General features: G+C 33.1%; 3 protein-coding genes and 2 pseudogenes across 6 annotated transcripts; 2 read left to right on the forward strand and 3 right to left on the reverse strand.

Annotated features, from left to right (window-relative positions):
- Positions 1 to 11,009: 11,009 nt before the first annotated feature.
- On the reverse strand, positions 11,010 to 13,041 carry LOC100810276 (putative UPF0481 protein At3g02645). 3 transcript variants are annotated; one of them, XM_006583477.3, is made up of 2 exons: positions 12,868 to 13,041; positions 11,010 to 12,536 (listed from the first exon to the last, which is right to left on the reverse strand). In XM_006583477.3, exon 2 carries the CDS (start codon positions 12,506 to 12,508, stop codon positions 11,114 to 11,116), a length of 1,395 nt encoding a protein of 464 aa, XP_006583540.1. In that variant the 5' UTR covers positions 12,509 to 12,536; positions 12,868 to 13,041; the 3' UTR covers positions 11,010 to 11,113. The 3 variants fall into 3 exon arrangements, with proteins under 3 accessions (XP_006583540.1, XP_003529045.1, XP_014633409.1); XM_003528997.5 differs by having other exon boundaries at positions 12,864 to 13,035; XM_014777923.3 differs by lacking the exon at positions 12,868 to 13,041 and adding an exon at positions 12,693 to 12,857.
- A 12,540-nt stretch (positions 13,042 to 25,581) lies between these two features.
- On the forward strand, positions 25,582 to 26,973 carry LOC100812788 (UPF0481 protein At3g47200-like; annotated as a pseudogene).
- A 4,758-nt stretch (positions 26,974 to 31,731) lies between these two features.
- LOC100306034 (uncharacterized) lies at positions 31,732 to 33,614 on the reverse strand. Its single transcript, NM_001249612.2, is given in 3 exon segments — positions 31,732 to 31,899; positions 32,175 to 32,470; positions 33,240 to 33,614. Coding segments are annotated over 3 exon segments (705 nt in total). The 5' UTR covers positions 33,550 to 33,614; the 3' UTR covers positions 31,732 to 31,800.
- Positions 33,615 to 38,425: 4,811 nt separating this feature from the next.
- LOC100812245 (transcription termination factor MTEF18, mitochondrial) lies at positions 38,426 to 47,176 on the reverse strand. 2 transcript variants are annotated; one of them, XM_003530105.5, is made up of 2 exons: positions 44,898 to 47,176; positions 38,426 to 38,784 (listed from the first exon to the last, which is right to left on the reverse strand). In XM_003530105.5, exon 1 carries the CDS (start codon positions 47,009 to 47,011, stop codon positions 45,221 to 45,223), a length of 1,791 nt encoding a protein of 596 aa, XP_003530153.2. In that variant the 5' UTR covers positions 47,012 to 47,176; the 3' UTR covers positions 38,426 to 38,784; positions 44,898 to 45,220. The 2 variants fall into 2 exon arrangements, with proteins under 2 accessions (XP_003530153.2, XP_014633410.1); XM_014777924.3 differs by having other exon boundaries at positions 42,973 to 47,176.
- A 10,595-nt stretch (positions 47,177 to 57,771) lies between these two features.
- Positions 57,772 to 58,671, forward strand: LOC100811708 (F-box protein At1g67340-like; annotated as a pseudogene).
- The last annotated feature ends 13,418 nt before the right edge of the window (positions 58,672 to 72,089 follow it).

The raw sequence follows: 72,089 nt of genomic DNA on the forward strand, positions 1-72,089 counted from the left end.
CCTCCCCTAACCTTTATTGTACTGCCATCTCTCTCCCAATCCCATCACCACTGTGACACAGGCCGCCACATGACCTCCATTTATACCACAACACATTTATTATTATGATTTTAATATTTAATATCTCCAAAAATAATGTATTACGATTTTTATTTGTAATTTAATAATTTCCTGAAGTAAAGAAATTTAAAAAAATGATATAAAATCATTTAAAATATTAAATTCAGTATAATTTTATTCTTATTTAAATATATACAGAACATAATTTTTATTAAGAATTAAAATATATAGAAACTTACTGTCTATAATATTGACTGTATTAAATTAAAAGAGATTCTTAATATAACAAAAATCACGGTCAATAATATTGACTATATACATTTGTTTAAAATTGATATAAAAAAATATATCTTTTAGAATTAATTAATAGTGTCATTTGATTTAATGAAAATGTTTGATATAGAATCAAAACTCACAAAACAAGTGTTCATGGTAAAATAAAATGTTCAACTAAGAAGGGTAAAACATGTGATGTGTTAAACCTTGTTTTTATTTGATTGAAAATTTTAATTAATTCACTTTTTAAAACCTAAAGTATGTGGCACATTATCCGTTCCGCAAAAGTAGAAAACTTAAATTAAAGTATATTTTATAATACACACATTTATATTTAAAACTATTTTATCAATTTTTTAAAAATACTTGTATATATATAAAATAATTCATAACAAAATAAAATAAAAAAACTATATATTGCAAAGTATAAATTTAATATCCGTGCAAAATTATACATTTTATCTATTGTGATTTTGCTTCCTAATATTTCTAGATTTTTTCATTTGTGCTTATCATTGGCGTGAGTCTAAATTTGTTAAGTGATGACATAACACATAAAATGTCATGTAATGACTGCCACATCACCCCTTTTAATTTCCACAGATTTTTTTTTGTTTTTGAAAAAGACATGCCTTTAGAGTAGGCTTGGGTGACTTTAAAACCAACTCAAAATCTCCCCCTCACCCCCCCCCCCTTTTGAACTAGATCTTAGAACGATCTCTTTAGAATTGACACCCACCAACCACCATAGCCACCACCAAACCACCATCTCCTCCCCTAACCTTTATTGTACTGCCATCTCTCTCCCAATCCCATCACCACTGTGACACAGGCCGCCACATGACCTCCCTACACCATCACCACATCACCACTCTACCATCATTATCAGATTTGTCGAATCCACGCCCAAAACCATCACCCATCATTTGATCCGAACAAAACAACATCAAAACCACTACCCCTTGTCGCAACCACCTCAACGACTCTACCCATACCCAAAATCATGCATGCAACCCTCCCTCTATCACCATAAGTGTTGCGCGAGCAAAACTCTTACCGTTGACTCTAAATCCAAATTTTTATTTGAATCTAAAATTGTATTTTTGATTCGGGATTGTGAATTTGAATTTTAGGATGACACAAGATTAGAGATGCAAAGTGGCTTGTCGATTTGTATTCTAGTATGTGCAAGATCTGAGATCGATTTGACTTTGTATTGTTAGAGTTGGCAAGGCAAACTCTAAACACATTTTAAAAAATCATTTAAATATATTAATGGCATGGGAAAAGCATAATATGGTGCGACAAATACATGACATTTTGTCAACCATGTCACTCCTTAACAAGGCTAACAAAGGGTACCAAAGATAAAAATTTGAAAAGATCAAGTAATAAAATAAAAAAAAATAGCAAGATGAAAATGGATATATTTTTATATAAAAAACATAATTAAACCTAAAATATACATTACAAACTTTAAAATAAATAAAAAAAGTTAGGGAAGCCAAGGCACCCCTACCCCCTGACGTAAGTTTCTCTTTGGCCCCCAAGTCAAAGCTCCTTGTATGTGTGGCTTAGACCTTTCTTTTAGTGATAACGCTTTGGTTCAAGTCTATTACATCATTAGGATCAATATTATTAAAATTGGTCTGGTCATTGATCCGATTGAGGCACTGGATTAATGGATCAAAGATCCAATAGGTGGATAATTTATTGTTCGAATATATCTATATTGAACAATTAATAATATATATATAATATATATATATATATATATATATATATATATATATATATTAGTATCTAATAAAATGTGATCAATTCATATTTTTATACTCTAAAACTAAATTTATTATCATGATCAAACTATAAATATTATATAATCATTTGTTATTATAAATTATTTTGTGGGTATTATCATTAAATAACTAAGAAAACTCTTATTTTTTAAGAGTAATTACAAAAGTTATCGGATGATCATAAATAAGTATAGTGAAGAAGTATAAAATACATAAATATTACAATATATCATGATCAATATGATAATAATTAGTTATTATATATTGTTATCAAGATAAAAAAAAATAATATGAATATTTAAAATTAAAATCTCGCAAGAAAATAATAAAATTAAAAGCCAAACTCGTGCTCTATGCAAAACGTGGCATATTGGGGACTTTTACCAAAAGGGGATAATTTTTTTTTTCGATCTTTTCCATTTGGGTGTTGACTTTAAATTATCATAAAAATTGGGGTAGGTCGTGAGAGGTGCTGGGACGTCTCAGTTAAAAGTTGTAAGATCTCTTATGATTTTTATTTATTTTTTATTTTTTTTAAACTAGAGTCATAAAAAAATTCATGACTTCAGTTTAATTTTTTTTATTTATGGCTTCAAAGGTGTATATTTTTTTTTAACTTACGACTTTGAAGTCGTAAGTTTTGTTTTTATTTTTTTTAACTTAAGACTTTGAAGTCGTAAGTTTTTTTTTTTTTACGTTTTAGGATTTTTTATTTGTATTTTACTTTCTTTTGTTTTCAAATTTTTAAAAAATTATAAATAATTTTATTATTTAATTATTAAATAAATATTTTTAATTTTACTTGTTATTAGTTTTATTTAATATCTTGTATATTTTTTATGATTTTATTTAATATGCTATATATTTTTTAATATTTTTTATTTGAAATATTTTATATTTTTTAATATTTTTTATTTAATATATTTTGTATATTTAAAATTTAGATAATCTTTTAATAATTTTATTGAATTTGATTTTTTTAAATGAATAAAAAATAACTTAATGATATTTAATATTTGAATATTTTTTTATTTGAATACTTAAATTTTAAAAAATAAAATTTTAAACCAAATATTAAAATATTTTACTACAATATTAACTTATAGTTTATGAAATAATATTATTTATTTTGTTAAAGAAATTTACTATTAAAAATATCTAAGAATTTAGTAATAAAAGTAGTTGTTGAATTAAAAATAAAATAATACATTAATATAAAATGAAAAATTAAAATTAAAAAAAACATAAAAAGTAAAAGCTATATTAGTCATCTACTTGTTTGTATAGACAGACAGTTATTACGATTATGTTAAAAATAACATGTAATTTTTATTTAAATGTCTTATATTTTTAAATTTACTTGTTTTAAAATTGAAGTATTTTATATTAAATATACAAAATATATTAAATAAAATATTATTAAAAAATTATATAAAATATTTTAAATAAAAAATATTAAATATATATATTAAATAAAATCATATAAAAATTAAAATATTTATTTAATAACTAAAATTATTTACAATTTTTAAAAAAAATTGAAAGCAAAAGAAAAGAAAATAATGAGAAATATAAAGGGGCACATGACCGAAATAGGAAAGTTAAAGGAAAAGGAAACGTTAACAGAAATAGGAAAGCCAATAAAAATAATAAGAAATATAAAGGGGCACATGACTCACACCTAAATTGTAATTAAAGTCTTACTTGATTATAGGAATAGAATTTATGGAGCAGTAATATGTAATCAAAGTCTAATAGTTTAAAAAAAAATAATTGTACCCAAAAAATAATATAAGTATATATTGGTACCTAAAAAATAATATAAGTATATATACATATATATAGGTCGGCCTATCAGGCTTATAAGACTTTTTAGTAAGCCTAAGCCTGGTCTATTTAATTTAATAGGCTTTTAAAAAAGCTCAAGCCTAACCTTTTAATTAAATATGTCAGTTCAGGTCAGGCTTTATGTAGGTTAGGTCGTATACCCCTGTAGGCCGGTCTGGTCTATTCCCACCCCTAATGTTGACTGCATGTAATCATAATACTAGACTAGTAATGTGGTCCAGCCCAGCGGCAACGGCTCTTCACGCATTCCAAATGTTTTGCTATTCGCTATTTTCAAGTTTTCGAGTATGTTGATGGTTAGAAAATAAAATAAAATGAAAGAAAATAAATAGAAGAAGATGCACAGTCTTAATTAAATAACAAAATAACAGTAGAAAATAAATTTAATTGACACACATGAATATGCATTATAACATACAATAAGCAAAGGAAAAAAAAAAGGGAAAGAATTATAGCCTGGGTTGAAGCGCAAACCTATCCTTAGAGAGAAAACGCCCCACTGCATGGATAAGAAATTCTGATTACGCTCCTCTCCCAAGATACGACAACCCGTTCGTTCCATCATGTGAGCGAAAGGATCCCCGAACCTTATGAACACCAATGCTTTGCTCTCACAAAAATAAGTTTTTATAGAAAAGAAAGAGAAATTTTTGGAGAAAGAAACCAGAGCTCTGTCATCATTTTAGAAAGAGGAAAGATATATATATATTTTGCACAACACTGTGCAACAAACAAATATGATGTTGGAAATCAACCTACAGTTGTCAAACAAACATAATAAACTAGTTGACTCATTAAAACAAAATCTTAAGAAATTAAAATAAATATTATTTTATAAAATAGAATTAATATATATTTATAAATTTTAAATTAAAACATAAATATTTACCAACATTCCCCCACATAATTTAAAATTTTAAAATATATTTTCTAAAAGACAATTTGTATAAAAACATAAGAGAAAGAGCATGTGATATTGTATTTCGGTATAAGGAACCTTCCGGGTTTGAGCCTTATACCTAGTGTTTATGAACTTCCATCCGAGAAAAATGTAGTGACTTGATTGTCTTGAACTACATATTCTTTAACCGGACTTTAGTACACAACCCCTACAATATTGGCGTTCAATTAGGTTCTAATCAGTGGTAGCGCGTTACACGGCCTTGCGCTTGTATCTTGTTTCGTGAGTGTCACTTAGAGATTAGCCCATATCTCACAGTGGCGGCCCCACCACCACACTCACTAGGTGAATCCTCAAAGAGTGGTTGTGACCCCACCCCTACAATAATTGTCATCGGATTCATTAAGAGGTATTTTTTTTACCAAAAATACACATATATAAATACCTCAACCTTAATATTGCCACAATTTATAATACACCTCGTCATAGGAATGAGAAACGGAACAACTCCGCAAATTTCATTTTGGTGTACTTTAGTCAACAAACAATTTCGTTGTTACCCGTTGAACTCCATTCATGGGATCACCAATCACACGGAGACGGGTGTCCATTGTTGTAACTAAATAATGGGCTTTAATCTCATTCCCCTCGACGACTCAAGTACTTGTTGACATGTCAACCTTTTTGTAAGCGGATCCGCAATATTATTTTCTGACCTGACAAAGTCAAGAGAAATGACACCATGAGAAATCAAATTTCTTATAGACTTATGTCTCACTCTTAAGTGTCTTCTTTTTTCATTAAAATTTTGCTTGTCACTTTAGATATAGCAATTTGACTATCACAATGCATTGGAATTGGAGGTATAGCTTATTTAACAATGACAAATCACATAATACATTTTAAGAAATTCAGCCTCACTAGTAGCAGTATTTAAAGCAATAATTTTTGCTTTCATGTGAAATAATAATTTGTCTAGTAGATTTTCATGATACTGCACAACCAGCTAAAGCAAAGACATAACCACTTGTCAATTTTATTTCATCAAAATCAGAACTTCAATTTTGTATCACTAAATCCCTCAATTACTTTCCAATCCTACCAATTGCATGTGCAATATCAGACGGGCCTATAGAAGTTTGTCAAATGCAACAAAGAACCGATACTTTGAAAATATTTATGTGAAGAAATTCCTTTACTCAAATTTTTCTTTAACTTGATGGATGAGTCATAAGGAGTAAAAGCATGTTTTGCATCAAAATAATTAAACTTCTTCAATAGCTTTTCAACATAATAAGATTGGGTAAAAGTCATGCCATCATTTTTCTTTATAAGTTTAATTCCCAAAATCACATCTACTTGACCAAGGTCTTTTATGTCAAAGTTTCTAAACAATAAGGACTTCACATCATTTATGAAATGCATATTACTACCAAATATCAATATGTCATCCAGATACAAACATAAAATGACACATCCATCATCATCAAATTGTTTCACATACACACATTTATCACTATCATTAATTTGAAAATCATACAAAAGAATAACTTAATCAAACTTTTGTGTCAATGCTTTGGAGCTTGTTTCAAACCATACAAAGTTTTAACAATCTATTTTTTAAGGAAAAAGATTTTCAAAGAAAGTGACATCTCTAGATTGCATAATAGTAACATTAGAAATTCAGTCACTTCTAAATTAACAACTAAGAATCCATAAGTAGTATTATGTAAAAAATATCCAATAAAATACAATTAACATTTTGTTTCAAATTTCCTTTTCTTATTAATAAAGATGTTAACCTTTACTAGACTCCCCCACACTTTAAGATATTTCAAATTTGATTCTCTTTTTCTCCATATCTCATAAAGATTTTTTTTTTAAAAAAAATATAAGATACCATATCAAGAAAATGACATACAAAATATAAAGCTTCACTCAGGTGTTCATTTTATTGCTTTATGTGTTGTATTTTCACATGTTTATTATTATTATTATTATAGCAAGAAGCTACATATATAGAGGTAACCAGTCACTAACGTGTAACAACAAAATATTTACAACAATAACGTTAAGAAACGGAAAATAAAAATCGAACAAACTTCCTAAAATTAAATATTTGTAATGTTCAAAAAGGAAATTGACCAAGTAAAACATCGCTTCCTAACATATAGGAATGAAAATTAGTGGGATGCTTTTAGTTTTTCACATAAACTAATTCTAAAAGCATTTTATCTTTAAAACCATCATTAATAAAGAAAATATATTTTAATAATAAATTTAAAATTATAAGAAAATATTTTTCAACATTCTCACACTAATTTAAAAATTTTTAAAAATTAAATAATATAAAAAAATCATTTTTAATGGAGCATAAAGACTCAATGTATGATGAGGACAAAGCAAGGAATAAGGGCAATGAACCTTTAGAAGGACTTGGAGGACCTATGGCAAGGGCTAGAACAAAGAAAGCCAAGGAAGCTCTTCAACAAGTGTTAACCAAGCTATTTGAATTTAGGCCTAAGTTACAAGTGGAGAAGCTTCAGATTGTTAATTTCACCATGTTCCAAGAAGAGTAGAGGGTGTCACTTTTGTTGAGTGGTTTCATTAGCATTTTGTTAGTTGAAATAAAGACTCAAACTTCTGTTAAAGTGGCTGTCAATTTTCTTGGGATTTGCACCACCTATGGGCTTGTTTTAATTTAAAGAAATTAAGGTTTAATAAGGTGAAAACTCTAGGATTGTGGCTGCCTCTTGGCTGACCAAGGAGTTGCACAATTTTCCATATGTTTATGTGTCTTAATTCTAGTTTTAATTAGGTATAATGACACCATCAATTGTTGTTATCAATTCTAGTTTTAATTAGGTTTAATGACACCATCAATTGTTATTATTGGTGATCATGTTACTTGTGTAACCAACTTGATGTCATTCCTATTTAAAGAATGCACATTTTCTAATAAAAAAAAAATAGACCTTGAATTTGAGTTTTTAATCACCTTCTAAAGTGTGAGAGTGAATCTTCTTAGTTACTTGAGTGATTCAAGAAATTGGTTTATCAAGGAACACCATCTTGTGTGTGACACCAACTCCGGAGGAGTGATTCTTCCAACCTGATGCGAACCTGAGTAGGAGCGGATCGTTTGATACAGGCTACGAAGATTTGGATGATAGATCAGATTTGGGATAACAAATTAGATTTAATTTGGATAACAGATATGATAACAAATAAGATAACAGATAGGATAACAGATAAGATAACAGATATGACAACTAAACTTCAAATGCTCATAACTTTTGCTACGGTTGTCTGTTTGAGGCCCACTATATATCAAAACGCTCAGAATTCAGAGGAGAATCTAGATAAGGGGATTTGTTCCACGATTTTATTTCAAAAAAAACACCTCTAAATGCCTCAATTTCGTGTTCAAAGATCAAACACCCACTTTTTTTTTCAAATTTTTTTTGCAATTTTTTTTTGACACAGTGTGAAAGACACAAGAAACAAGAACAAGGACGTGACAAGAACAAGAACGAAAATAACAAAACACAAGACGCAAACAAAAACGAAACAAGATGTAAACAAGAACGCAAATAACAGAACAAGGACAAAAACACGAACCTAGACAAATTACAAAGAAAAAAAAAAGGATAGGATAGGATAGAACCTGTATCAAGAGCCGAAGCTCTGATACCAAATGATGCGAACCTGAGTAGGAGCGGATCGTTTGATACAGGCTACGAAGGTTAGGATGACGCCACTTCCGGTGTAGGAAGATAAGTCAGGGTAGACGCCACTTCTAGTGAAGGAAGATAAGTCTGGGTAGACGCCACTTCCGGTGAAGGAAGATAAGTCAGGATAGACGCCACTTCCAGTGAAGGAAGATAAGTCTGGGTAGACGCCACAAGGATTACCTTGATAAGTCTGATAATTGGTTCAAAAAGGAACCCAGAGAGAAACTCTCACCAAATTTTATGAAAATGCCAAACGCAAATAACAGAACAAGGACAAAAACACGAACCTAGACAAATTACAAAGAAAAAAAATAGGATAGGATAGGATAGAACCTGTATCAAGAGCCGAAGCTCTGATACCAGATGATGTGAACCTTACGGGGCGGATTGGGCCTTCAAATTAGTTTGGGCCTTCAGCAACAATTAATAGTCTTGATAGTGTCTCTGCCTCTGGGCCTTCATCCTTCTCCACTTGGGCCTTCATCCTTCTCCACTCGGAGGCTTTGTCCTTCTCCACTTGGGCCTTCGTCCTTCTCCACTTGGGCCTTTAGCCTGTATTTGGCCAGTTTCATGATTCTCATCACAACCCCCTTCTTCATTTTCCTTTGTCCTCAAATGTTCAGGATCATCACCGTGTTCAAGTACCACTTCCTTCCTTTCCTTGTGGGCTTGCTTGACATAGCTTTCGTTGAACCAAATACCTTACATTCAACCCTCCATAAACTCGTCACTTTCTCTCTCATTCAATAAATTTCATAAAAAAAAAGAAAGAAAAACCTTTGAAGATCCATCTTCAACCCTTGTGCAAATGGGCTTACCTCAATGCATTCATTATACACATTTTGATAAAACAGGATGTTACCGCAAAAAAGACTATGCAAGAACAAAGTATAAAGCTTTTCTCTCTAAGACTGTTAGAAAATAAAATAAAATGAAAGAAATAAATAAGAAGAAGATGCACAGTCTTTAATTAAATAACAAAATAACAATAGCAAAATAAATTTAATTGACAACACATGAATAATGCCTTATAACATACAATAACCAGAAGGAAAAAATAAAGCAAGGAAAGAATTATTTAGCCTGGGTTGAAGCGCGCAAACGCTATCCTTAGAGAGGAAAACGCCCCACCTTGTACAACAAACAAAAATATGATCGTTGGAAATATGACCGTTGGAAATCAATCTAAAGTTGTTAAAACAAACATAACAAACTAGTTGACTCATTAAAACAAAATCTTAAAAAAATTTAAAATAAATATTTTATTTTATAAAATAGAATTAATATAATTAATATATATATATATATATATATATTTATAAATTTTAAATTAAAACACAAATATTTATCAAACCACAACATGGAGCAACAGTACTAATAGACTAATAGTGTTCAGTGTTCACACTTCACAGCATGGAGTATGTAATACTAACTTTTTCAAGTTTCAACGAACAAAGCAGACTCTATTCACATGTTCAATCATTCAACTAATTAGAACTTTTGAATGAAAATTCATCGCTTCCATTTTAATTATACTTAAAATATATCTGAAATTTGATTCATCTGATTTTGATCTAATGATCAAGATTCATGATTTGCATCAAAGCAGAGCTTCCCCTGTATACCATAGCAAAATCCCATAATTTTACTCATGGATGGCTTGACCAATAGCTGTAATTACATACAAATGTATTGTGTTTGTAACTCTGTTAGTTAAGTCTATGTAATTATTATGTTTTCGAAAAGGTATTTATGATAGTAATTTATGTAACCAAAACTGTAATGTTATGTTTAAAATTGGTTTCTGAAGGCTTCGAGACATAGGCCAAATTCATAATTTAGAGCGTAAACCACAGTAGTTGGCTTTCAAGTCTCTCAACATGCATTTGTGAGAATAAAATATTTCTTCCTTCTCAAAAAGAAGCTTTTGGTTTCACTATTTGACCTAATTCTGAATTTTGGGCTAAAACATAAGTAACGAATTTTCCTAAATGACGATATATTTTATCCTTAATATATATTTTTTATCCCAAGAATCTGAAACCAAATTATAATGAATTTAGAACTAGTGCACCCTGATCAACTGTATACCCCCTTGGCAAAAAGACATATTATTTCAAAGTATCTTCTCTCGTATATTTTACATGAGCATTGATAGATTTTTTTATTTTTTTTTAAATGAGTAGATATAGTTTAACTTCTACGAGGAGGCATTCATCTTGTGCAATTTTCTGTTCTCATGGCTTAGTGAGATTCAGATAATTGATACATACAAGATTCTAAGTTCAAACTTTATAGTGTCATTGAAAAATAAAAAATAACTGTTGTAGATGAAAAAGTTGTGACATTTAATTGGATTATTTGTGAAAAAAAAAATAAGAGAAACTGATCTCATAATAACACATTTCATTGCTAGTGATAAAAAAAGAAACATACATTTCAAACTAAGTAGTTAGCATGTGCTAGGAAAAAAAAATTCTAAGATCATTAGTATCTCAGTATTTTGGACGAAACACACCAATAATTCTTAGAAAGTTGACAACAGCAAATAAGAAAACAGCAGTTCCTACAATAGTTGAACTGAATCTCCAAGGGTCACGGAAGTACACAGATATCAGCATACCCAAATAGTGTTTCCAACAGCAGTTATAGTGTTCATTGAGTTCCTTTGTGGTTTTGCCGTAGTAATTTGAAGTCACCACAACATGCTTGCAAAGACCATTTATCATAGTTGCCAATTCAGTGTGGCTGCCAAGTTCATGCTCAATGATTTCTGTGTCAACCAGCAGCTCCACATCCTCTTGAGTGTGAATCAGTGAGTCAATTAGAGTCACATAGTTGCATATGAAAGGTTGGTCTGAATAGTGACACTGCTCCAATGCAATGAGGTTCCTTAGAACACATTCTGTGACTTGGTTTACTTTCAAATGGGGTATTTGCAAGCGAGCTTTGAAACATTTGGAGAATGGTAAGCAACCAAAACACAAGAACCAGCTGAGGATTGGAGTCTTCTCAAACTTTATGTCCAAATAGCTCCTACCTTGAACTTTCTCAAAGTTAACACCAGCCTCATTCAACTTTGTTGCAGTTCTAAGAACACATTCCACTTGACAAGGGGTGAAATGTCGTGATGGACTCACATTCACCCCCTCAATCTGGAACTTTGTAGGCAAGTAGGTGAATCTGATCAAATCAGTAAAGTGTTTGCAAGATTTACAATTCTTGATCATCTCCACTTTAAAACTTGGCTTGTGTGAAAAATAATCTTCAAAGTAGTTAAAGGCAAGCTGAACAAATTTGACACTGTTATCTTTTGTGTCATTGTCTCCAAGGATGACCCTTGTGTGCAATTCCTCCAACACAAACATGGGAATCTGATTTTCAAGTAGTGACAAATCGCGTTGAGTCATCTTGCACACCCATGATGTGGTGAACATTTGATCATTCTTCTGTTCAGATTTGTTTGCTTTTCTAAAAAACAGCTCCATGATGAAGACTGAGTCTAATAGGATCATGTCAACAAACTTTTCATCCTTGTGGAGTTCTGGCTTGGAATAACAAATACCTACCTTCTCTCTATTCTCTTCAAGGAAGGATTTATATTGTGACAAAGCTAAACCTTGCTTGTGAGATAGACGTTTCCAAAAAGCATGAAAATACCTTTGTTTCTGCTTCTCCTGCTTTAGTTCTGGTTTGTCACTGTGAAGAGGGCCTATTGAGATGAACTGTGGTGTATAGGCTTCTGCATTCAATTTCAGGAGATGAGGAGGAACCTTGTAAATGCAACATTGGTCATGCACCTCAGGCTCAATCTGTTCAGGAATGTTAATTATGTGCTGGATCTGAGGTTTGTTTTCAGGTAAAGGAGTATAACTAGTAGCAGAAGTCATTGAAATTTGAAACACAAGTTTCTCTTCCCTGAGAGTAAGAGGAAAAAGAACATGCATAAATCACTTGCAATACATAGAAACTGAACTTATAGCTACACTTTCAAGGTTTTAAATTGCAATCACAATGCTTGATATTACTAGAAATGCAGAAAGATGTGACCAATGCAGCTACAATTGCTATTACTTTATGGTTGCAAAAACCTCCAAAACCTTTAAAGACTGGCTTTTAAAACCTTGTCACTTTTCACTTCTCACAATGGCCTGCATAGCACTTGCATTTGATAAAAGACCAGCTAAACTTTTGTGAAGAAAAATGACAAGAAATTTGAACTTGACAATGCAAAAGAGTACATACTTACGCCAACGCAACACCAACACCAACACCAGTTGAAAGATTTGTTTCACAAGATAGAAGGAATCAAAACAAGCATGCCAACACAAAAGTCTTTTTCCATTGGCAAATGAGACCAAGAGTTAAAAAACACAAGCCTTGGCGGTTTTGGTAAAGTGGAATAGAAAGTGTTTTGTTTCACAGATATGGTTACAAAACTTTCAAGGGTTAATATGCTGCTACCTTGGAATGTGAGTCATTGTGAATTATGATGCTCTATTTTGTCTGTTTGCGCTTTTGCATGTGAATTTGTTTTCTGCAGAGTGAGAATTCTTACTTGTCTGTCGCTAATGGGAATATTTTATTAGAACAATTAAGACTAATACTAAATTATAATATTTGATTTGATTATTATCATTATCATCAGATTAAAAAACTAGTTCAAAAATCATGTATTTAGCTACAAATCATGCCTGTATTTAACCAAAAACATCATGCCTGTATTTAAATATTTTCATTTATCACAATAATCTAGAATTTTGTATTTAGGTTTCGAACGTGGGATTTGAATTTTAAATCAAATCAAATTCATTCTAATTTTAAATTTTATTGATGAAATTTAGGATTCTAAATATGGGATAATTATAGTGAAGATTATATTTTAAGGTTGAAATCATTGTGAAAAGATATATGTCTATATTTATTATTTGACAATATTTACTATAGATTTGTTTTCGAAGGAAAATATCTATACAGAAAAGGGAAAGAAATATTATATTTTTATCTACAGATATAGTGAATAAGAAACCATAGATATTAGATTGTCTTCTCAACGGTTTTATAATCCTGTGGTCTTTCCCACTTGCTATTTGTTTTATTTTGTTCTATTTTATTTTCTCACTTGCATTTAACATTTGTCGACCAATTTAAAAACTTAAGTTCACTTCGTTCATTAATATTCATTTAAAAAATTGTGTTGAAAAGGAAAATCACAATTTCAATTGTACTAAATTTTTTTATCAATTATGAGTAATTGAGTTCGACCCTTCAAGAGAAAATTAATGCCCTGTCAATGTGCAGTGTTACTTTTTATCTTTTGGGAATTAGTAGTATGTCGGCCAAGGCTCCGGTGAACCAATAAAATATATGTTCCATTATGGACCATGTATTCTAACGGGGTATAGAAGGTTGTTTTTCATTTTTTTTTTTATATGTGAGTCGTGTTAGTAATTTTGGATCATATATGTATATAATTTTTCATCTTTTCATTATGCCTAATTTTGATATGTTTGTTTTCGTATTTAGTTTTTATCATGATTTTGAGTATGAAAATACGATGGTTTCATTCATTTTTATACAATAATTTTTTCTTTAAATAGAGCCCTGGCGCAGCGGTAAAGTTGTGTGCCTTGGTGACTTGTTGGTCATGGGTTCGAATCCAGAAACAGTCTCTGGGCAATGGGGTACGAAGTTTTTTATAGATAGAAAGCATACGATTAAGATGATTGATCGACTATTAGAATCAAATTAGATTGATTGATTGAATCCCTACAAATTGGTATCAGAGTCACCCATACTTGATTCATGTTTAGAAATTTTATTTATTCAGGCTGCTGCTATATTCTAAATTTTAAATGAATTTAGATATTTTACATATTGTTGTTTGATCTTACCTTATACTAAAGCATAACTTCCAATAATATTTAAATGCACCACTCATTTGAAGGTTCTAGAGCATCATTAATATATATATATATAACTTTGTGCATGTTCTTATTTTTAGAGGTCGACGTAGTAAATTAAAATAACAATCATGGGCTTCTAAAATTTAAAATAAATAAATAAAGTTAAAATAATTTACTCTATAAATGTTTTATTTTTGGATTTGTTGCATCAATGTTCAAAATTTAGTTACGGTATATCATTTTAATTGTTTAGCATTTAAATAAACTAATTGAATCAAGATATGATCAAAGTGACATCTCTCGTGTAGATTACTCATAAAAAATGTTAATGTGTGTAATTATTTAGATGAGTGATGATTGCCCCAAAGGAAAGTTACCATTTAATTAATTTACATACACACATGTGATGTTAAACGTGTGATAATTATGAGGTTTTCCATGTGAATGATAAATCACATCAAAATATGGGTTTGTTATTTGATATGCTTTTATTATCAATGTTTGAACATCACAACAAGGATTTCACTAGCAATTAATACCATTGTCCAAAGACTTGATATTAATGGTGCACTAGATATCTTGAGATGGGTTATAACATTACTTAAATGCATTGATGACTGTTATGTGAGTTTATTGTATTATTTGTTTTGATCTTTTTAGTTGTTGCTAATGTGAATTCGGTTTGGGTTCTTAATGGTACAACAAATTTTAAGGACTGGAAAGAAAACATGCAAATTGTTATGGGCTGACCTTGCATTAAGGATTGAGAAACCCCTTCTCCTACGGATTTGAGTACCTCACACAGAGGAAACTGTGTGAGAAGTGGGATCACTCACTCAAATCGCATGAGTCTTATGATCATTAAGCATGACATTCCTGAGGTCTTTAGGAGTAGTGTTTCAGATGATATAACTAGTGCCAAAGAATTCCTTACTGAAATGGTATCGTATTCATTTAGTGCTAATTTCTCTACCTTCACAGTTTATTCAGTTTAAGATCTCTTATAACTGTCAGAAGGAGAAATGGTATCTTAATGAGCTCATTTCATACTGTGTGCAAGAAGAGAAAAGGCTGAAGCAAGAAAGGACTGAAAGTGCTCATGTTGTAAGTACCTCAAAAGACAAGGGCAAAAGAAAAAAAAATCGAGGAGCCCAACAATGAAGCTATTAAGGGTCCAACACAAAAGAAACAAAATCAAGGTGACAATTCTTTCTTTTGCAGTAAGCCTGGACATGTAAAGAAGAAATGTGCCAAATATCATGCTTAACATGCAAAGAAAGGTGTGTTTCTTACTTTGGTCTGTTCTGAGGTCAATTTAGCTTCAGTAGCCAAAAACACTTGGTGGTTAGATTCTGGTGCCACTACTAACATCAGTGTTTCAATGCAAGGTTGCCTAAGCTACCAGAAGCCAATTGATTTTGAAAGATGAATATATGTTAGAGATGATAAATTGGTGAAGGAGGAAGCTATAGGGCATTTTAGATTATTATTATGTACTGGTTTTTATTTGGATTTGAAAGACACTCTTGTTGTACCGTCATTTAGACAAAATTTGGTTTCAGTTTCTTATTTGGACAAATTAGGTTATTTGTTTTCATTTGGAAACAATGTGTTTAGGTTGTCTTTTAATTCAAATATTGTTGGAACTAGTTCACTCTTGACTTGTGATGATCTATATTTGATAACGTAGCTTCCGGTGGTGAATCCTTTAATGCATAATTGTGTGGTACTAAGCGTAGAATTGATAATACAAACTCAGGAGCATTATGGCATAAGTGCTTAGGTCACATTTCTAAGAATAAAATTGAATGAATTATGTTAAACAAAATCTTGGATTCCATTGATTTCACAAGCTTTGATGTTTGTGTTGAATGCATTAAAGGTAAACAGACCAAAAGCAAGAAATTAGGTGCATATAGAGCTACAGACGTGTTGAAATTGATACATACAAACATTTGTGGGTCATTTCGTACACCTTTATGGAATGGTCACCAATATTTTATATCATTCATAGACGATTACTCTAGATATGCATACCTGTTTCTTATACATGAAAAGTCACAATCTCTGGATGTGTTCAAAAAATTTAAAGTTGAAGTTGAAAATCAAATCAACAAAAGAATCAAGAGTGTCAGATCTGACCGTGGTGGAGAATACTATGGAAGATATGATGGTTCAGGTGAACAGCGTCCGGGGCCTTTTGCCAAGTACCTAGAGGAATGTGGAATCGTCCCACAGTACACCATGTTGGGGTCACCTAGCATGAATGATGTGGTTGAAAGGCGAAACAAAACTCTTAAGGATATGATAAGAAGAATGATTTGTCATTCCAACTTACTAGAGTCACTCTGGGGAGAGACACTAAAGACTGTAGCTTACATTCTAAATAGAGTGTCAACCATGGCAACTGCCAAAACACTTTATGAGCTTTGGGTTGGGCGAAAGCCTAGTCTGAAACATTTTCATATATAGGGATGTCCAGCTGAGGCAAGGCCTTATAAGCCAAATGAAAGGAAATTGGACTCCTGAACAGTGACAACTACTTTATTAGTTATTCTGGAAGATCCAGGGGCTATAAATTTTATGATCCCAAATTAAAGACAATTTTTTAGATAGGAACTGCCACATTCTTTGAGGATATTGAGTTTGGGGGAAGAATAAGGTTAGAGACTTTGTCTTAGAGGAAGAATCAATAAAAATTCCAGAACCGATTTATATAGTTGCTTTTGATAAAGCAAATTTGGAACCTCTACAAGATATTGTTATTGAATCTCCCACTCAAGATAATTTGGTTGCTCATGAAGAACAAACTCAAGATCCTCAAGAACCTATGCTTCATGAGCCAGTACCTTTACGGAGATCTATAAGAGAAAGGAGAGGTGATATTCTAGATGATTATGTGGTATTTCTCGAAGAACATGAGGAAAATAATGGTATGATGGAAGATGACCCAGTCAACTTCCATAAGCCATGCAAGATTCCAACTCAAAAAAGTGGATTGAAGCAATGAATGAGGAGTATAAGTCCATGCAAGACAACAAGGTTTGGGAACTTGTCCCATTACCAGAAGGTGTAAGACCCATTGGTTGCAAATGGATATTTAAGACCAAGCAGGATTCCAATGGTAATATGGAGAGGTATAAGGCTTGTCTTGTGGTGAAGGGCTATACCTAAAAGGAAGGGATTGACTTTAAAGAGACTTTCTCTCCAGTTTCATCGAAAGACTCTTTTAGGACAATCGTGACTCTTGTTGCACATTATGATTTGGAGCTTCACCAAATGGATGTCAAGACGACATTTCTCAATGGCAACATTGATGAGACAATTTATATGGTACAACCAGAAAACTTTGTATCAGGAGATCCAAAGAATATGGTTTGCAAACTGACAAAATCCATTTACGGGCTAAAACAAGCATCTCGTTAATGGTACCACAAATTTCATCAAGTAATTATCTCATTTGGTTTCAAGATGAATCTTGTTGATGATTGTGTGTTTCACAAATTCAGTGGGAGCAAGTACATTTTCCTGGTCTTATATGTTAATGACATAATGCTTGCCACTAATGATATAGGTATGTTGCGTGAAACCAAGAGATTTCTATCAAGAAAATTTAAAATGAAAGATCTTGGTGACACCTCCATTGTATTAGGAATTCAGATACACCGAGATTGATCTCGGGGTATTCTAGGATTATCACAAAGGAGTTATATCGAAAAGGTACTTAAAAAGTTTGGCATGTAGGAATATAAATCCAGTGATACTCCAGTTGCTAAGGGAGACAAGTTCAGTCTCAAACAGTGCCCAAAAGGAAATTTGGAAATTCAGAAAATGCAAAAGATTCCCTATGCATCAGCTGTTGGGAGTTTGATGTATGCCCAAGTATGTATGTGTCTAGATATAGCATACATAGTTGGGATATTAGGCAGATATTTAAGCAATCCAGGAATGGATCATTGGAAATCAGCCAAAAGAGTTATGAGGTATTTGAAAAAAACAAAGTATTATATGCTCACATACAAGAGGTCAGATCAGTTGGAGATCACTGGGTATTTTGACTCAGATTTTGCAGGATGCCTAGATAGTTTGAGATCCACTTCAGGTTATATATTCATATTAGTTGGTGGTGCGGTTTCTTGGCACAGTGCCAAGCAAACCCTTACTACTTCATCAACTATGACGGCAGAATTTGTGGCATGCTATGAGGCATCAAATCATGGAATATGGCTGAGAAAGTTTGTCACAGGACTGCAAATTGTGGAAGGAATTGAAAGACCACTTAAGTTATATTGTGACATTAAATCAGCTGTATTGTATTCTAACAACAATAGGAGCTCGATCAAGTCGAAGAATATTGACATCAAGTTCCTAGTTGTTAAGGAAAGGGTACAGAGTGGACAAATTTCCATATAACACTTATGAACAAACTCCATGATAGCAGATCCTTTTACTAAGGGACTTCCACCCAAGGTCTTTCATGAGCATGTTGCTCACATGAGTGTTTTACCGTTCGAGGAATCTTTGGTTTAGTGGGAGTTAGTCACTTTTATGTATTTTATGTTCTATGTTAGATTTTATGTATGTATACATTGACTTTTGGATATATTTGGTTATGTGTGTGTATATATATATATATATATATGTGTGTGTGTGTGTGTGTGTGTGTGTGTGTGTGTGTGTTTTATTATTCTGTTATTACACTTTGTATATTAAGGTTATTAAATGATCTCATTGAGGTAAAGTAGGACCAGTTGAAAATAGACGTGTACATGCCATTTTCACGTAATTTTCATGCTACATATTTCATGATGAGTCTATGTCATTTGATTCTGTCAGTATTAGTAATCATTGATGGGTTTAGTTGTGATTGATACAATGAAAATTGTTTTGGTTCTATGTGCAGATGTAATCAATGGACAATATTTTTTGAATATGTTCAAGACATGTAATGACAAATTTTGAGCTCATAAAGTCTAACACATTCATAAGGATTGTAAGGATATATATATATATATATATATATATATATATATATATATATATATATATATATATATATATATATATATATATATATATATATATATATATATAGATATATATATATATATATATATATATATATATATGGGTAACGACATATATATTGTATATATATATATATATATATATATATATATATATATATATATATATATATATATATATATATATATATATATATATATATATATATATATATATATATATATATATATATATATATATATATATATATATATATATATATATATATATATATATATATATATATTACATAATTGAATGAGTTAGGGCCATTATTTTATTAGCCAAAATATTAAAGTGGTCTAATCAATATAAAATTATGGCTAAGGACATATATATGGTATGAAAGGCTAATTGCGCAGATACCATTAGCGATATTATAATTTGATGAGGGCCAAATTATAATGATCAAATTTGGGGTAACTGATGACAGTTACCAATACTAGAGGTTATGATCCCCATTTGTAGAGAGAAGTGACAGAACGTACAATTTGAATTCTTTTTCTCTTTATCCCCATCAAAAGAAAAAATACACAGAAGAACATAAAGCTCTCTACATTTGGAAGATCATAAAACCAATCTTGATCCTCATCAAACTTTCATCACTCCATTATGGCTAATCCAAGTACGCTTCTGCATTTAGTTTTCATCATGATTTTGAGTATGAGAACACGATGGGTTTCATTCATCTTTATGTAGTAATTTCTCTCTACATGGATAGAAAGCATGTGGTTAGGATTGATGATCGAATATTAAAATCAAATTAGGTTGATTGATTGAATCCCTACAAGCCATTTTTATAAAATTAGACAATGAGCTTATTATTCTTATCTAAATTAAGGTTATTTAGTTAACTCTTGGGACTGAATTCAATGATCTCATCTCCTACAACGTCATCCAACCCCAACAACACTAGCATGTTCGATGAGAATTTCATTATTAGGAATTGGTGGGGAAATTGGGAAACTTGATCCTTTTGAAATAATACCCTTAAATAAATAAAATGCAACCAAAGAGCAAGCCAAGCCAAAAAAGCCAGTAGTTTTATTTGCTATATGAAACTCAACGCTTATGGAAACGAAAAATTGTCACTACTAGAACTACATGATTATTTCACGTTTTATATAACTAAAAAATAATATAATTTTCATATTCAAAATAACTCAAATGATAGCAACGTCAATTTTTCAAAGGTTGTGGTGACAAGGAAATATAAAGTTGATTCAATGGCAAAAGGTAAACAAAAACAGACCGTTTTTAGATTTCAAAATAACTCATTGCTTAAATTTTTGACTTAATTAAGTTTTTCATACCTAGAAAATAGACTATTTTTAGATTGACTTAATTAAGTTTTTCATACCTAGAAAATATATATTTTTTAGATTACTACCTAATATTCATTTTTTTCCAACCAAGTACCTGAAAAAAATTTATGTTTCATTTTACTACATGCTGTTATTCCTCTTCCGTTAAGTGATGACATGACAGATAGAGTGTCATGTCATCAAGCCTTATCATTAACACCTCAACACCATGCCATCACCTTTTTCCCTTTCTCCAATGGAAACGACCACCACCATGTCACTACCGTTGACCATGCTACACCACCACCGTCATCCACTGCCACCATCATGCCGTCCAACACCTTCTCCCCTTAGAGTAGGTACCTTTTGATATTTTTTTCTACCTAAAATGCCATCACCCCCATTCTTTCCAGCTCAATCACCCCAACAATGCAAGAACCAATATCTTCCACAAGTTCAAGCGGGACCAAGAGCAACACAAAAAAATAAAATGAAATATTGTTGTTTACTTAAGCTGGATCCAATTCGAAGAGAAGTTGATAGGAAATTAGAGCAATTGGGGTGAGATGATGAAGATGGGGAACTTGGGTTTGCTTACCACTTCTACTCTTTATTCATCACATCGATGTAACAACTCTATGCATGTGTTAATTGTTCCCATGAGAATGAAGCATGATGTAGGTGGTGAGTTGCGACAGCGTGGGAGATTTTGAACCACCCTTGGCTACGGCAACCACTGTGTGAGATGACATATGCGACTATTGCATGCCTCCCCCGCTTCAACTCCCCCGCGTCTCTGCCTTCGCACAAGCAACCTTCCAACACGCCATCTTCATCATTTTTTCACTTTGCAAATCTTTTTTTTTTCTTTTCAAAAGTTTTTTCTAATGCCATATCTGGTCTCAGAATCTCATTTGCAATTTTTTTCCCGATTATCTATCTGTTGTGGGTTCAATATTTTATGTTGAGTTTATTGTTCATTGAAGAAAAAAGAGAAGGGGTTAAAGAAAGGGACAAAGTGGGTTTAACATAAATCAAAGAATTTTTTATTTCCATTTAATTTTTTGTTGCTTGCTTCCTCACTCTGTACCCAAAACTGACACTGTTATTTTTTGGCTTCCTTACTCGGTTGGACGACGCGGTGGTGGCATAGCATGATCGACAATGGTGGCGATTTTCGTTGGAGAAGAGGAGAAAGGGAAGAAGGAGAAGGGGAAGAAGGTAATGACGTGGCGTTGATGTGTCAGTGCAAAGATGCGATGACGTAACACTCTGTCTATCACATCATCACTTAATGGAAGGGGACTATCATGAATTAGTAAAATGAAATATTTTTTTTTCAGGTACATGTTTAAAAAACAAAATGAATGTTAGGTAGTAATCTGAAAATGACCTATTGTCCAGGTATAAAAACTTAATTAAGCCTAAATTTTCCATTAACAAAAAGGTTAAATTAGTATTTTGATTCTTTAATTTATTATTTAGTTTTAATTTGATTTTTTTAATGTTTTTAGGTTTAATTTGATTTTTTTTAATTTTTTAAATCGATTCAATTTAATCTTTCAATCCAAATCGTAAGAAATTACACTTTGTGTCAGTTCAAAATCGTTACTAAGAGGTTTTAAACCATCATAAAATACATATTTTTTTAAAAAAATAAATCAATTTTAAAAATTAGAGGAATCAAATTGAATCTAAATAAAATTAAATAACCAAATTGAATTAGTTTTAAAAAATAAAAGATCAAATTAAACAAAAAATTTAAAAAATTAAATTAAACTGAAATAATAAATTAAAAAACCAAAATATTAATTTAATTAAAAAACTAATAAACTAATCACTAATATTTATAGATTAAAAAAACTTAGTTATACTGTCACTCAGACGTCAATCTATTGAGTTGCGTTTCCAGATGCTTCTAAATGTCAAGAAGTGATTTGAGAGTAAGGGATAAATGAGATGTAGGGCAAAATAATAAACTACATGTATGTTGCAAAGGATTTTACAAGGTTATTGGAAATCTCAAGAACCGTGGGTTGCTTGGGGACTGGATGTAGGCACGGGTCGTTGCCGAACCAATATAAAACTTGTGTTTGCTTTCTTCTTCCCTACGCTCTTTACTTTTCCTCTGTGCACTTTTTATTTTCGCTTTACTTTTGTCTAGGTTATTGTTTTTGTTCCTTACTTTCTCATAACTTAGTAGTAAAGCCTAATTGAATCTAGCAACATTAAGAAGGATAAATTTTAATTAGTCAAGACACATTCATAATTAATTCAACCGCCCCCCTCCCCCATTCTTAATTATTCTGAGGCCACTTATTCCAACATGTATATATTTGAAGGTCAGTGAGAGCAAATTTATATTTCTTATTTTGTATGTTGATGACATCTTGCTAGCAACTAATGATCTTGGTCTATTAAGTGAGACTAATAAGTTTCTCTCTAACAACTTTGAAATGAAGGATATGGGTGAGGGAGGCTATGTGATAGGAATAGAAATATTTCGTGATAGATCACAATGACTGTAAGGCTTGTCTTAGAAATCATATATTAATAAAGTTTTAGAGAGATTTAGAATAGATAAATGTTCAGCATCTCCCATTCCAATACAGAAAGGAGACAAATTTAGTCTCATGCAATGTCCAAAGAATGATCTGGAATGGAAACAGATGGAAAATATCCCTTATGTGTTTGTTGTTTTGGGAGTCTGATGTATGCTCAAACATGCACAAGGCTAGATATTAGCTTTGCAGTTGGTATGCTTGGTAGATACCAAAGTAATCCAGGATTGGATCATTGGAAAGCTTCAAAGAAAGTCTTAAGATACTTGCAAAGGACAAAGGATCACATGCTTACTTATAGGAGATCTGGTCATCTTGAGGGAATTGGATATACATATTCAGATTTTGTTGGTTGTATAGATACAAGAAAGTCTACATTTGGTTATATATATCTTTTAGTCGGAGGAGCGATTTCAGGAAAAGTGCAAAGCGGTCAGTACTCATTGTTGCAACCACCATGGAGGCTGAATTTGTGGCATGCTTTGAGGCCACAATTCAGGCTAATTGATTGCATAATTTTATTTCAGGACTTGGAGTAGTTGACAGTATTGCCAAGCCGCTGAAAATTTATTGTGATAATACCGCAACTGTCTTCTTTTCTAAAAATGACAAGTATTCTAAAGGTGTTAAGCATATGAAATTGAAATACTTTGTCGTTAAAGAAGTTCAGAAACATAGAGTGTCAACAGAACATATTAGCACTAATCTAATGATTGTTGACCCTTTAACAAAAGGGTTACCGCCCAAAGTATTTAGTGGTCATGTAGTGAATAAGGGCATTATGTCTGCTAGTGAATGTTGAATGTTATTATTATTATTATTATTATTATTATTAATGTCTATTTGACACTTTGAGCTCATTATTGTGTAAGTTTCTGAAATTTTTGTTTTCTACTTTATGTGTATATGCATGCAAATTATGATGTGGAAAACATATTATGTTTTTGTTAATGAAAGAATGACTTTTGTTTGAACCCATTATGAACTTCTCATTTTACAGTCATATTAAAGAGAAGAATAATATAGTAGTACATGGAAGGGAATATGTTGATTAAATGACATGTAACCGCCATGACTCTTATTGTTTTTTATCTTTAATTATGATTAATGATGGAGCCAATTTATCTAAAGTCTTTCAATGCACATTATGATTTATGTAATTATTAAATCATGAAGTGTTATGGCATCACAAGAGTCAAGTGGGAGAATGTTAGAAAAAATATATTAAATAACATGATAATATGACTCATGTGAATTAAGGGCCTAAACTTGATTTAATAAAATAAAGGGACCTATTGGCAAATATGGGAAGTTAATAAACTTATGGGAAGTTAGTAAACTTCTGATAACTAACTTGATGAAAGTTTGTTAATAAAAGGCAAAGGGTTCTATCTCTGCCATGAGAGTTTTTTCCCTCTAATTACCTATCAAGAACGTGAGAGGAAAATAAAAGAAGGAAAGAGATAGATTAGGACAAAAAAGATTGAAGAACTTATGTCTTTCATGAATCAAGGTAAGTTTTACTTACTTTCAAACTGTATGAGGGAATCATAGATTCTAAGATCCTTACAATATGTAATAGATTCATTGAATATAAATGTATGAAATCTATAACTAGCAGTTTCTCTTCGGTTTAATTTTCAATTGAAAAACAATTTTTGGGTTTGTATACATATTTTGATTTCCTTTGTTATTGTTAAAATTTCTCACATTGATTAGGAATATGTCGGAATATTCCTTGTAAGAAATGGACAATCATTTTCTCTTAGAGTTAGCTTATGGAAGTGAGTTGAATTCAACTCAAATGTAATAATTATCTCATGATATAGTGCTTATTTAACAAAACATGGATTATTGAGCGCAAATGTAATAGAGATTTGTTGGTTGGTTCTCTGTACCTTGTGTTCCAAGTCATGATTTTTCCATTGTTGTAGTTGATAAATTGTGAATGAGATATCTTTCCATGGAAATTTTTGTGCTAACTTCTTTGGTAATTTTTTAATGTTTTTGTTTTCATATAAAGTTAGAATTAAAGGCAAGTGCTCTGGCACAAGGTTGTATCAGTAACAAGTGATTTATCATAGGTTGATTAGTTTAGAGGAAACAGGAAATTGTTTCAATATTAATGGCTTCCTCTGCTCCTAGTTACATCGCAGTACCTGAAATAGAACCCCAGATTGAGCACATAATTGGCATTCCTAGAGAAATTGAGCACAAAAAGTTGTATCAGTATCAAGTGATTTATTGCATGATGTGTTATGCATTTACAAGGTTCCTTCCAGTCTCAGAAAGTTGAATAATAGGGAAGCCTATGCACCACTTTGATCTCAATAGGCCATTTTCACCACAAACAAAGCATAACTAGAGCCAATGCATAAACTGAAGCAAAGGTATTTTCTTGCTTTCTGAGAACGTGTGACAACCAAAAAGGCTTTGGCCAAATATAAAGCCTTCCTCAATGAAAACATTGAGAAGATTCACCACAATTATTCAGATCTAGAGCCAGATAGCATTAGTAATGATGAGTTTGTGGACATGATCTTGTTATTAGACTAGGTCTTCATTTAGGAGCTGTTTTTGAGAAAATGAGAAAAATGATTACATGTTCAGCACATCATGGATTTGCAAGAGCATCAAGAGAAACCAGTTACTACTTGAAAATCAGCCTCCAATTTTTGTCTTAGATAAGTTATATAGAAAGGTTTGTGAGTTAAACAATAGTGTTAGCTTTCTCGAGCTTGTATTTAACTACTTTGAAGACTACTATCCACACAAGTCAACAAGTGATCCAAATAAAGAGATGGTCAAGAACTTCGAATCTTGCAAGCACTTCACTAATTTGGTAAGGCTTTTTTGCCTTCTGGAAAAAGTTCATGGCAAGGAGTGGATGTCATCAGAACATTTCACCCCTTGTGGTAAAAATGAATGTGTCCTTAAGACTGCAACAAAGTTGAATGAGGCAGGGGTTAGCATTGAGAAAGTGCATCCCAGGAGCTTGTTAGAGATAAAGTTTAAGAAGGTTCCAATTTTGATTTGGTATCTATGCTTAGGCTGCAGCATACCATGCTCCATATGTGTCAAAGCTCGTTTGCAAATCCCTCAATTGAAAGTACTCCAAACAACATAATGTGTCCTAAGGAACCTCATTGCCTTGGAGCAGTGCCACTATTCAGACCAACCTCTCAAATGCAACTATGTTTCTCTAATTTAGTCACTGGTTCACACACAAGAGGATGTGGAGTTGTTGGTTGACAAAGAATCATAGTCCATGAACTTGGCAGCCACCATGAACTTGATAAATGGTCTTTGTAAGCATGTTGTGATGAATTGAAATTGCTTTTGCAAAACCTTAAGGAAGCTCAATTATCACCACCATTGTTGTTGGAAGCATTTTATGGGTATGTTAAGGTCAGTGTACTTCCGTGACCCTTGGAGACTCAGCTCTACTGTTGTTGGTGTTGTTATTTTCTTATTTGCTATTATCAACTTTCTTGTGTTACCAATTTATATCATCTAAAACACCCAACTGTTTGTTGTTGTATTTTAATTTGAGGGTTAATTAAGTTTTTAGTCCTTAAACTTTTTCATATTCTAATTTGTAGCCTTTCAAAAGTTTTTAACAACTTTTAGTCCTTCATTAATTTTTCTTCAACATTTTTAATCCCTCTAAATTTGTTTGCCCATTTTTAGTCCATTGTTTATTTCTATTGCATCCACTAAAAGTTGACTAAAAAATTGTGAAGGACTATAAATTGAAATATGAAAATTCAAGGGATTAAAAAGTTAATTAACCCTTTAATTAATTACTTCCTTTCCTTGCATCATTGTTCAGCACTTCAGCCAGTAATGTATCACGTGAGTGTACTTTTGTGAAATGATATACAAAATGTTCATTAATTTGCTGTATCAGGCCAATATACTCTTTTTTTGCATGACCCTTTGGTTAGGGGAAGTCATTGTTAGGGCCAGCTTAAGGCTCAAGCAGCCCAAGTAAGGGCTTCAGGCCCCCCCAGAAAAAGACTTCAATTTTTTTTAATACTAATATACCTCAAAAAAAATTATTGTAAAATTATATTTAAAAATAAATTTTAATTAAAATATTATAAGTAATTGTTCATCTTTTTATTGGTATTATAAGTAACAATTAATGAGCAACAACTCTTCACCAATATCATAGCTTTGTTTAGAAAAAAGAGATTTAATAGTTAATAGTTAAAGAAATCCAAAAAAAATTCTTTTATTTCTATTCTCTTTCTATTCAATTCTAATTCTGTCTTCTTTTCTCATTGTCTCTCATACTTCTTTGTCTTCTCACCTGCTTCTTCAGTTTACTTGATTATTGTTTCACTTTGACACATTAGCCAATAGCTCCTCAATACCTATTTATTTATTCTCATCACTTATGTGCATGTGTCTCTATTTGGAGAGTAGAGGGAACAATTGGCATTTCTTCCTTTTGAGTGTGTCAATATCAGGTAAAAGCCAAAAATAGAACTTATTGTACTCTTATTTACTCAAATTTTCTTTTGTTGATAATTATTACATACTTACATGTTCCTTTATCAAATTATAATTGTCTTTTCTATTGAAAAGTGTTAATTTAATAATCTAAAATCTTATACATACAGTAATAGTCATATTATTGTATTGACAAATGATAAGTTTTATATATATTATTAAGCTTCTACCCCAAATCCTGATGAATTGCGAGATTGATCTCAAAATAAGATTATTTTTTATTGTTTTATTAATGAATAATGATTAATCTCAAAATAATTTATGCAGGTTTAACAAAAAGGTTGAAATTTGGAAATTAAGTTTAAGCACTTACCAAAGAAGAGAAAGAGACTTGAGACTTCAAGATACTACGATCAAGTTCATTTTCTTGACAACCAGAATCAGGTTTTATTTTTTTAGCTCATTCTTATTTTATATACTCATCTTTGTAGTGTTTTATATATTATAATTTTTAATTTCGTACAAATATATATATAATAAGTATGTCAACTAGAAAATATGAATCAGGTTATTCAAAACTTCAGAAAAAGAGAAGAGTCGAGGCTTTAATTGCATCACAAAAAAGAGCTATGGATAAATTTATAAAAATAGATGATAAAAATGAATTAGAAAATATAGGTGGGTGATCTTTGAATGAACAAGATAACAATTTAGATATAGGTGAAAGCAACAATAGAGAAGTAGTTAGTGATGAGGATAATTATAATTCTGATTCTCAAACTCATGATAACGAGGAGGAGATTGGGAGACTAGATGATTCTACTTTTGAAAATATATATGATCCAAGTCAATGAAAGAATATTGATACAACTTTGAGAGATTTATTAGTAGATAAGGACCCTATTAAAGTTATTGATATGGATTTCCCAAAGGATAAATATTCTAGGCACTTTTCTTCATCAAATTACATTCAAAAATTTCCTAATGGAGAGAAACATGAAAGAAAATGGCTAATTTATTCTAGAGATTTGGATAGAGTCTTTTCTTTTTGTTGCAAATTATTTAATGTTGATTCTTGTACAAGTAAACTAGCTAACAAAGGTAGTAAAGATTGGAGAAATCTTAGTGCTAAGTTGAAGAGTCATGAAATAACGAATGAGCATATTACTAACATGAATGCATGGATTGATTTGGAAATGAGATTGGTAAAAAATAAAACAATAGACAAACATGTTCAAGAACAAATAAATAGAGATAGAGAACATTGGAGAAATGTGTTGTTAAGAATTATTGCAGTTGTTGAAACCCTTGGTAAAAATAACAGCCTTCAGTGGAAAAAATGAAAAGATCTACCAAGAAGCTAATGGAAATGTTTTAAGTCTAATTGAAATGATTGCAAAATTTGATCCAATCATGCAAGAACATATTCGTTGAATTAAAGACGATGAAATTCACAACCATTACCTTGGGTATAATATACAAAATGAGTTGATAAATCTATTAGCAAGCGAAATCAAAACAAAAATTATAAAAAAAATTAAGGATGCGAAATATTATGCAATCATACTTGACTGTACTCCAGATATAAGTCATCAAGAGAAAATGTTTTTTGTATTAAAGTGTGTGGATATTTCATCAACTCCAATACAAGTTAATGAGTATTTTTTAGAATTTTTAAAAGTATATGATACAAGTGTAAAAGGTCTTTTTGATGCTATTATAGATGAATTAAAAATTGTTAGACTTGATATTAATGACCTTAGGGGACAATGATATGATAATGGATCTAATATGAAAGAAAAACATTAGGGTGTGCAAAAATGATTCTTTGAAACATGATAATTTGTTAGATGTTGATAGATTAGATTTATTTTCAAAATTAAATATTTTAAAGGAAATTATAGGATTGGAAAATGATAAACCAATTGATATTCTTAATTATATAAAAAGAATAAATTCTTTTCCAAATACATATATAACTTATAGAATAATGTTAACGATACTCGTATCAGTTGCTTCAGTTGAAAAGAGTTCTTCAAAGCTAAAAATAATAAAAACTTACTCAAGACCAACAATGTCTCAACAAAGATTGAACGGATTGACATTATTGCCTATTAAAAAAGAAATATTAAATGAAATTAATAACAACAATTTAATCGATAATTTTGCATCACAAAAAGCCTGAAAAATTAATTTTAAATAAAACACTTGACATATTATTTTTATTCTAAATATAAGAGTACTTAAGTTGAAATTGAGATATGGAATAATTTTAAAGATTAAAAGTGAAAAATTTTAGTTGAAATTTGATAAAATTATAAGATACAAGATAAATTTTTTAAAGCAAAAATTAAGGTTTGACAAGAAAATCAAAATAATAAAAATATATTGCATAAGTACTAAACAAATAGAAGCAGTAAATTAGAAACACATGATAATAATAATAATAATAATAATAATAATAATAATAATAATAATAATAATAATAATTAGTCACAATCTATTATTAATATTCGAATATATTTATCCCACTTTTTATACTTTCGGGACTAAATTTTGTATTTTCATCTTTCAGGGACGCATTTATCAGCGAAGTGGGAAGACGAAAAGTCAAAAAAATATTATGACAAATATGCCCTTATATGGGCAATCCACGTTGACAATCATTTCAGTGACAAATTTATTCATCCGTACCACGTAGTCTACTTTATTAACGGTGACGAACGAAAGTTAATGGTCGCACTTTTTACACTTTCAAGGACTAAATTTTGTATTTTCATCTTTAAGGGATACATTTATCAACAAATTACACATTGAGGAACAAAAGTGACTATTTAACCATGATAATTTTAATAAACTATTTTATGAGTAAATAAAAGGCCTCATTCTTAAATTTGCTTTAGGCCTCTCAAGTCCTTGAGTCGCCCTGGCCATTGTGCCAACAATTCCTATGGTTCAAGTTTGGTTCTGGAAGCTGCCAAATTATCAATGTGGAATTGGCTGAAGACTAGAACAAAGGGGTTTGTGTATCCAATCCTATCAGCTGTCTAGCTAAGGGATGAGCTCAACTTGGACTTGAAAGGAATCGCATGGGATACTGAACAGCTGCCTTACATCAGGAACATTGGAGTGTTTTAAAGCCATTACTAATGATGTAAAAGGGGCTATATAAGGAGGGTCTGTGCTAATTATGCAGATTTTCAAAATTGTATCACTCATAACAGTTCTGGAGTCACTCTGTTGGCTTTCAATGTTGCGTGGATGGGGTGGAATCAATGCAATATGCGTGATCGATGAGCAATATAAATATGTTTAGTATGAAGGATTAACAGCTTGAAGAGGGAGTAGCCGGCACGTATGACATTATAAAATGTTGTTTTACCTGGTCCATAATTTGTAAAACAATCTATATTTATCATTTGAGAATGTTTTACGCTCTTGCAATATCGAGGTTGGCTTCATTGTAGACACACCTAGCGTTCCAACTAAGCTTATTAATATACTGCTAGCTTTTTTTTTTCTTGTCACTTCCATCATTTTTCTCCAATTTTGGCTCATCCTTCATGCTGCACCTTGTGTTCCTTCAAATAAAAAATAAGACTATAGGACCATATGATCCAAATACTGTGTACTAAGATTATAGTATCATTATAACTATTCTAGTTTTGTGCTCAGGAAATTATAATTAAACTTCTAACTTCTACAATTACATTACCCCTTAATTACCTTTCAGTTTTGGACATGCAGGAGAGAAGTCGTCTAGATATATTGATCTTATTTATAGAAAATTTTCCCTCATCATTTGATTTTCTTAAAATATCAGTCAACAAAGTGTCTGAGAAAATGATGCACAAAGCTTACACAAGAAAGCAAGAAATTAATCACATTAACCAAGTTTGGCAAGGACATCGTTCAGAGAAGATACAGTAGCAGCATAGTACTTCTCTGCTTCTGGGCTGCTCTTAATTTTTGCTGCATGATCCAGCTGTGAAACAAAAATTAGCTACTTTCATTAATACTCTAATCTCAAATACTAACAAGGACAAAACTTGCATGCATTTCCTTAAGTACTTTTGGTACTGTTCTCCAATTAGAATTAGAATTTCACCTTGATAATCTATGTTTATCTTTAATGCTAACTTTATTGTGTAGATTACCAAGGAGAAACTTCAACTCTAATAGCAGAACAGACCAAAAATTACCTAAAGCACTATGGGGTTAATTAATTATCTCCTCTTTTTTTTCTGTGTTTCGACTTACATTGCTGATATCCTGGAAGAGCTTGCCAGTGAGTTCCTTGAGTGATTTCTTCTCATCCTTAGGCTTTCCAGCAATGACAGTGTTGAGATCAAAGCGCAAATACTCAGCCCTGAGACGCAGATCATTCTGAACATATGGCCAAGCCTTCTTTTCAATCAACTTCTTAACACCAACAATCTCCTTGGCTGATTCCTTTGCCCTTTGTGCAGCCTCAGTAGGAGACAATGGTTGAAGGAAGAACCTATCTTTCAATGGCAGCTGAAGGTCTCTTGCTTCATCTGAGTTCAACGTTCCAGCTGCCATATTCCATAACACACCCACCATGGTTATAATTATAACATCTTCAAACTACATTCTTTATGTCCCTAATAACAACCCCACTTCAAGAATTCTTTCTTTTCTTCTTTTGTTTTCGTTGTCTTTGCCTCTAACCCTTTATCATAAATGAAATCTACCTCTAAAATCAAACTCAATTCTACCTCAAACTTTTCCACCCCATTTCTATTTTTCTTCTCTCATCATATAATGCAACATGCACGACCTATTTTCTGTTCAAAACTTGCTGTCCCGTGGTACAATACTACTACTATGTCACAAAACCCCTTTTTCAGATTTTTGCTGGTTTCCTATCTTTCCCTCTAAAACCAATTTCAATTCTATCTCAAAACTTCTCTACCCCAATTTCCATGTTTCTTCCCTCAAGCCCTCGTCTTTTAATGCAACATCCATGACCCATTAATGATTTTCACTAGACAAGTTATGATCATTGCATAGACATTTGCACACATGTACATCAATTAAGAAATAAAAGGCAAAAAGGAGTTAATCTAAACTAATCAGTCGCATGAATAATCAAATCAAAATTAAATACAAATTTGAAAAAGTTCAGTTTTAAAGAAATTATTTTCCAAGTTCTGTAAAGAAATCAGCAAGAGAGAGAGAGAGATCAATTTTCATGCACTATCAGTAGAGATTTTTACACTCTCAACTAATCATCATTTCTTCAAAATGGATTGAATTGAATTGTAAGAGAAGAGGGAGGGAGAGAGAGAGAGAGACACATACGCAATCCACCAGAAGGTGGGGGAGGTGGTCCAACTTTGATAGATTTGGCATCAGCAAGCACAGCTTGAACAAAAGAGCCAGTGGCCAAACCAGCAGCAACAAGTGAAAGCACTGCCCTACGGCTGCTTTGTACCTCACCACTCACTTGTTGTTGTTGTGCTCTAACTGTGAACCCTGCACGTGTGACTGAGGCCACCCTGCTTCCACTCCCCACATTCAAGCGTGTGGAGCCACTCACCTGAAGGCTACCTTCCAACACAGCCTGAGAGGAACCACGCAAGCCAGCCATTGATGCCATTGCTTGAGCCATTCTCTTTGATCCTTCCTTAGTAGCTAAGTTTTTCTTCCCTTGTAGTAGTACTTCGTTTTTGTGGAATGTGACAAGAGTGAAAGAGAAGCATGAAATATTATAATTTGGTTTTGTGGCTACAAGTGTTGGTGTGGGGGATCATGATGGGTGTGTGTGTGATCATGAGAATGCCTTATCTCATTATTTTCCACTTGGATAAGTTGGATGTGGTCTTGGCCAATCATGCTCCATGATTTGTGCTGCACCATGACATGCTGGATTCTGTGTCCAACGTGGACTTTTACCACTATGACATGTGGATTTCCGAGATTATTGAATAACTTTTTTTTCCTTGTATACATACTTTTCGTTTCAGAAAAAAAAAAATCCTGCAATTGTTTCTTATTATGTAGTATACTTTAATTATTAAAAAATATTAAATAATACAAGACAAATTAATAATTCAAGAATCATCATAGTTTTAACTAATTTTTACATTATCCTTAATTAATTGTTATTAATTTCTTTTATAAATTAAAAAATTTGGATATGTATCACACAAAGATCACTTATAATCAGGGCATATTTAAAGATCCAAAATTACTTAATAATTTTTTCATTTAACACATTTTATATTATTCATTGAAATTTATTTAAAATCATAAAATTACGTGAATTTTGTTTTTTATTTAATTAATAGTTTATTAGAAAGTATATTAAAAAAATAACTTGTAAAAATATTATAAAAAAAATATTTAAGAATGTATTATATCACTCATCATACTAATATATTTATGACTTTTTAATCCATTGTTCTCACTTTCACTTGTTGAAACTTGAAAGCTCAACAAATTGACTAATGTTGACGTCGTCCAATCAGCTAGCTACTTGAGAGAAAGAAAAAAAAACGTATATAGATAAATTACTGTGCATCACTATCAATTATAAGTATTTTATTTAACAGTTCACAAGTACATAGATATCTTTTGAGAAAATAAATATGTGCATTTTTTATATAATATTTCATAATTTACACATTTGAATTTAAATAGAGTATATGCTAGTGGTAATATTTATTCGTAATAATTAAAAATTTATTGAATAAACCAATGTTTTAAGAACTAGATCAATATATATAACATAATTTAATTATTCAATACTCCAAATTTAAAATAATTGTCTAGAAAGTACCTAATATCTTAAATAACAATATTCATGACAATACAAGTTCATAAATAAGTTCCAAACATAAACAAACATTTGATTTCTTTAAATTAAAATAAACATAAGCTCGAAAAAATTCAGAATTTATAGCCAAGGAATCAAAGTTAGGTCAACTTCAGGTGCTGTTTCTTCATCAAACTCATCAAAGAAATTTGAAGCTTATATAAGTTATGCCAAAGAACAACTAATTAGTGCAACAGAAGCAAGACACGGCAAGAAATTAAAAACCCAATCCACAAAAATTGAAACAAGAACTAGCATAAACTCCTTCATCAACATAGAAAGTTAAATCAAACTAAAATTGTAATTGTTGGTGAAGTAAAGAAGTACCTGACCAAGCCAATAACGAATGCCCGGCCAAGGATGTTATAGGAAATGAAAATGGTGGATTTGGAAAATGCACGTGACACACCAGTGTTGTGTTGGACTTGGTCAAACAACCCAATAAAATGAATGAAGCATATATCATTCTTTTATGGAGAAAAAAAAAAACAGAAAAACATTATAGTATTAGATAGAATAAAAATAGAAAAAGAAATGAATGAAATGTAATTTTTCTAGGCATGTATAAATACCACCTTACTATAACTACTATACAATCAATTTCAACATGAGAGAGAGAGAAAAAAAAAAAAAAAAAAAAAAAAATATATATATATATATATATATATATATTTTCTAGGTGTAATTGGGTTGTGAGTTGAGTGTTTTGTAAACATCTATCATATAATTTTCTCTTTCAATAAAAGGTTTAAAGCAACCTAAAGACGTACGCATAATTGATTGAACTCCGTTATCAATTTTGTGTGTGCTTATTCCACATTTATTTTGTTTCTTGCAAATTTGATTATAAGAAATTAGTGTAATTTCCCAATAACTGGTATTAGAGCTTTGGTTGTTATTTTTGTCAATTATTATAAAAAAATCCAAAGGGAGTTAGATTTGAGTGAGAACAATGGCTGCAGAAGAATGAAAGGTGAAAATAAAGAACTTTGATAGTGCGGACTTTGGCTTTTGGAAGATGCGAATCAAAGGTTATCTATATTAGAAAAAGTTGTATCAACCTCTCTCGGGAAATCAATTGGAGGGCATGAAGGATGAAGATTGGGCTCTTCTTAATAGACAAGCCCTCGAAGTTATCCAATTGACGTTATCTCGCAATGTTGCTTTCAACATTGCAAAAGAAACAACCATGGTGGATCTTATGGAGGCTATTTCCAATATGTATGAAAAGTTGTCAGCCTCAAACAAAGTTCATTTGATGAGGAGGTTGCTTAATTTACGAATGTTAGAAGGCGCATCAGCAACGCAACATCTCAATGAACTCAATATAGTCACAGCCCAATTAAGTTCAGTTAGAATTGAATTCGATGAAGACGTATACCAGCATTGATACTTTTGTCTTCTCTACCCGAATGTTAGAATACTACTATCACAAGCGTGAACAGCTCATCGGGAAGTAATAAGTTGAGGTTCAACTGTGTTCATGATCTGGTTTTCAGTGAAGAGATCTAGCAGGGAAAGTCGAGTAAATCGTCAACCTCTTTAGTTTTGCATATAGAGTCAAGAGGAAGAAATTCAACCAGAGGATATGGATGTGGAAAATAAAAAGACCATAGGAGGTCCAAATCCAGGAATCATCGAAGTTCCCACAACTCGAAGTCTATCGAGTATTGGAATTGTGGAAACACCGGGCATTACAAAAACCAGTGCAAGATTGCATCAAAGATTCAAGAGGAGAATGTTGAGGCAAATGTTACTGTTGGATCAAGTGACCTCGGAATAATTAAGAAGGGGGGTTGAATTAATAATTAATGTGTCTTGACTAATTAAAAATTTATCCTTCTTAATGTTAGTAGATTTAACTAGGCTTTTACTACTAAGTTAAGAAAGTAAAGAACAGAAACAATAACTTAACCAAAAGTAAAAGCGGCAATTAAAAGTACACAGCGAAAATTAAAGAGTGTAAGGAATAAGAAGACAAACACAAGATTTATACTGGTTCGACCACAATCCGTGCCTACATCCAGTCCCCAAGCAACCAACAGTTCTTGAGATTTCTTTCAACCTTGTAAAATCCTTTACAAGTCAAAGATCCACAAGGGATGTACCCTCCCTTGTTCTCTTTGAACAACCAAGTGGATGTATCCTCCACTTGAACTGATCCACAAGAGATGCACCTTCTCTTGTTCTCAGTATAACAACCCAAGTAGATGTACCCTCTACTTGTACCACAAAGGATGTACCCTCCAATGTGTTAGGACAAAGAATTCTCAGGCGGTTAGTCCTTTGAATCTTTGTAAGGGAAAACAAAAGATATCTCAGGCGATTAGTCCTTTAAAATCTTTTGTTTAAGGGGAAGGGAAGAATCAAAAGAATTCTCAGGCGGTTAGTCCTTTGAATTGTCTTGGAAGAGGGAGAAGAGAGACACAAAAGAACTTAGGCGATTAGTCCTTCAATTCTTTTGGCAAGAGGGAGTAGTGAATGAAGAAGAAAAGTAACACAAGTTTTTGGTCAATGAACTTTTCTTGAAAGAGAAAGTATTGAACAAAAACTCTTAAAAAGATGAAGAGAAATGAATCAGAAAGTTCTGTAAAAAAACGTTACTTGAAATTCATGTCATGGTCACATATTTATAATCATTTGATGACTCAAGTTAAAGTTTGTGACTCTTGACAATTTCTTTAAAACTAGTCATCTTTTAAAAAATTATGACTCTTTTGAAAACTAGTCACTTAAAAAGTTGTGACTTTTGAAAAAATCTTCAGAAACAAGTCACTTTAAAAATTGACTTTTGGAAATTTATTTTTCGAAATTAGTCACTGGTAATCGATTACCATTATAGTGTAATCGATTACATATCAAAAGATGTGACTCTTCATGTTTAAATTTGAAAATCAAAACGTTTAGATACTCTGGTAATCGATTACAAGCATTGTGTAATCGATTACACAAGTTTGAAATGGTTTGAAAATGTTTTATCACAAGTTGTGACTCTTGAAATTTGAAATCTAACGTTTTAAAACATTGGTAATCGATTACAGCTTTGTAAATCAGTTTTGAAAACAATGCTGGCTACTGGTAATCGATTACCAAAGAGTAAAACTCTTTGGTAAAAGATTTTGTGAAAAATTCTTGTGCTACTCAATGTTTTTGAAAAACTTTTTTAGTACTTATCTTGATTGAGTCTTCTCTTGATTCTTGAATCTTGATCTTGATTATTCTTGAATCTTGATTCTTAAAACTTGATTATTCTTGAATCTTGATTCTTTGAAACTTGATTCTTGAAGCTTTTTGACTCCTGATTCTTTGGAACTTGCTTAACTCTTGATTCTTTGGCATCATCAAAATAATCTTGAAAGTCATTGCTTTCACAATCTCCCCCTTTTGTATGATGACAATCCTGAAATCAAGAGAATATATACAAGTTTTGTTCTACCGTTCACTCATCTCTTTCTCCCCATTTCTTTTTGAATTTATGCTTAATTTTAAAACTTTTGAAAATATAATATCTTGATTTCTAAAATACCCATTTTTCTCTCCCCCTTTGACAACATCTAAAAGGCCAAAGTGCATAAAACATGAATAATTTAAAACATACACAAAGCATAATTTGTAAAATAAACATAAATGATTCTAAAACATACATAAAGCATAATTTGAATAAAACCAATTTGAGATGCAAACCACTTAGTCATATATCACAAACCATAAACATCATGTTCAGTCATACTAAGCAAATATTAAAAGAAATAAGTGTTCAAATGTCATACTAATAAAGCCAAATACATGGCTAGAAATCAAAATACTAATAATAATAGTAATGTCTAAACTGATGGTGGTGGTGGAGGTAAATCAAGGCAGTCGTGAATGATGGTGACATCTTCTTCAACCTTTGCAATCCTTGAGTTCATCTCCTCGAATCGTGTGTCCACTTGAAGTTCCAAGGAGTCAAACCTCTCACCAACATAGGTTTGAAGTCCATTAAACTTGTCCAAAATACTCTTAAGGAGAGAAGAGTCCCCTTCAAACCTGTCCAAGGGATGAAGATTATGCACTCAAAAGGGAAATTACCAAGACTTCAATCAGTTGAAATTGACATGTGCGAAAACTGTATATTTGGAAAGTAGAAAAAAGTTAGCTTTCAGACAAATAGAAGAACCCCAAAGAAGGAAAAACTCAAGCTTGGTCACTCTAATGTTTGGGGACCAACATCTGTATCATAAGTTGGTGGGAAACAATACTTTGTGACTTTTGTAGAAGGTATAGGTTTACTTTCTAAAACACAAGTCAAAATTATTTAAGGCTTTTAAGATCTAGAAAGCCATGGTTGAAAATGAGACAGGGTTGAAGATCAAAACGCTCAGAACTGACAATGGTGGTAAATATGAAGACACAAAATTTAAGAGGTTCTGCTATAAGTATGGAATCAAAATGAAAAGGATTGTATCAGGTACTCCTCAACAAAATGGTGAAGCTAAGCATGTGAACAGAGAACATTGACCTAAAGAAACAGCCTCAGAAGTGAAGTGTTGAGGAGCAACAAAAGCTCGGGCACGAGCCCGAGCTTGGCTAAAAGAAACAGCCTTAGCAACAACATTCCTATTGCGGCATCTGGTGGGAACATCTGGAAGGACGATGACAATGTCTACAAGGACCTCACAGTATCTCTTGAAATAACCTAGATCCAAAACCTTCCCAAGAGACTTCAACACTAGAGAAACATGTCCCACTCCTTGACTGCAACAGAGATTACTAATCAAAGCAGGGAATCCAAGCATCCTATAGTTAATTCGCATCGGTTGGCTGATTTGAGAAGAAATAATGGATCCCAAATCCATATCCATCCCATAAATGAGCTCAACCCAATCATAATCAAAGTTGATGTCACAAGGGTGAGTAGTGAGCATGAAGTTATAATAAGAGAAGACACTCCAAGACTTGGTCAGAGTGGTCATGGACTCCCTAAGGATCCTCCTGTAGTGTTCTTCGGGAGCTCAAATCCTTTGCCTGGCATGCAAATCTTGGCAGCCATCACCGTGTGATCCTTGGTGTTTTCAGCCACTAATCATAAGGGGTGAGGAAAGCATCATTCCCGGGCATAGGTTGGAGGTTCACTCGGGTCTTCAGGAAAGTGTTCAAGGTGCAGGCATCAAATTTCAAAGTCTTGCCCCACACCTTGACCTTGATAGGATAGATCCCCTTTATATCATAGGCGTTGGTATAAAAGTACATCACCAACACCTCATCAACGTTGTCTTTGACAGGATGGTCAACATCCGATCCCACTTGCAATGCTCTAGCTCATTCTTAATAGCATCGAATTCTCCATATTTGAGGAAGACTTGCCTTTCGAGACACACTGTTCGGCCTTATAAGTGGGATCAAATGTTGACCACCCTGGCCAAGGACAACATTGATGAGGCGTTGATGATGAAGTTTTATACCAACGCCTATGACACGGAGGGAACCTATCCTACCAAGGTCAAGGTGTGGGACAAGACTGTGAAATTTGATGTTCGCACCCTGAACAACTTCTTGAAGACCCCGATGAACCTCTAACCTATGCTCGATACTGATGCTCTCCTCACTCCTTCTTATTAGTGGTTGAACAGAACCAAGGATCACAAGAAGATGGCTACTAAGCTTTACATGTCGGACAAAGGATTCAAGCTTCCAAGAACACTCCATGAAGGATCCTTAGGGAATCCATGATCACTCTAACAAATTCTTGGGATGTCTTCTTTTATTGCAACCTCATGCCCATTACTCACACTTCTAACATCAACTTTGATCGGGTTGAGTTCATTTATGGGATCCAAATAGGGATGGATATGGATTAGGGCTCCCTCATTTCTTCTCATATCACCTACCTGGTGCTGACAGACAATGGGATACTTGGATCCCTCACTTTGATTAGTAATTTTTGTCGCAATCAATGAGTAGGACAAGTCTCTCAAGTGTTGAAGCCTCTTAGGAAGGTTTTGGATCTGGGTTATTTCACGAGATATTGTGAGGTCCCCCAAAACACTGTCATCATCCTTCCAGAAGTTCCCACCAAAAGCCACAAAAGGAATATTAGCTAAGGTTGGTTCTTCTAGCCAAACTCGAGTCTGTGCTCAAGCTTCTATTGCTCCTCAGTCATTCACTTCTGAGGTAGCCTTAGTCTTTGCAGTTACCAATTTTCTACAAAATCGGTTGCTTCAATCTGGTCACATCGAGTCCAATACATTTCTGATCATTTTAGCAAAACGAATTGGGTGAGCCATCAGGTTTTGTCCAATCCGGGTTCTTAAAACATTGGTGATGCCTTTGTTTGGTAACACAATGTTTTTATGGTTTCCTTTTAGCTCTTACAAACAAAAACCATTAGATAACATTTAATTATCATGCCTTAAAAGCAGGTCTAGTACTAGAATAGTATAAAGCAGTATATATATACAAACACAAGCTTTGTTTCCCACCTTGTCTGCTGCTATTATTTTTAACTAGGTGTTTACTATTCAATTCATAAGACTTTTGAACTAGATGTATATACATTGATATCACCACAACTAGTACAAAGTAGGCTTGATGATTCAAGATGGTTTCTCTATTTTCTTCATTTTGGTTCATTATGTGCAAGACTCGCAAGCAAAACATAGAGCACACAAAACAAGCACAATAAAAGTTAGTAAGATAATATTTTAAGGAAAAATATAAGTAACCACAATTGACAATTGTAAATCCTAAGGATGCGTTTGATTCGTTAAAAAATAAAAGACTGGACAACACAAAAATATCTGTCCAATGTTTGATTTAAAAAATGATTGGGGGATAGTACAAAATAAAAAATGATGGACTGGACAAATACCCAAAAACTTGTAACTCACTAAACCTCATACAACTTTTTCTCCAGTGTCTAACAAAAGTAAAAATACAATACTATCTCTATTTTTCAACTTTTCAGTATCCCACACCTTTTTTTCTTTTTCCATATGCATCTCCTTCTCTAAACCTCCTTCTCCAAACATCATACCATGGCCGCCAATGAGGACCACCTTGACCACAGGCGTGGGCACCTTGACCACCGACAAGGGTCGTATGGACTGTTGTTGTTCTCTTTTTACTCATTATTTCTTTGTTTTCATTGTTAATTTATTCAAATGTTCCCATCGTCATCTTCCTCCTTGCTATATTTTTTTTTTCTTTTGGCCAACTCCGACAAGGTCGTGTTGACCACCATGTCACTGCTGCCATACCGTGACCCTATGGGAGCCTCGCGCCACGAGGCCTAGCGCCCGGTGGCATCAGGGGTCGCACCTCCTCTGTGGAGGTGTATCTCCTTTGTTGCGCCATCAAGGTGCTACTAATGCACCTAGAATTTTATAGTAAAATTTATATTATTTTATCCAGTACATAAGCACATCAAACAAGATATAACACAATTATTTGTGTTATGCATCGACCATCAAACAGCATACAATACAAAAAGTTGTTTTGTGACTCAGCTATTTGTCTAACATTGTTCTGTCTGTCTTGTCTTTTTAGCAAATTAAAAGCACCCTAAACCTAAACTCCCTAAGTCTCAGAAACAATAACACTTAATCCTAAACCTCCACTGTCTTAGCTCAATCATAATTTGTGCAAAGGTGAGTTTAAGATAGATAGCGAACAATATTTGCTTACCCTATTATTTGTTAAGTTATTATCAAGAATACTCATGTTATAAAGGATACTCATGTCATCAAGATAGTCACTCCAACTAACAAGTCACAACCTCAATCACCTTTTCCACACTCTTAAATCATTTTTTTAATTTAATTATGTGAAGTTTCTACTTGTTCATGTGGGAGATACATCTCTTTTTCAATTTATGAGCCCTATAATAGCATATGAAGGAAACTTGGGATTGGGAAAAACTTACGTAAGCATATGTACCAAAACAACAAGCCAAACAACTTGAGTTATTTCCAAAATTCCGGTTACAGTAGTTTCACAAATATTCAACACAATTACCTGCCTTTTTTTATAATTCCCACCAAATTAATAATTGATATTCGGATACTCCATTGAGAGCTAAAGATAAGCCTCAATTCTTAAACTTTATTTCAAGCTCGACAAATGTGAATTTCCCAAAACTATTTATGTGATCCATAGAAACATAAGCACAGCCTAAGTATAAAAACCAAAAACATAAGTTCAACCAAAATTTAATAAGGTGAATCAGATATTCTGTACCTTACAATATGGCATTGCACATGAAGATGCAAGAGAAATGGATCACAAGAAAATAATCTTCTAGTTCAATGGGTCAGAGCTTGAAGGAAGTTCAGGTTACCAATGAGCACCTTGATTCTCTAAATCTTTTAGAAAGAGACATTGTTGAAAAAAAGAAAGAAAATAGAAACTAGGACTGATTCAGATGAAAAAATGTAGAAATAGAGTGTGCATTTGGGTGAGTGCATATATGAACTGCCCTGTTACCTTGTTAAGGCCATAATGGAATGCAGTCTTACTTTTAAGAAAGAATGAACTTCTGTTACCTGCTTTGTAACTCAAGATTGGTTAAGGCCATAATGGAATGCAGCGTTACTTTTAAGTAAGAAAGAGGAGCATCATCCTCCAACATCTCAAATAGTGATTGTAATACACAAAAATCTAAACATAATTAAATAAAACCAAAGAGGAAAGAATCAAACATTAAAAAATTATCCCAATATAAGTTTCCACTTTCCAAGTCCTGTAATAAAGATATCTTCCAATACTAATAATCACCCGAATAAGTTAGCAACATGAATAAAATTTTAGTAAAAGAAATCTTCCAACAGCATCCCCAGAACTAGACAGTCCTGAACAACAGTAATAAAAGTTGCAGTATATTTCACTGTGGCAGATACTAGTTTAACTCAATTTCAAACTGATTTTCTGTGAAACTTCTACAAAACTCTTATATGAAAGGCAATGCACAAGATGTTTGATACATAAATAGTATTCAGAAACAAGGTAAAACAACTAGACAAGACCCACAAAAGCATTAGAAGAGCTAGAAATGGTCCTAGGAACATTCAGAAATCTGGAAACAGAATGACTTGACATAGACTTGCATTCAATTGTACAACTTCCATCCTAGACAAAATATCATTTTTCTGCCAAAAATGCAGGTCAAGATTGCTATGGTATAACATGCAGCAGAGCTTTGAAATGCACCTAATATTACTTTCCATCATGTCATTTTTTATAACCTTTCATAATGGTATTTAATAAAATATGGTAATATGCAAACAATTGGATGGTCTTGTATAAAAAGGTTTCATATCCTTGATTCTTCACCTTGGGGTCCATTAATAGGTGTTACATATAATAGAAAGTAACCCTCTAGACCTTCCCTTCCCTAATCCTCACCCTACCTGGAGAAAGATGGATCTGTTCTCAGTTTGTTACACTCACTGAAAAGAAATTCATCAAAATTTAGATTTCCCCATTTTTCTACAGTAAAATAACTATAAAGTGAAGAATATTAAGTGATGCTAGAATTTCTGGTGACTTATTACCAACCTCTCTGGATAACAGATAAACAACTAATCTTTATAGAGAAACCAAATAAATAATTGTGAAAAGCCATGCAAAAGTGAATGAAACTATTCATAAGCAACATTGGATCCAAGAGAGGAAGAGAAACAAATACTTAAAACATTTGTTCCCATCCAATCCACTTCCTCAACAGCTATATCATTACTCATTAGGAAATACTTATATATTTAGATTGTTAGTATTAAACAAGTATATTGGGAAATAATTAGAATAATCTGATCTTCTATGGTAAAACCTTAGATATTCCAAACATGTGCTAAGGCCCAAGAATCTATGACTGAAAAAAAATTTATGATTAAAAGTTTAGGGTAATGGGAAACTCTACCCATTCTAAAGCTTCTAGAAAGTAATAAAGTTTAGTACCAGTATATGAGCCAACCTCTGGCCTTAACCATCCCATCAAAGTTGCACTGAATAATTGCTGAATTATTTATCATATACACAAGTTTAAAATTTAAAGGGGAAAACAAGTTCATTTTTTTTTTTTTGATCAGCGAAAACAAGTTCATTTGAAAGCATCAAATCAATGAAGTCGTGTTAAAAGTACAAATACTTACAAATGGTTGTCCTACCTGATATAATCACTTTGAAGAAGCACAACTAATGGTTCACAGAATTTGTGGTTTCTTTCTGTCTGAATCAGGACTGAGATCAGGTCATAAGAATGAAGTAAAGCATGATAAGAAATTTCCAGGTCATTCTCAATGTCTCACTATCACTGCAAAGCAAATACACCTCTCTCACAATTTCTCCAACAATATCCAAACTCCGAAAGGTTTGTCTTCAACTCCAAACCAAAAAATAGGAAGTAACCAAGTTTAAGAATCTGTACAAATTAGTTTGGAATAATTGTTGGAGCTTCATAGACAATCACAATTGTAAAAAATCATTGTCATCACACTTGCAAATTTCTTGGATAGAATTGCTCAAACCAATGTTTCAGAGCAGCTGGGTGAATTTTAAAAGCACGAGCAACAAAATTCTTGTTGCTTGTCGCAACCATGCTTGCAATGGAATATTTTTTGGAAGACAGACCCTTTTCCATAATCCACATATGGAACCTGTACCTAGGCTTAATGCGGTTCTCTAAGTCAAAGCACAAGAATGCTGGAAAAGTTACCAAATGCTCCAGCGAGTGTCCCATTTCTTGACAAAAGAAATTAACCTTTTGCTCTAAATTTTGAGGGTTTTGGCTAAGAATCTTAGGATAAATCGTGATCATCTTACAGACCTTCGAAAACTCAATCCCAAGACGTAGAAGGCAATCAAATCTCTTTTGTAACTCGACACTTGTTCCATGCATCTGAGCATACACATTCATGGTCAAAGCATTTTCGCCAAAGCCAATGGCGTGCAAGAAATTCAACTTGCTAATATTGTGAGTTGGGGTTCTCGACTCCTGAATCGCCTTCAAGCAACCTAGATAGCCTTCATCCTGGACTTCATTGGGATAGCTCGCAACAAAACTAACTAACAAACAATGATTCCCATCCTTGATCTTACCAAAGAACCATTCATGTAAACCCAAAGCCCTCATCACGTTGGGCAGATTACCCATCTTAACTGTCCCCAACACATGAGCATAATCCCTCCTAACATCCTCAACATCGTCGGAGCTCATTCCAAAGTATTTCAACAGCTTCACCACATCAACCACCCGTGTCTTCAAATCAAGCTCCAACAACTCCCGTCCATCTACAATCAACCGCGCCACATCCTCCTTCTTCGCACCAAAACTACAAAAATACTCAGTTGCTTGAACCAACTCCTCTTCCCCATGCTCCAAAATGACACCTACACCAACACCATTGTTCCCTCCAACGAGTTCCACTAAGCTCCTCCCACCATTCAAATCATAAAACAACCTTATCTTCCTACACACCCCAATCCAATCATCAACACTATTGTTCCCCTTCCCCTCAACACACTCAGCCAAACCAAGCTCCCCAAACAGCAATCCCAGATCACAAAACAAAGCCTCAACCTCATCACCCTTTTGGCCATCAAACACAAAGGGAAAAGCCAAACATATCCCCACAACCTGCGCATTGCAAAAACCATACCTTTTGAACCCACAAAGCCTACCCTTCAACTCAGAAGCACCGCACTTGAAAAAACAGCCACTCTCCACATACAAAATCCCAAGCCTGTCCCAGGGAAACCCAAATTCATGGAGAACACGAGCAGCATTCAAAAGGGTATCATCTTCTGAGAAAAAAAAATTGTCTTGGGGCAGCAAAGAACCGAGCTTGGAGGGATGAATGCCGATGCTCTCGAAGAAGAACTCGAATTCGTTGATGGGGTGGTACCTGAGGAACTTGTTAAGGTTGTGGGGGAAGTGGGGAGGGGAGAAGGAACCACCGAGAGTAGTGGTGATGAGGGTGGTGAGGGATGTGAGGGAGTTCTTGGCGATTTTGTCAGCGTAGGCGTAAGGGATGCAGCGAGTAGCGTGGAGGTAGTCAGTGAGGGACTTCTGGCCCTGTGCTATCGCGAACTTCTTGTACTTCCAAGGGATCGCTGCTGCTGCTGCTGCTGAGAGCTTTGAGGTGGTTGTGCAAACATGGCGGTGGAGGGACATGTTTTTTTTTTTTTTTTTTGCTCTGAACTGAAGCCAGGGTTTTTGCTTTGCTTTGTTTGCTTTTCTCCTCTTCAACTGCTGTTTCCTCTTGTTTAATTTGATTTGCATTTGCCCCAAGGATGGCAGTATGCCACATTTGTTCTAAAGAGATTTTTTTTCATACCTCCTCTTCTTCTATCAAATTAATTTCTAAATTATAAATGTCGGTTGATTTATTTATTTTTTTTATAAACATATCGATTGATTTAATTTTTTTATCAATAATAATCAACTCACATATAACGAAATTTGCAGATTGCAATAACCCATACACATTATTTAACAAGATAGACCCGTGATTAAAAAAATGTAAATTTAATTTTGTGATTTTTACGATTTTTAATGAAAGTATAGTTACCCTACAAAAAGCATAGTATAATTAATGAATTGTTAATTTAGTAAACTAAAATTTATATATTTTTATAATTTGGATTAAATAATATTTTAGTACTTGAAAGTGGTGAGGTTGTTACATTAGTCTTTAAAAATAAGAAAATTAGTCATAAGCATGTGAATTAATTGGTGTGGGTTATTTCAACTTAATCAGCATTTAATATTTCAACGATCACAATCTTCATACACAAGCTCAAGTGAAGAAATATATCCTTTTAGAGATAACAAACACTTGAAAAATAAGACCTATAACTACCACAAGTTTTAAAGAACCTATGCGTTGTCATTCAAATTCTTTCTATAATATATTGTTGTAAAGTTTAAAAGCTCTTAGAACATCTTAAACATCTTGAGAGAAAAAAGTAATTATATAAAGTGTAAATTTATTTGTAAGACGATTAAGAGCTGGTCAGTGAGCCAAACATACAATAAATCTTTAAATTTGTTTTAGAGCCAACAGTGTGTTGGTAGGATAAAAAAATATTGAGTTGTTCAAGCTTGGTGTAAAGCTTCGCTTGTAAGAGGCATAAATGGTTATGACGAATACATGTATCTTTGAAGAATATAGTGAAACTTGGTGGTTTACTAAGAATTGGACGTGTCTTGAGGGTTGAGACGAGTCAATATAAATCTTTTTTTTTATAGTTTTCTTGCTCTCTTTGTGTTTAAACTAACCTAGGATTGAAATTTTGAGGTCTCGGATTCTGGTCCTACCCGAATCAAATAGGATTTTTCAAAGACAACATGTTTGGTTCAATGATCATTAGTACTATTTAATTAAAATTAAACTTGAAATGTTCAAATTGAAACAAGATTTCGATTATAGAAGAATGTGGAAAACAATAATTTAAATTCATTATCTTTTTGGCTCCTAAACTTTGTCAACATTTTATTTTTAGTTCCTAAACATTTTTTAAGTGTTTTTCGCCCCAATATTTTTTTCTATAAATAATTTAAGTCTTTATTATTAAGTAAAGTTAGTCCATAATATTACCATCACATTGGCATACCATAAACTTATTATGTTATCAAGAAGTACAACTCAGGGTTAGGAATCAAAATGTAATTTTAATGTTTTTAATGATTTTTAATACTAGAGTGTAGTTAGCACAAAATGGGGTGATAACTACACCACAACAAAAGTATAGGGTTTAGGGAATCAACCACATTACTATGGACCAATTCAACCCAATGTAAATTGTTTACCTATGGGCCTATTGAAGATTTTGACAAAGGCAATTACTTCCTGCTCCCCATTTTTGCTTCATGCACCCTATAAGAACAGTGAATGGACAAATATGTCCTTAGCCCTAGCACCCCTTTCCTTTTCCTTTGCATTCAGTACAACCCTTTCCTTTCCTTGCACTGCTACTATGAACCCATGGAAATGCTAATGGAGAAATCATCTTAAACTTGTTGTAAAGCATGACCTCAACTCTCACCCTCTTTGACCTCCGCTTCATGTGATGCTCTGCAAGGTGTGCGAGCAAGTGCTGACGCATGTTACTTGTAAGGTGCATGCTTCCACGAGTGCACCCTTCTTTGAGTTGTTACACTTCATCAGGTGTCAAGGCCTCCTTCGACACAAACACTAATGTTAACATCAAGGGAGCCAAGACAAATCTAAATGAATAAGGACACTTCTTCTAATCTTCTATCTGATCAAAAGAGAGATCTTGTCAGCAACGAGGAAGTCAAGGCAAATCTAAATGAATAAGGATGTTTCTTCTCCCTAATACAAAGACATAAATGAATAAGTGAACAGAAGAACGAGTGAATAAGTGAAGAAAAAGTGAAGGGGTGTCAAAAAATTTGCAATCCTATTCTAGAATATGATTTTCATATTCTGAAATAGGTATTGTTGGATTCCTATACACTTTCGAAATAGCCATTCCAATTTTTTATATTCTAGAATAGATATTTGGAAGTGCATAGGGATACAAAAAAAACCTATTCAGCAATACCTATTCCAGAATATGAAAATCATATTCTAGAATAAAATACTCTTCAAGAATGACCATTATGTAATAGGGGGTGCCTAGGTTAGGGTTTTTTTTATGTTTGTTGGAGTTTTTTGGAGGCACAAAAGAAAAAACGGGATGCATGAATTGAAATCCTTTAACAAAATGTAAATGATAGGATAAAATTTAACAATTAAAAATGCTATGTTTGCAAACAAAAAAAAAAGTGAAAATGGGAAAGGGGACCAAAGCTATTGAAATTCCAAAAACTTCAACAACAAAAAATCTTGTTTCACAAATTCATAATAGTGAAAACACCATTGTTATGAATTCATTTTGAAACTACTAAAATTTAAAAAACAAGAATAGATTTTCTACACAATATTCCAATTGTTCTTATTAGCATTCAACCTAGGTTGATTCACAAATTAAACATGGCAAAATTTTCAAGCCCATGGAAACAAAGCTGAAAGGGAATTGTTATTCTCACTACCAAATTTGCTATTGGTACTACCAACTATAGTAATTTGACCATTATATCCTTCTTCATTTTTCTACACCCCCAACTCTTCTCCCTTCCTCTCTCACTTTTCTTTTTCTTTCCTCACTTTTATTTTTCAAGAAATAATAGAATCACGATTATGTATTTTTTTTTTAATTTTCAAAATACTCAATAAAATCATGATTTGGTTAAGTATTTTTTCTTCCTAGAATGTTGTTGCGCCATATTTCTGATTTTTCATGAATGGTTCTTTGCAAAGAATACATGGATTGGAATACATTTTTTTCTAATGAAGTTACAATGCCTCTTGGTTTTGGAAACATACTTAATGATAGTCAAAATTATTTTTACCATCCCAATTAATAAGATGAAATGCCTACAGATCATTGTTGGATCAAGTGGCCTTGGAATAATTAAGAAGAGGAGGTTGAATTAATTATTAATGAGCCTTAAGCAAGTAATTCACATATCATATTAAAAAATTATGCAAGAATCATAGGCATCATCAAATATTTGTTTTAAGAATAAACTTCATGCTTTGAGAAAGGAAAAATAACTCAATCAAACATATAAGCACATACTCAAAATAGTAATTAACCAAGACAAACAAATAAAATTTTGTTAGTCATCATATAAACAAGTTAATTGAAAGGAAAGTTTCAACCAACTTAATTTAAAAGATAATGGTTTTGATGTTACCTTTTTCATGATTTAAGTGCCTAGATCTTTAAAGATGGAAGTCAGACTTTTGCTTTTTGCTTAATCTTCTTGAGAGATATTCTCATCGCTCTCATAGTCCTTGGATAGAAGGTTGATCTCCTTCTCCAAACCATCGGATGAGTCATTGTCATCCCAAGCAATATATGTCTTCTTGGATCTTCTTTCTTCATGGCTTTTCTTCTCATTCTTTTTTGGCCATGAATCATTTGTGGGGCAATGTGCCTTTATGTGACCGGGTCGATTACACTTATAGCATTTAAGTGTTGGGGAACCTTCTTGAGATCTCTTCCCATTGTCGAAGTTATGACGTCTCTCCATTCTTCTAATTTTGACGAATTTATGAAACTTTTTCACAAAGAGTGAGAATTCCTCTTCATCATCAGATTCTTCTTCTTGCATTGAGGAGGAGGCTTTGAGTGCTATGCTTCTTTTCCTTTTTTCAGTCTCTTCATTTTGGTTGAGACGTTGAAGTTCCATTTCATGTTCCTGCAGTTTGCCAAAAAAAGTAGCAAGAGACATAGAAGAAAGATCTTTACTTTCAGAAATAGCAATTACCTTGGGTTGTCATTCCCTACTTAAGCATCTCAAAACTTTATTAATTAAATCTTCATTAAGAAAGGTTTTTTCTAAGGAGGCAAGGTGATTGACTATGTGTGTGAATCTTTTCTACATGTTTTGGATGTTCTCATTAGTGTTCATCCTAAATAATTCATATTCATATGTAAGGGTGTTGACTCTAGATCTTTTCACATCAGTGGTGTCTTCATGTGTAAGTTGGAGAATATCCCACATCTCCTTTGCATTTGAACAGTTTGATACTCTAAAATATTCATCTATTCCTAGGGCAGAAGTAATAATATTTTTGGCTTTAAGATTATATTGGATTCTTCTTCTATCCTCTTCAGTCCATTTATCTCTAGGTTTTTCTGTTGTTGTGCTTGTGCTTGCATCTACTATGGTGGGTACATAAGGTATTATTTCTATTGCTTCTCAAATGTTTAAATCTATGGCTTCAATAAAGATTTGTATTCGGGTTTTCCAATAGTGGTAACCCTCACCATTAAAGATAGGTGACTTATGGATGGAGTTTCCCTCGGGAAACAAAGAATTTGAGGAGGCCATGAATCTTGAAGTTGTGAAACTTTTCTCAAGAAACTTGCTCTGATACCACTTGTTGGATCAAGTGTCCTTGGAATAATTAAGAATGAGGGGTTGAATTATTTATTAATGTGTCTTGACTAATTAAAAAATTATCCTTCTTAATATTACTATATTCAATTAGGCTTTACTACTAAGTTATGAGCAAGTAAAGAACAAAAACAATAACTTAGACAAAAGTAAAGCAGAAATAAAAGAACATAGCGGAAAAGTAAACAGTGTAGGGAAGAAGAAGACAAACACAAGATTTATACTGGTTCGGCCACAACCCGTGCCTACATCCAGTCCCTAAGCAACCACCGATTCTTGAGATTTCCAATAACCTTATAAAATCCTTTAGAAGCAAAGATCCACAAGGGATGTACCCTCCCTTGTTCTCTTTGAACAACCAAGAGGATGTACGCTCCACTTGAACTGATCCACAAGAAATGTACCCTCTCTTGTTCTCAGTATCACAACCCAAGTAGATGTACGCTCTACTTGTACCACAAAGGATGTACGCTCCAATGTGTTAAGACAAAGAATTCTTAGGCGGTTAGTCCCTTAAATCTTTGTAAGGGGAAACAAAAGATACCTCAAGTGGTTAGTCCTTTGAAATCTTTTGTAAGAAACAGAAGATATCTCAGGCGGTTAGTCCTTTGAAATATTTTGTCAAGAAGGGGAAGGGAGAATCAAAAGAATTCTCAGGCGGTTAGTCCTTTGAATCTTTTGGCAAGAGGGAGAAGGGAAGAAACAAAAGAATTCTCAGGCGGTTAGTCATTTGAATCTTTTGACAAGAGAGAAGGAATGAAGAAGAATAGCACACGTTTTTAGTCAATGAACTTTTCTTGAAAGAGAAAGTATTGAACACAAACTTTTAGAAAGATGAAGGAAATCTGTTATGCATAAAAGGAAATCAGTCATTTTAAATTCGTGTCATTGTCACATATTTATAATCATTTGACGACTCAAGTTAAAGTTTGTGACTCTTGGCAATTTCTTTAAAACTAGTCACTTTTTAAAAATTGTGACTCTTTTGAAAACTAGTCACTTTAAAAGTTGTGACTCTTTTGAAAAACTCTTCAGAAGCAAGTCACTTTAAGAATTGTGACTTTTGGAAATTTATTTTTCGAAATTATTCACTGTTAATCGATTACCTTCATAGTGTAATCAATTACAAATCAAAAGATGTGACTTTTTATGTTTAAATTTGGAAATCAAAACGTTTAGAAATACTGGTAATCGATTACAAGTATTGTGTAATCGATTACACAAGTTTGAAATGATTTGAAAAAGTTTTATCACAAGTTGTGACTCTTGAAATTTGAAATCTAACGTTTTAAAACATTGCTAATCGATTACATGATTATGATAATCGATTACAACTTTGTAAATCAGTTTTGAAAAGAATGATGGCTACTGGTAATCGATTACTGCTTTCTGGTAATCGATTACCAGAGAGTAAAACTGTAACATCCCATTTTTTCATAAATAAATTTAAAAAGTTTTTTTAGTAAAAATAATAAAAATAAATAAATAGAGTAAATAATAGGTCGTAAATGCCCCTAGCTATAAATAGCAACATGCTAGGTTTTTCAGATTGACTCCTCAGCCTCCTCTGCCTCTCATTTTCGTTCTTCCCTTTCTCCTCTCAAAACCCTTTCTTTTTCCCGTAACTCACTAAACCTGTCTCAGAAAAAATGACGGTCTCGGATTCATTCACCGTTGGATCGTCATGAAATTTAAACACCAGGTTCACAACCCAATTACGACAATTCTCACCGTTGGGAATTTCAAAATCATGTCTGAGCTTATAGGGAAACCCTTCTCATTGTAGCCTTTTAATTTCCCGCAGAAACCCAAAACTGTCTCGGTAAAACTATGATCCCGGTTTCGTTAACCGTTGGATTTTCATCAAATTTGGATATGTTGTTCCAAATTAAACTGCTCACACTTCCAACGTTGGGATTTCCGAGATAATATTTGTGGAGGGAGAAAAAGGAATCGCATGAAGACAGTATAAGTGGAGGTTTCAATCTCTTCGTCTCTCTGACGTTGGGAATTCTATCGGAGCAGTCGGAGGAATAACTAAAGGAATATCAGGGAACTGCTAGAGATGCTACTATCGCTGGCTGAAGACACGTGAGTCCGCTCAGAGGTAAGGGATGAGTTATTCACAATTGGGGATTAGTGAGAACATGTGTAGGGATCCTTAGAGATATCAATTGGAATGAGTTTTGGGGTGTTTTTGCAATTTTTTATTTTATCCTTATAATTATTACAGTAAATTATATATGTTTGATAGACTAATTGTTGTGAAATTGATATGCTATTGTGTTGAGCGTGAACCCTATAAATTGAGCATTTTTCTAATTAATATGAATTGATGAAAAATTTAGAGAGAGATATTGATTTTGTATTTTCTCTTTTTCTTGCTTTTTTTTGGTTTTTATATATAATTTAAAAAAATTAATATCATAATTGAAATTGACCAAAGTGTTCATATAATTATTTAGAATTTGTGCATTGAAAGCTTACTTTGATATTTGTGATTCAATATGATGTATGCTAGCTTATATATATAGAGGTAGTTATTTATATTAATAATTTATGTAAATAATATTGTAGAGTGTTATAGTATGATTTCAAAAATTATTAAGTGTTGGAGTTTGAGAATACTATGGTTAAATTTGATGAACATGTGTGTGTTGTACCTTACGAATATCATTAGGAATGTTATGAGATGGTTGATGTGATGTTATGAGATGTTAAAGTGTGGACATGATATTCGATTGTGAATAAGTGGATGTGTTTAACACTTGATGTTACATTAATTATATTGTAAGCTATGAATTATACAATAACCCGACCAGTGTTTATGCGCAGTGTTAAAGAGAAAGTGTAGGTTCCTAGTTAGGAACCAGTGTTAAATTGTAGCGCAATTGTGTTAAACATGTTTGAAACATGAGTGTGAGGTCGTGGTATTGTATAATTCATGAGCAGTGTTTATAAATGAAATATGTGATGAATTATGGAATAATATGTTGCCTTGAGATTACAATATTGTTATTGAGATTGAGTAAAAGTGTAAAGTAGAACATGTGTTGAATTATGAGATACGTGAAAACGTGTGATGGTGGATTGTGACATTATGAGATGTGAAATTGTGAATGAGTTTTGGTTGTAAATAAGTGTGTGATTAACTCTTGATGTGACATTATTTGTGTTGTAAGTTGTGAATTGTACAATAACCCGACCAGTGTTATCTTGAGAAAAGTGTAAATGCGCAGTGTTAAAGAGAAAGTGTAGGTTTCGTATTTAGGAACCAATGTTAAAGAGAAAGTGTAGGTTCCTTTTTAGGAACCAGTGTTAAATTGTAGCGCAATATGTTGTACGTGTTTAACACACGAGTGTGAGGTCATGAGTATTGTATAATCCACGAGCAGTGTCTGTGTGCTAAAATCATTTTAGGGGTTGTACCTGAATCAGGAGGGAGAGGCCCTGACAGACTCTTCGGAGTGTAGGCCTTGGGGGTCACCGAGTTTGAGTGCTCCTTTAAGCCTATGCTGATCCCATATGGTTGGAGCATTCTCGCAAAACATCGTGACCCTGACTGGTCTCCCTATGATCTTACTTAGTGAGAGTGACCTGACAAACCCATTGTGTGGTGTGTCTTGTTGTGTACTCCTAAGTGCCCCAGGGTGGTTTTTCACTGACATGGTACCACATTGCATATAGGCTTGAGTCTTAGCATAACTGTCTCATGCGCTTGCTAATTGTTTATTATGAAATTGATGTGTTATTATGTCTTGATCAGAGCGTGTGATTCTTGTGTAATGTGATTGATGATTGAAAAGTGAACTTTGAATGACAAAGTGGTGGAATTACGTGAATTGCGTGTAACTAAGTTTTATTTGGTTTATATGATATGTATATCTAGTTGTATTGCTTCTCTATTAGTTAGGAATGTGATAACTCACTCCCCGTGTGTTATTTGTGTTTGGATCCTGTGATGATCTTGAACTTTGTGTTCGGGGGAGCAGATGACTAGGTGAATTGCTTTAAGGAACCATATGCTGAAGGACGTCGGGACACAACGCTCTGATAGGATGTGGCATTGGGGTATAGGGTTTTATAGACGGTCTTGTTTGAGCCGAAGTGAATTTATTATTTATTTAGAAAAGTTTTATGATGATGTTAGAAAGGTGAATGTGAGCCTGCTACCCTCTTGAAAGGCTTGTATTTAAATATGTTTTAAAAACTTGAATTAAGTTTAATTTTTTTAATTATTTCTTTTATTATTAGTACATATATGTGTGGGGTAGAGGGTGTCACAAAAACTCTTTAGTAAAAGATTTTTCTTTTTGAAAAATGTGTGCTATTCAGTGTTTTGAAAAACTCTTTTAATACTTACCTTGATTAAGTCTTCTCTTGATTCTTGAATCTTGAGTCTTGATTATTTACTTGAATCTTGAATCTTGAATCTTGATCTTGATTATTATTGAATCTTGAATCTTGATCTTGATTCTTGAAACTTGCTTGACTTTTGATTCTTTGGAACTTGCTTGACTCTTGATTCTTTGGCATCATCAAAATAATCTTGGAAGGCATTGCTTCCACAATCATGATGATTTGGAAAATCAACATGAAGATCCTGACAATTGGTTGGACATTGACCTCCCCTAACCTGATTACCTTAACTTTTCTAATCATTGCATAACTGATGAGGTATCTTGATCAGTTGACGATTGATTTTATATTTATGTATGTGTATGCTACGCAAGTGAAGAAAAATATTTTGTATAGGTTTGTGCACATCAAGATTATTTGTGACACTAGGTTCAAGAGTTTGGGAAGAGTCTTGAATTTGTTCTTGTCATTAATAGGTTAGAAAATGAGAAGAAAACTTATGCTACAGTGGGTTGTATAAATGGAGGAAAATACAAGCAATACAAGGATAATTTAGTCTACAAGAGTATTGAAACCAGAAAATGTCGATGTCCATTTAAATTAAAGGGAAAGTTTGTCACAAAGGTAGGTTGAAAACATTTTGTTATTTGTGGTGTTCATAACCACAAAGTTAGTGAAACATTGTTGGGACATGCATATGTTAGTCATTTAAACAGTGAAGAAAAAACTATGCTTAGCCAAATGACTAAAAACATGTTGAAGTCAGGTCAAATTTTTTTAATAGTCAAAGATCAAGATTAGAAAAATATCACCACCATCAAGACCGTATACAATGAACGACAAAGATATCGGCACAAGCAAAAGGGTCCAAGAATAGAGATACAACATCTACTGAAGTTGGTAATACGCAATCAATTTGTATATTGGTTTAGAAGAGTGGACACTCAAGTTGTTGTCAAAGATATGATGTGGTCTCATCCAGATTCCATCAAGCTATTAAATTCATTTTCAACAATGTTGATTTGTGATACTTATAAGACAAACAAATGTCTTCTTCCATTGTTGGAGATTGTTAGTATGACTTCAATGAAAATGAATTTTTTATGTTGCATTTGCTTATTTACAATTTGAGAGGACGAACAATTTCGAATGAGCTTTAAATAATGTCAAACGATTGTCTGTGAAGGATGATATGTTGCCTCAAGTGATTGTCACTGACAAAGATCTTGCTATGATGAATGCATTGGAAGTTGTCTTTCCTTCTTCAACCAACTTGTTATGTTAATTTCACATTTTTAAGAATGTCATAGCAAAATGCAAGATGCTCATGACTAAGGTAGAAGACTAAGATGTTGTGATGGATGTTTGGGCAATCTTAGTGAATTCTACTAATGAGCAACAATTGAAAAGCTTTACAAACATGTGCGCTTGTTATCTGACATTTCAGGAGTATGTTTACTATACATGGTTGCTGCATCATAAGGAGAATTTGTAAAAGCATGAACTAATCATGTTATGCATCTTAGAAACACAACAAATAATAGGTAGGCCTGGGCAAAAAAGTCCAATATCCTAATTTGATCCAATCTATTTTAAATCACTTTAATGGATTAGACTTTTAAAACCCATCCATGTCTTATTTCAGTTTAAAGATCCAAAATCCATTATCTGATACGTAGATCTTAAGCGGACATCTGAATCCAAACATGTTTCCCCTATCAAATCCGAAATCCAAATCCAAACCCCACAGTCTCACACCTTGTCACCCTCATAAGGCTAAAACAAGGAAACATTATAAACTGAACAAGTGTAAGAGACTAAACTCCTTAGGCATTCACCCTTTTGTGTTATCAAAAGCTTCCCACAAAACATTCTCATACAAAGCCAAAAATTGGTGCGACTTTCTTCACCGTTTCCTTAAACATTGTCCCGACGCGCCGAAAACATTGAAGCATGTTACACTCTCGGCATGGTTAGTTTTTTTATTTTTATTTTGAAAAAAAATCCCTTATTTTTAATTTTGAACAAAATTTTGAGTCTTGGCCTCTTGGGAATATTCATTTTTGTGCAGATTCGGTTTTATTGTTTACAAAATAGAGGGAGTAGCGTGTCGCTTATGGCGAAGGTGACAATGAACTCTCACGCGTCGGCACTGTACTCACTCACAGTGATACAATTCAATGGAAGCGGCGACATGAAAAATGACAAAGACCTTCGAGCAGGTGTGATTCTTTGCCCACACGTGGCTTTCCTTGGTCACATCGACGCGCTTCAGAAGCTTGGTCATTGCTTGCAAGACGGTTACAACATTAAACAAAATGCAATGGAGGGTCGACGGTTTTTGGTGCAAGCCAACGTGCATGAACTCACCGTCGTGCTCTTCACCGAGAATAACAAAGTGTCCCTGGCTAATATGGAGCCACCAACTTGTTCCCTACTCGAGGCTCAGGTTAGTAACCAGGTTGGGTTGTCCAATGTTAAGTGATTACGACTGCAACATTCCAACATTGGAGATTCACCTGATGAGTCAGTTCATATTAGAGTGGTTTGATATTCGAGGTGAATTTCCGGTTCCAGGTATGAGACTTTGTTCTCAATCCATTTAATTGGATATGACCAAATCCATATCCACTTAAATGGATTGGATCTTGAATCCAAATTGCTTTTTAAAAAAATATGGATATAGATTTAAGATCCAATTCATTTAAGTGGATATGAATTGGATTCCTCAAAATCCCATCCATGCTCACCCCTAGTAATAGATATATTTTTGTAATTACCTACTTGTTTCACATTTTGTTTGTTATGTATCTTTTGTTGACATGACACTAAATTGCTTTACAGGGTTAAAGGCGCACATGCAAGACTAAAGAGGTTGCTTTATGATAGCATGAGTGATTTATGTACTTGTTGAGATGCAAGAAATAACATGTTTATGGTGCAACATACTGAACTTAAGATGTCATTTCATAAAATTATCAACGTGATTAACTATGGGTTCAGTACACCATTTTACAAGAGATTACGGGGCTTTGTTTCAACACAAGCACAAAGTTTAATCTTTTATGAGTATAAGTGCTCTGCAACCATTGGTGTTGACAGTTCATCTTGTGGTTGCACACTCAAAACTACTCATGGTATATCCTGTGCCTGTGAACTTGCTAGGTATATCCATATCAGCGGCTCAATATCCTTGTCGTCTATTCATGTGCATTGAAAGATGTTATTCATTAGTGGTACAAACGATGCAAACGATTCTTAGGAGACTTAACTCTCACAAATGAGGTCGATGCTGTAACATCCCATTTTTTTTGTAAATAAAATTTTAGAGAATAATGATATTTTATAATTAAATAAATAAAGAAAAATAGTTATAATAAAATAATTGTTTGAGAGAAAATAAAAAGGGTATTTTATTATTCATTTGATGGAGAATAAAATAGAGTTTCTTTTTTTATAAAATAATAAAAATAAATAAATAGAGTAAATAATAGGTTTCAATACCCCTAGCTATAAATAACAAAATGCAAGGTCAGTTTTCAAACTGACTACTCAGCCTCCTCTGCCTCTCAATTTCATTTTTTTTTCTCTCTTCTTTCAAAACCCCCTCTTTTTCCCGCAGGCTACCAAACCTGTCTCAGAAAAATGACGATCTCAGACTCATTCACCGTTGGATTGTTGTAAAATTTAAACACCACGTTTGAAACCCAATTTTGAGCATTCTCGCCGTTGGGAATTTTGATATCATTTCTGATATGAGAGAAATATCCTTCACATTGTAGTCTTTTTCTTTCCCGCAGAAACCCAGAGCTGTCTTGGTAAAACTATGATCCCGGTTTTGTTAACCGTTGAATTGTCGTAAAATTTGGATATGTTGTTCGAAATTCAATTTTACACGCTTTCACCGTTGGCATTTTTGAGATAATGTTCTTGGAGGTAGAAAAAGGAATCACATGAAGATAGTACAAATGGAGGCTTCGATCCCTTCTCTGTCTCTCTGACGTTTGGGAACTCTATCGGAGCAATCGGAGGAAAAAATGGAGGAATCTTAGGGAACTGCTAGAGATGCCGCTATTGCTGTTAGAAGACACGTGAGTCCGCTTAGAGGTAAGGAATGAATTATTCACAATTGGGGATTAGTGAGAACATGTGTATGGATCCTTAGAGTATCAATTGAAAAGGGTTTTTGGGTGTTTTTGTCATTTTTTTAATTCTATCCTTATAGTTATAATTGTGAATTATATATGTTTGACAAACCAATTGTTGTGAAATTGATATGCTATTGTGTTGAGCGTGAACTCTATAAATCTAACATTTTTCTAATTAACATGAATTGATGAAATAAAGTAAGGAGAAATTTAGAGTGAGATATTGATTTTGTATTTTCTCTGTTTCTTGCTTTTTAGGTTTTTTTATATATAATTTAAAAATTAATATCATAATTGAAATTGACCAAAGTGTTCATATAATTATTTAGAATTTGTGCATTGAAAGCTTACTTTGAAATTTGTGATTCAATATGATGTATGCTAGTTTATATATAGAGAAGTAGTTATTTATATTAATAATTTATGTAAATAGTATTGTAGAGTGTTATAGTATGATTCCAAAAATTATTAAGTGTTGGAGTTTGAGAATATTATGGTTAAATTTGATGAACATGTGTATGTTGTACCTTACGAATATCATTAGGAATGTTATGAGATGGTTGATGTGATGTTATGAGATGTTAAAGTGTGGACATGATATTTGATTGTGAATAAGTGGATGTGTTTAACACTTGATGTTACATTAATTATATTTTGAGCTATGAATTATACAATAACTCGACCAGTGTTTATGCGCAGTGTTAAAGAGAAAGTGTAGGTTCCTAGTTAGGAACCAGTGTTAAATTGTAGCGCAATGTGTTAAACATGTTTGAAACATAAGTGTGAGGTCGTGGTATTGTGTAATTCATGAGTTGTGTTTATAAATGGAATATGTGATGAATTGTGGAATAACATGTTGCTTTGAGATTTTAATATTGTTATTGAGATTGAGTATAAGTGTAAAGTTGAACACGTGTTAATTTGTGAGATACGTGTAAACATGTGATGGTGGATTGTGACACTATGAGATGTGAAATTGTGAATGAGTTTTAGTTGTGGATAAGTGTGTAGTTAACACTTGATGTGAAATTACTTGTGTTGTAAGCTATGAATTGTACAATAACCCGACCAGAGTTATCTTGAGAAAAGCGTTGATGCGCAGTGTTAAAGAGAAAATGTAGGTTTCCTATTTAGGAACCAATGTTAAATCGTAGCGCAATTGTGTTGAACGTGTTTAAAACACGAGTGTAAGGTCGTGGGTATTGTATAATTCATGAGCAGTATTTGCATGCAAAAATTATTTTAGGGGTTGGACCTGAATCAGGAGGGAAAGGCTCTGACGGACTCTTCGGAGTGTATGCCTTAGGGGTCACCAGGTTTGAGTGCTCCTTTAAGCCTATGCTGATCCCATATGGTTGGAGTATTATCGTAAAACATCGTGACCCTGACTGGTCTTCCTATGATCTTACTTAGTGAGAGTGACCTGACAAACCCATTGTGTGGTGTGTCTTGTTATGTATTATTCCTAAGTGCCCCAGGGTGGTTTTTCACTGACATGGTACCACATTGCATATAGGATTAAGTCTTAGCATAACTGTTGCATATGTTTGCTAATTGTTTATTATGAAATTCATGTGTTATTATATCTTGATCAGAGTGTGGGATTCTTGTGTAATGTGATTGATGATTGAAAAGTGAATTTTGAATGACGAAGTGGTGAAGTTACGTGAGCTATGTTTAAGCAAGTGGTATCTCATTTATATAATATGTATATTTAATTGTCTTGTTTCCCTATTATCTAGCAATGTGATAACTCACTCCCTGTGTGTTGTTGTGTTTGGATCCTGTGATGATCTTGAACTTGTGTTCGAGGGAGCAGATGAATAGGTGGATGACTATGAAGAACCTCATGCTAAAGGACACGGAAACACAACGCTCTGATAGGATGTGACATTAGGATATAGGTTCTATATTAATTGTATGAAGCTTAGACGACCTTGTTTGAGTCGAGAGTACTTTATTATTTATTTCTACAAGTTTGAATATGATGTAGAAGAAAATGAATGTAAGTCTTTTTCCCCTTCGAAAGACTTGTTTAAAAAAAATGTTTTAAAAATACTTTTAATTAATATTTGATTTTTTTATTCCTTATTAGTATATATGTGAGGGGTAGAGGGTGTCACAGATGTAATGTTAAAGATATTTTCATAGCTTGATGTGGGTAGAAAAATGACATTGAAGAATAAGGTCTGTGAGCTTGCATTTCTAGATACCACTTCAATGTGTCCCTCTCCAGAGAAAATCAAAAGATAAGATTAAACCAAAAATTTTCTTAAGAATTATAATGCGATGGTTAAGTGAGACGATATTGTCAAAACTATATAGAACCAAAGCATTATTTAAATGTTTTAGTACTTGTAGAAAAAATGTAACATTCCAAACAAATAATCCAATGATTATTTAGATAAGGATATCTAAATATATCATTTAGTAAAGGAAAAGTTAAGTTAAATTATTTATTAGATTGTTATTTTTATTTAAAAAAGATGTTAGTATAGTAATATATTAGATTGATTAAAGATAATTATAATTAAAGATAACAAAGAATAATAGATAAAGAAAGAACGGTTAAATAATTTTCAAATTATGCACAAATCTTATACAAAGGTACACAATTATTTCTCTTAGAATCAAACACATAAACTGTCCCTTTTGGTATTAGTGGGTCGCTCAAGGACTGAGGAAAAAAAAGAAAACGAAAAAAATTCTTTCAACACACACACACACACACACGCACACATACGCATACACACACAGGCATTATCTAAAGGGATTTATCATTGAATTAATGAATATATAATCACACACACGCACACACACACAAGCATTATCTAAAGGGATTTATCATTGAATTAATGAATATATAATCACAATCACAGGCATTATCTAAAGGGATTTATCATTGAATTAATGAATATATAATTTAACCTTTAGGATCATGACCAATTTGTGTGTATGTGTATTATGTTCTAGCCATTGTAAATAGTATATGTCTTAGTTATTATATTACATATATGTGATTTCATATTATTAGTTGATTCTATTCTTGTTGTGGTGTGATTTGAGAATTATTATCGGATGCACAAAAATTAGGAAGTTTGTTGGTAGTTTTTTTTAAGAAGGATATTCTTGAAATTTTGTGAATTGATCATCACTTTCTGAGGAAGGATGATGATGTACATTTTATTATGAGACTATAATGTTAGATATCTCCATCAGGGATGAGAATGATATTTATTTATAGATTCCTCCATCTGGGATGGGGAAGGGAGTAGGACGTTATTGGATGGAATATGAGCTCATAGACCCTTTGAAGAATCTAAGATCTATACTGGTTCCGAGAACCAAAGAATTGAGTCTTGTGATTCTGGGAGTCACTAAGTTGTGTCTATTATATTTATTTGAATGCGATGAGGTGTTTTCGTTTATTTAAATATTTTATTTATTCAAAATGTCATGAATTGTGATTGTTTAATATGATTTTTATTGGAGTGTATATCTATCTATCTATCTATCCATCCATCTATTGATCAATCTGTGTCTATATATATAATCGTATTTTAAATTCATTGCGGATAGCATAGTTGATTTTCTGGATTACCACGTCGGTTGAGAACAACATTATTTGGGAACTCCTGTTAGTTGTTTTATTCACTGGGATTATCATCTCACTATAAGTGTTGTTTTCAGAGCATGAGGAAGAAGTTGCCAAGTTTGAGGAGACTTGAAGAAATAGTTTTTTTAGTTACATTTATTTTGGCATGGTTAGTACCTCAAAATAAGATGCCTGATGCAGTCACTTTTGTTATATTTTTAGTGTTCATTTAGTTTAGATGCTCATATTTTGAAAATAATATTTTTACTTATATAAAAACTTATTTATTTGACTTTATTTATTATAATGAGGCATTTTCAGACTAATATAATTTTGAGATTTTATAGTCTTTTAGTATGGGTTGTTATTTTAATGAAGGGCGTTACATTTTGGTATCATATCAGTTTGATCCTAAATCGGGCTGTGTTAGTGGGTTGTTTTCAAAATATAAAAAAATGAGCGCATAGGATTGCTTATTAGATTTATAAATGGCATGCTATTCTTTTGGATATTGGACTTGATCAACCTAGTGTTTGATTGGTGGTATGCAGATTTATGACACCTAATAGGCGAAGGGCAAACGCGAATGATGCACTTGCAATGACCTTGGCTCGGATGACCAGAGTTATGCGAGCATAGGCGGAGACTATCCATCAAATGAATGGGAATGGAAGAGCAGTTGTCACCAACTCAATTGCGTCTATGAACCTCAATACGCAGTGTTATCTAAATTTCGTATGAATGATCCCCCATTTTTCTGTGGCAGCGTAGATCCTATGGAAGCAGAAGAATGGCTCTAAAAGATAGAGAAAATTTTTAGAGTCATGAAGTGTGATGATGTGCAAAAGGTGGACTTTGCCACTTACATGTTGTAGTCTAGTGCAAAGCATTGATGGAACAACGCTCGAGGGAGTTTGACAACTCAGGGATCTGCTATCACTTGGGAGGGGTTCAAGGAAATTTTCCTGGAGAAGTATTTTCCCCACAATGTTTATATCCAAAAGGAGACTGAGTTCCTCCAACTTCGCCAAGAAGAGATAACTATTGTTGAGTACGTGCCAAGTTTGAGAGCACAACAAGGTTTTTTCGTTATTTGAAGGATAATCCTCAAGATGACTGGAAGGCTATCAAGTTTGAAGAGGGCTTGAAACCAAAGTTACAGAGTTCTATCACACTACTACAAAAGTTGCATTCTACGTCGCGAAAACTACAACGATTCTGGAGATCCGTTTTAGTATAAGGCGTAATGGCAATTTTGTAAATAGGCAAAAAAATAGTTTTTACATCATATATTCTAAGGCGGTTATAAATAACCGTCTTAGAATGTCTGGTGGTGACATTTTTGTAATTAAGTAAAATTAAGTCAACGACGGTTTTCACCTAGGATCGTCGTAGTCTAGCATAGCGCCCCTGTGTAGTTCCTCAGCCATTGTCTCAGTCGATTTTCGTCAACGTCATGCACCCTAAACTTGGCTTTCCTTGAACCTCGCACACCCTAATCCTCGCGGATCCTGAACCTCTAGCTCTCCCACCCTGAACCTTGAGCTCGCCCAACCTGAACCTCGAGCTCGCGCACCCTGAACCTCGAGCTCGCTCACATTGTGTCCGTCAAAGTCAGGCGCAACGAAGCGGCCCATAGCTACAATCTGTACCTCAAACCCTAACTAAGGTCGTCAAATAGGTAATGTCGATAACCCTACCTCTATTACATGATATTAAGTTGCATAGTATGTCATTCTCGTTAGCCTTGTTTCGTTGATAATTCTTTGACCCTTGGCCTGCCTCTCTTCACCCTTGTGTAGTTTCTTCTCCCATTCCTGCAAGTCCTTCTCAACACCCAAGGCCTTCCTCAAATTGTGTTCTTGCTTCTCAGCCTCAGATAGAGCAATTAAATGAGCAACCTTTTGTCGTTGTAGAGCATTCTTCACATCTGCTAAATCTTGACTTAGTATAGTATACTTAGAACATAAATGATGACTTATATACTTAGGGACAATTTTATTTTCTTTTCATTTCGATATAGAACAATGTTTTTGAACACCCCAACCATATAAACATCCAATTTCCGCCCATTATTTCTTTCCATATCTTTTTTCTTGTATATCATATAATTTATCACATCTATATACTTCTCCCTATTGGTTTCTCTCTTTAGATTTTTTTTTGTTAGATTTTCTCTTAAGGTGTCTATTAATGTCCCAACATTTGCCAAATTTATAGATCGTGTTGATGGTTTACTGTTTCATATTCATATTATTGGTCAGCTTTGACTAACGAGCGAGACAACCTTCCTTTCCCTTAATTTTTTTAACTAACCAAGAATATAAGAAATTGTCTTAGTTTTACAAAATGTTGTATATCAAATAGCAGTTTTTTTTTTCATAATAAACAAAATTTACAAGCATAATGGCTGCTTAAATAGAGTTACTATTACATGCTATGAGTATTCCTATAGCATTTCTTCAAACTATGTCTCCATATTCTACGCATTTTTGTTTTACAGAACCAACAAATACCAAATGTCTCTTGATGATCATCACAATATAAGATTTGTTCATGTAGTTCAACAAAAATCTATCCTCAGAGCATACTTCTTTCAAATATGGAAACTTGCTTATTAATTATCCCTATAAAAGAACATATATACAATTTATCTTGCAAATGACATTTCCTTAAAGTCCACTCCATGACCATATCAGTCATCAGAATCTCTATATTCTGAAGGAGGACGTTTCAATCTGTCAAATATGTCATCAAGGGATTCAGATGAAGATTTTGAGTTTAGAGTTGACCCTTGAGCATTAGAAAGAGGGAGGAATCCCTTGGAGTCAATGTTAGATCTCAAACTTTTAAATCCATGCATCATTGATTCCTATTTTGAGGCCAATGTAGATGATGGAGCTGAACTTGTGTTCTGAGAATCATTAGCATCACTTGTCAAGGAGGAAGAAACTCTTTCCTGGGTCAAATCTTTACTAGACACCTCTTCATTGAAGTTTGTCCTTAAGGCTGCATACTTTTTGCTTCCAATTTTTCTGCTCATGTCTTTCTGAGTGTCTTCATTTTTCTCTTCTACTATGTTGGTAGTGGCACTCTCATTCAGAGCCTGAAGAAGAAAGAGAGGGAGGGGAGGAGGAGTTGAAGTTAGTAACACAAGACTAACTTTGAGATAGTTTGAGGCTGCTTCTACAAATCTTTGCTCAGTTTTTTTATTATCTTTCTTGGTTCAGTGCTGCAAGTCATCTTAACTTGTACAAAAAAAAAGACTAACCAATATAAATAAAAAGTAATAAAATATGTTTAGTCTCCGTACTTTTGGTGAAACTTGGTTTTAGTCCTCGTGTTGGGAATTTTCAATAAACCTTATAAAATACCAAATGAGCACCAAAACATATTACGTCAGATTATCAAGAGGTTTTAAGGAATACCTGGATCCATAGAGAGCTTGATCAACATGCAGCGGAATCTGGCAGTGGTCACAGACAATTGATTTAATGACCTTCCTCAACCAAATCACCTTCTTCCTTATGGGACCTTCGTTTTCACTTCAGATGGGGAGAGGAGAAACTGTTTATTGATTTGGTGTATTGGGGACCATAATCATGCCTTATGTTTTAAACCTATTAGGGTTCCCATTATCCCCTAGTGGGCTAAACTGGTTTCCGCTCATTAAGCCCATATCAATATTTCCGGCAGTCTAATGGGCTCACTTAAATAGATCACTTTATATTGAACCCATTTAATTGTAAATAACTAATATAAATGTTATAATATAATATGTAGGCCATATTAATTAATTAGGAATTATGAAATTCCTAACAATCTCCCACTTGGGCTTCATATTAACCTTAGACATTTATATCACAAAATTCGTTAGGCGCACAACCATATGTTATTTACTTTTAGACTCCTTTTATACAATCTGGTCCATCTCAAATAGCAGCAGGAAACCACTACAGTTTTCATCACAATTTAGCTTGACTAAGCCAGAATGATCACCACTGTTACTCATACTCGATGACATAGATCAAATATGGATAAGCGGCATGGAAATTACATACAATATAATCTTAATCATGTCTATTTCCAACTAGTCCAAACTTTATTCTTTATAGAGATCAATCCAAAATGCAATACAAACATTGCACACAAAATGAACTCAAAATAAAATTATAAACATCAACTTTACTTCTGCAGAAAATCTAAACAACAAAATGTTTGTAAACCGTAAGATATAGAACATGAGTAAGACTTCCACTAAACTAAGGTACTGTCAGGAATTATACCCATATAAGCAGTGTGCTCGTGAAAAAAAAACTTTAGTGTCATACTTTTAGTAAGTGGATCAGCTAGCACGGAATGAGTTCCTATATGTTCTATACAAATATGTATTTTCTAAATTCTTTATTCAATAACCAAATACTTTATGTCAACCAAAAAAATACTTTTACTTAGTTGAATCCTTAACAAGATTGCTAAGATATTGTCTCAATAAACACCTGATGGCTGCTTAATATTGGCGACAATAGGCAAGCCAGTTACAATAATTTAGCAATCATAAATTCTAGTATAATGTCTCATGGCAAAATATTAACTCCACCAACATGGTCAAATGTGAATCCTTATGTTTAGTGATTGTTATTAAGACATTCTGAAATAATCGAAGTCATAATACCCAATGATATTTAAACTTCTAGACTTTCAATATGAAAACATGTAGTTCCTTGTTCTCTTCAATTAATGCATAATGCACTGTACTACTTTCTAGTGTTGCAAACCAAGGTTACTCATATATCACCTTAGAACTCCTACAAAAATAATTTTAAACTCTCAATTTTATACATGCAGATTTGGGATTCACATATGAGTAATTTAAACCATAGTAGTAACAACAAAAACAATTAAAGAAGAGAACAATAAACATGTAATGCACAAATAATCTTTATGGTAAATTTCAAGACCCAAACAAGATACCTAACGCACCATTAATCCTCAATCTTTGGATTGAAAAAGACTAACTACAAGTGATACTCTCAACGCATTGATCAAATATTGGTGATAAGTCCTGTCAAACAAAGGTTGTCTTTGAACACTCCATTGCTCACATGGAAATCTTATATGATGATTATTCCGGTCAAATAATGATTGTCTTTAAACATTTCATTATTCACATAGAAAATCACACTATTTATAATCACCACATTTTTACCATTGCAAGCATGTAATTATTCTATCAAATTGTATCTTCCTTTGGGCCGAACACACTTCACATGAATAATTTCATGCAACATCCATGTAAATTCAATCAAATTAACTTACACAACAAAAGTTACTTTGGCAACATATTGTTTCAATAAATTTAACCAAAAATACAAGACAAATTAATATAACAAATGAGAGGTCTTAAAATTATACAAATTTTCTTAAAATTACACAATTTAACCAAAATAATCCTTTGAAGATATTGGAGAAAATGTTTCTTTATAGTCAATGCCTTCCTTTTGAGTAAAGTCTTTAGCAACTTGACGAACCTTATATCTCTCGATATTATCCTTTGAATCCTTCTTGGTTTTAAATATCCATTTACAACCAATAGGTTTCATACCTTCAAGCAACTCGACTAGATCCCAAACTTCATTGTCATTCATAGACTTCATCTCATCCTTCATGGTGTCAATCCAATTTTGAAAGTTAGAACTATGCATAGCTTGATAGAAGTTGATTGGATCATCCTCTGTTAAACCAACACCATCCTCATGTTCTTGAAGAAATATAATATAATCATTTGAGATTGCACTTCTCCTCTCTCTAATGGAACTCCTTAATGGTATTTCTTGAGGTTGTTGAGGTTGCTCTAAAGGTATTTGAGGAAGAACCTCATTGTTGTCTTGTTCTGAAATAATGTCAATAGTTTGAACATTGTCTTCTATTACTGGAGTTGTGTCTTGAATAGTAATAGGTACGAGGACTTGATCACTATAAATAACAGGTTCTTCCTCAAAGACAACATTCCTTATGTTCTCTTCCTTCCCTAACTCAACTTCCTCAAGAAATCTCGCATTTCTCGTCTCAAAAAAAGGATCTTAAGGTGGGATTGTAAAATTTATAGCCCCAAGAGCGTTCAACATAGCCAACAAAATAACAGCTAATTGTTCTTGAGTCCAGCTTTCTTTCATATGGCCTATAAGGCCGTGCCTCAACTAGACAACCCCAAATGTGTAAATATTTAATGCTCGGCCTTTTACCAGTCCAAAGTTCATAAGGGGTTTTGTCAACAACTTTACTTGGCACCCTATTAAGGATGTAAACTATGGTCTTTAAGGCTTCTCCCCAAAGTGACTATGGCAAAGAGGAATGACTAATCATACTTCTCACTATATCCTTAAGAGTTCAGTTTCTTCGTTCTGCTACATCATTCATGCTGGGTTTGCTCGTCATAGTGTATTGTGAAACAATTCCACACTCTTTGAGGAAAAGCGCAAAAGGTCCTGGATGTTGTTCTCCTGATCCATCATATCTGGCATAGTACTCACCACCACGGTCAGATTTGACAGCCTTAATTTTCTTTCCAAGTTGAAGTTCAACCTCAGTCTTGAAAGTCTTAAAAACTTCTACGGAGTGGGATTTCTCATGTATCAAATATAGGTAACCGTATCTAGAGTAGTCATCTATGAACGTAATGAAATATTGTTGTCCATTCCAAGAAGTTGTAGGAAAAGGACAACAAATGTCTGTATGCACTAGTTCCAAGACGTCTTTAGCTCTTTCGGCACCTAATTTCCTTATGTTTGTTTGTTTTCCCTTTGTACATTCAATACAGACCTCAAAGTCTGATAAATCCAAAGGGTCAAGAATTTCATCCAACACAAGTCTCTGAATTCTTTGTTTAGAGATATGGCCCAAATGCTTATGCCATAAGGTGGCTGAATTCTCATTCAATTTTCGTTTTGTACCATGTGAACTTATTTGCAGTATTTCATTATAGGAACTAACAACATCAAGCATGTAAAAATTATCAACTAAAGAACCAGAACCAACCATATTTGAATTTTGGTAGAGACTAACTTTCAAATTTATCCAAACTAGAAATAGAAATCAAATTCCGTCTAAAAGATAGTACAACAAAAGTCTCAAATAAATCCAAATAAAATCCAGTTTTTAACTGTAATCTAAAAGTTCCAATAGCTTCCACTGCAACCTTCTTGCCATCACCCACAAAGATGAATCTTTCATCATCACTTGGCAGTCGGCTCCACAAGCAACACTGCATAGTCATACTTATGTGAGTACTAGCACCAGAATCTACCCACCAAGTATCTTTAGGTACAAAAGCCAAATTAACTTCTGAACAAACTAGAGTAAGAAATTTACCTTTCTTCACACACCATGTGACATACTTGGGACACTTTTTCTTCATGTGTCCCGCCTTCTTGCAGATGTAATAGGTAAATTCCTCATCCTTATTTTGTTTCTTTTGCTGAGAAGTCCCTTCCACTGCACCCTTAGTCTTTTTCCTTTTCTTATTCTGAGAGGTCGAAGTCAAGTGAGCACTTTCAGTCCTATCTCTCTGCAGCCTCTCCTTCTCTTGCACACAGTGAGATATAAGCTCATTGAGGGGCCATTTTTCCTTCTGAGTGTTATAGCTCACTTTGAATTGCCCAAAGTGTGCAGGAGGCGAGATCAAAACCAAGTGCACGAGCAGGTATTCACCAAGCTCTAACTTAAGTGACTTGAGTTTTGATGCGAGATTGGACATCTCCATAATGTACTCCCTTATGTTCCCTTCGCCTTTATACTTCATGGAGATGAGTTTAGCCAAAAGGTTACTCATCTCCGTCTTTTCATTTTTGGTAAAGTATTGCTCAATTTCCTCAAGGAATTTCTTTGCACTTTGACCCTTAGAAATAGAGCCCCGAAACACCTCTGGCATAGAATGCTTCATGATCATAAGGCACATTCGGTTGGACCGATCCCACTTCTCAATTTTTACCTCATTAGAGGTTTCCGGAGTGGAAATGGGTCGTTCCATCCTCAGTGCCAAGTCCAAATCCATACAGCCAAAAACAATTTCTACGGCTTCCTTCCAGACCTTAAAATTTGTCCCATTCAGCATTGGGATAGAATTCACTTGGGTAGTAACATTTGCAGCACTGGTAATATTAACTAAACAGAGAACAAAAATAACATGTTCACAAATAATCAAGCAAGTCATATAAAGTATATATAACAAGACATGCAAATATTTCCCATAACAGATCCATCACAAGATACCTAGCACAAC

The sequence above is a fragment of the Glycine max genome, chromosome 7 (assembly GCF_000004515.6).
Source record: "Glycine max cultivar Williams 82 chromosome 7, Glycine_max_v4.0, whole genome shotgun sequence".
Taxonomy (NCBI): Eukaryota; Viridiplantae; Streptophyta; class Magnoliopsida; order Fabales; family Fabaceae; genus Glycine; species Glycine max.

Excerpts from the sequence above, each read along its gene's own strand:
- LOC100810276 (XM_006583477.3), bottom strand. The coding sequence starts at position 12,508 with ATGACTTCTGCTACTAGTTATACTCCTTTACCTGAAAACAAACCTCAG.
- LOC100812245 (XM_003530105.5), bottom strand. The coding sequence starts at position 47,011 with ATGCAAATCAAATTAAACAAGAGGAAACAGCAGTTGAAGAGGAGAAAA.